Source organism: Nycticebus coucang, chromosome X (assembly GCF_027406575.1).
Source record: "Nycticebus coucang isolate mNycCou1 chromosome X, mNycCou1.pri, whole genome shotgun sequence".
In the NCBI taxonomy this organism is placed as follows: Eukaryota; Metazoa; Chordata; class Mammalia; order Primates; family Lorisidae; genus Nycticebus; species Nycticebus coucang.
Genome location: NC_069804.1, coordinates 54,847,022 through 54,908,822, shown reverse-complemented (window position 1 = coordinate 54,908,822; position 61,801 = coordinate 54,847,022). Strand labels below are relative to the sequence as shown.

General features: G+C 48.4%; 3 protein-coding genes across 10 annotated transcripts; 1 reads left to right on the top strand and 2 right to left on the bottom strand.

Moving 5' to 3' along the window:
• The first annotated feature begins 17,056 nt into the window (after positions 1 to 17,056).
• On the top strand, positions 17,057 to 23,756 carry PCSK1N (proprotein convertase subtilisin/kexin type 1 inhibitor). The gene is made up of 3 exons (XM_053580792.1): positions 17,057 to 17,267; positions 22,477 to 22,949; positions 23,383 to 23,756. Exons 1-3 carry the CDS (start codon positions 17,154 to 17,156, stop codon positions 23,576 to 23,578), a joined length of 783 nt encoding a protein of 260 aa, XP_053436767.1. The 5' UTR covers positions 17,057 to 17,153; the 3' UTR covers positions 23,579 to 23,756.
• Positions 23,757 to 25,426: 1,670 nt separating this feature from the next.
• Positions 25,427 to 29,583, bottom strand: ERAS (ES cell expressed Ras). 2 transcript variants are annotated; one of them, XM_053580786.1, is made up of 3 exons: positions 28,140 to 28,155; positions 26,878 to 26,939; positions 25,427 to 26,388 (listed from the first exon to the last, which is right to left on the bottom strand). In XM_053580786.1, exon 3 carries the CDS (start codon positions 26,343 to 26,345, stop codon positions 25,656 to 25,658), a length of 690 nt encoding a protein of 229 aa, XP_053436761.1. In that variant the 5' UTR covers positions 26,346 to 26,388; positions 26,878 to 26,939; positions 28,140 to 28,155; the 3' UTR covers positions 25,427 to 25,655. The 2 variants fall into 2 exon arrangements, with proteins under 2 accessions (XP_053436761.1, XP_053436760.1); XM_053580785.1 differs by having other exon boundaries at positions 25,427 to 26,939; positions 28,140 to 29,583.
• Positions 29,584 to 30,058: 475 nt separating this feature from the next.
• HDAC6 (histone deacetylase 6) lies at positions 30,059 to 56,609 on the bottom strand. Of its 7 annotated transcripts, none has more exons than XM_053580771.1 (29): positions 56,100 to 56,246; positions 55,288 to 55,410; positions 55,072 to 55,200; positions 54,854 to 54,942; positions 52,636 to 52,720; positions 52,499 to 52,539; positions 51,729 to 51,825; positions 51,486 to 51,583; positions 50,407 to 50,511; positions 50,221 to 50,289; positions 39,193 to 39,319; positions 39,023 to 39,088; positions 38,474 to 38,533; positions 38,306 to 38,395; positions 37,837 to 37,943; positions 37,682 to 37,749; positions 37,297 to 37,465; positions 37,079 to 37,207; positions 36,728 to 36,896; positions 36,333 to 36,466; positions 35,810 to 35,878; positions 35,503 to 35,695; positions 34,435 to 34,584; positions 32,170 to 32,344; positions 31,414 to 32,045; positions 31,240 to 31,335; positions 30,957 to 31,103; positions 30,734 to 30,862; positions 30,059 to 30,498 (listed from the first exon to the last, which is right to left on the bottom strand). In XM_053580771.1, exons 1-29 carry the CDS (start codon positions 56,193 to 56,195, stop codon positions 30,430 to 30,432), a joined length of 3,711 nt encoding a protein of 1,236 aa, XP_053436746.1. In that variant the 5' UTR covers positions 56,196 to 56,246; the 3' UTR covers positions 30,059 to 30,429. The 7 variants fall into 7 exon arrangements, with proteins under 7 accessions (XP_053436746.1, XP_053436751.1, XP_053436749.1 ...); XM_053580776.1 differs by having other exon boundaries at positions 31,240 to 31,337; positions 31,815 to 32,045; XM_053580774.1 differs by lacking the exon at positions 56,100 to 56,246 and adding an exon at positions 56,464 to 56,609 and having other exon boundaries at positions 31,240 to 32,045.
• Between the last annotated feature and the right edge of the window lie 5,192 nt (positions 56,610 to 61,801).

The window sequence follows — 61,801 nt, the reverse complement described above, 5'->3', positions numbered from 1 at the left end:
GACCTGACTTAGGCTCTGCCCCAGCCCGCTTCTGCTCCCAGAGGGGAATGTGGTTTCACATTTTCGGCTGTTTTGAAGGGGAGGGACTACAGAGACAGAGGAAAATGGGAGGAGAGAGGCAGGGTGCAGGGGCTCACGCCTGTAATCCTAGCACTCCGGGAAGCCGAGGCGGTGGATTGCTTGAGCTCTCCAGTTGGGAGACCAGCCCAAGCAAGAGTTAGACCCTGTCTCTAAAAATAGCTGGGCGTTGTGGTAGGCGCCTGTAGTCCCAGCTACCCTGGAGGTTGAAGCAAGAGAATCAGTAGCACCCAAGAGGTTGCTGTGAGCTATGACGCCATGGCCCTTTACTGAGGGCGACAAATTGAGACTCTGTCTCAAAATAAAAAGAATAAGGAAGGAAGACTGAGGCAAGAGTATTGCTCAAGCCCAAGGGTTTGAGGTTGCTGTGAGCTATGACCCCTCAGCATTTCACCCAGGGCGACAGAGTGAGACTCTGTGTAAATTTTTTTTTAAGGGCGGCACTTGTGGCTTAAGGAGTAGGGCGCCGGCCCCATATACCGGGGGTGGCGGGTTCAAGCATGGCTCCAGCCAAAAACTGCAATAAATAAATAAATTAAATTAAAAAAAAAATAGGTGGCTCAGCGCCTGTAGCTTAAGCGGCTAAAGTGCCAGCCACATATACCACAGCTGGCGGGTTCGAATCCAGCCCAGGTCCGCCAAACAACAATAACAACTGCAACCAAAAAATAGCCAGACGTTGTGGTGGGCGCCTGTAATCCTAGCTACTTGGGAGGCTGAGGCAAGAGAATCGCTTAAGCCCAGGAGTTGGAGGTTGCTGTGAACTGTGATGACAGGGTACTCTACCCAGGGCAACAACTTGAGGCTGTCTCAAAAAAAAAAAAAAATAGGAGAGAGAGACTGAGACATGCACATAGGGAGATAGATGGAGCAGTAGAAAGACACATGGAGGCAGAGAGAGACATGCAAGAGATAAGTGAAAAGAGACAAGGAGAAAGCACAGAGACAGAAATAAGAGTCATATGAGGGTCAGAAATTCAGGTAGGGATATTGCAGGAAAAGGAGGCCCCATGGAGAGAAGGAATCACTGGAACATCCCTGTTTAAAAGAGGAAGGGCTTTATTTCAGCCGGCAGAACCACCTCAGACTAAAGTCCAAAAATGGCTGAGCTGCCGGACTGGCTCTGTCCTTTCCTTTTGACTCCAGCCAATGGGCCCTTGTCCATGGGTACCTTTCTCATTGGTCAGTTTGATTCGAGCTGGAGAAGGTGGGCAGGGGCTTTTACAGAAGCAGAAGCAAGCATTAGTTTCAAGTTCCCAGGAAGTTAAGTTTCTACAAATTCCTAAGAGCTGAGTAACCACAAGGAGGACTTTGCAGGAGTGTCCCTGGGCTTCTGTGAGAAGACTTGTTCTTTCAGACCTTGCTTTTCCTGTGTATTCTCTCTCAGGGAGAGGGGAAGACACTTGGTGTCAGTTGCAGGCAAACATGAGAGAGAAAACGAGAAGAGGGTAGATATGTGACCTGGGTTCAGGGGCTAGACCTGCAGAGAGCTGTAAGGGCAAGCCTTGGCAGGCAGCCTGCCCACCCACTTTCCACCTGCAAAGTCACAGAAAGGCAGGCAAATGTCTGACTTTCGCCCTGTTTCTCTTTTGAGCTCTGATTAATCCCAGCTACTTCCAACAAGGATTTCCCTCAGGTTCTTCCTCCTTTCTTCTTCCTACTTCCTCCCTGCCTTAGCCTCCATCTCTGCCTCTACCTTCTTGATCTGTCTCTCAGCTCTCCTTCCCCATATTTTCTGCTTTGGTTTCCCTGGCTAGTGGTTCTTATAACATGACCCCTGTGTCCCCTGGGTTTGCCACCCACTTGTCTGCCTGGGGAGAAGGGAAATATTTGCTGCGTGAGGAGGGTTAAGAAGATGGATAGAATTAGGGAAGAGTAAAGGGGTCCAGCCCTGACAATAGGGTAGGAGTCACCTTGCCCACTTTCTCAGGAAGAGACCAGAGAGAGACACAGAAAAAGTCACTAGGAAGGATAGGGAAAAGATGTAGACAGCAAGAGAAAGAGAAGCAGTAGTTTACAGAGAGATCAAAAAAGAGACAAAGAATGAGAAAAAAACAATTCAGCAAGTGAAAAAGGCAGGAAAAAGAGAAAATTAAAATGAGATGGAAACAGATTGAGAGAGACAGAGACACCAGGTAAAAAACAGAAAAGCAGAGGCAGAAAGAATCAGATGAGACGGAGAAATGCGAGTCACAGCAGAGAGAGTTTGGTGCATGCACCTTACTTTGAGTCTAGAGGTTGCTGGTTGGACTGCATATTTCTTCTGTTAGTGTTAGTTGGAGACAGGACAGCTTGGATTCCTCCACACACACCCTCCTAACTACCTGGGGACAGACTTTTAGATATCAACTTGCTTTGACCTTGACAACTGGGAACGGACTACAGGAGCCAACTTTTGGAGCTGACAGATGGGGACCATCTCTGAGAAATCTGAAGTGTCATCAAATCACCAGCGTGTTGAAGAGGAGGTTTTTGCCAAAGATCACCTCTGAGGTGACAGAGAGACCCTTTCATTATCCTCATTTGTACTTCAAGAAACTTAAGCACATGGGGCGGCGCCTGTGGCTCAGTCGGTAAGGCGCCGGCCCCATATACCCATGGTGGCGGGTTCAGACCCGGCCCTGGCTGAACTGCAACCAAAAAATAGCTGGGCGTTGTGGCGGGCGCCTGTAGTCTCAGCTACTCGGGAGGCTGAGGCAAGAGAATCGCTTAAGCCCAGGAGTTGGAGGTTGCTGTGAGCTGTGTGATGCCACGGCACTCTACCAAGGGCCATAAAGTGAGACTCTGTCTCTCCAAAAAAAAAAAAAAAAAGAAACTTAAGCACAAAGTGGTTAAGCAACATACCCATGGCTATATTGCCTGAAAGTGGGGAGGTTGGGATTTGAATACTTAATAGTGCTTGGAGTTTCAGAAATGTCATTTACGGCATAATTGCTACATAGGACAACATTCTCAATTGTAATTGTGGGTGTCATTTTGAAGGTTTAACAGGCCTTAACAACAATTTCTGAGCCCTATTTATTTATTTTTTAGAGACAGTCTCACTTTATTGCCCTCTGTAGAGTGCTGTGATGTCACAGCTCACAGAAACCTCCACCTCCTGGGCTTAGGCTATTCTCTTGCCTCAGCCACCTGAGTAGCTGGGACTACAGGTGCCTGCCACAACACCCAGCTATTTTTTTGTTGCAGTTTGGCTGGGGCCAGGTTTGAACCCACCCCCCTCTGTATATGGGGTCAGCGCCCTACCCACTGAGCCACAGGCGCCACCCTATTTATTTTTTTTGTGGTTTTTGGCCGGGGCTAGGTTTGAACCTGCCACCTCCAGCATATGGGACCGGCGCCCTACTCCTTGAGCCACAGGCGCCGCCCTCTTATTTTTTTTTTTTTTTTTGAGACAAGAGCCTCACTATGTTGCCCTCAGTAGAGTGCTGGGGCGTCACAGCTCACAGCAACCTCAAACTCTTGGGCTAAAGCAATTCTCTTGACTCAGTCCCAAGTAGCTGAGACTACAGGTAATCCCCCTTTATTATAGTAATATTTTCAAGAACAGACAATTTTTTATACTTTGGTTTTTTTTTTTTTTTGAGACAGAGTCTCACTTTGTCACCCTTGGTAGAGTGCTGTGATGTCATAGCTCACAGCAACCTCAAGTTCCTGGGCTTAAGTGATTCTCTTGCCTCAGCCTCCCCAGTAGCTGGGACTACAAGGTGCCTGCCACAAGGCCCAGCTATTTTTATTAAGAGCCGAGCTATTTTTTTTTTTTAGAGACAAGGTCTCACTCTGGCTCAGACTGGTCTCAACCCTGTGAACTCAGGCCTCCCAAGCACTGGGATTTTACAGGCGTGAGCCACTACGCCTGGCTGTTAATTATTTTTTTATTTTTTTTATTTTTTGGTTTTTGGCCGGGGCTGGGTTTGAACCTGCCACCTCCAGCATATGGGACTGGCACCCTACTCCTTGAGCCACAGGCGCCGCCCTGGCTGTTATTATTTTTAGTTGACAGATAATTGTACATATTTATGGGGTACAGTGTGATTTTTCTGTTTGAGAAGGAATCTCACTCTGTTATGGATAGCATGTTGTGGCATCATAGCTCACAGCAAACCCAAACTCCTGGGCTTGAGCAATCCTCTAGAGGGTTTTGGCATCATAGCTCACAGCAACCTCAAGCTCCTGACCTTAAACGATTCTCTTGTCTCAGTCTCTCAAGTAGCATGGACTGCAGGTGCCTGCCACAATGCCTGGCTAGTTTTAGAGACGGGGGTCTTGCTCTTGCTCAGGCTGGTCTCAAATTCCTGAGCTCAGGCAATCCACCCACCTCGGCCTCCCAAAGGGCTAGGATTACAGGCATGAGCCACTTTTTTTTGAGACAGAGTCTCATTCTGTGGCCCTGTTCTACTGAAACTGTAGTGTTTATGTAGGGGTAGCAAAAAATGTTTGCTAAAGCATAAACTCCCCCTTGGCAAGCCAAAGGAAAACAAGGTTTATGCAATTTTTCATGACAAGTCTGGCTAATTCATTTAAATTAAAAAATAATTTTTGAGACATAGTCTTTTTCTGTAGGCTAGAGTGCAGTGGCATCATAGCTCACTTCAACCTCAAAATTCTGGACTCAAAGGATTCTCCCACCTCAGCCTTTCAAGTAGCTGGGACATCAGGTGCATGCCACCATGCCTAGGCAATTTTTTCTTTTGTAGAGATAGGGATCTTGATATGTTGTCCAGGCTCATCTCAAACTCCTGGCCATAATCTATCATCCCGCGTTGGTCTCCCAAAGTGGTGGGATTACAACTGTTAGTCCCCATATGAGCCTAAATTTAATTTTAAACTGATTTATTAGGCTTATAGAGTAGAAGTTGTGTCATTTGTGACATCTGCTAAGGTCAGACACAAGTTTGACAACCTTTGTCTGCACCAGTTTTCCAGCTCATGAGAAGTGTCAGCTGTCCCTACTGAGAGTTTTTTGGAGTAGTACATGCTTGCCTCATTTTATGGAGTTTTCTGAATATCCTCAGGGAAACATGGCTCACAGGAGGGTGGTAGTTTTATATTTTATTTATTTATTTTGAGACAGAGTCTCAGGCTGTCGCCCTGGGTAGAGTGCCATGGCGTCATCATAGTTCACAGCAACCTCTGACTCTTGGACTCCAGCGATCCTCTTGCCTCAATTTTTCTATTTTTATTAGAGATGGGATCTTACTCCCTCTTGCTCAAGCTGATCTTGAACTCCTGAGCTCAAGCAATCTACCTGCCTCAGCCTCCCAAAGTACCAGGATTATAGGCATGAGCCACCATGTCCGGCCTAGAGGGTGGTAGTTTTAAATATCTGAATGTCTCCAATCATTACCCCCAATACATAGGCTAAGTGAGTGGGCAGCAAGCTGGTGTAAACCTGATGTACATAAGTAGCAATATGTGTCCTAGTGGAGCACAGATTGTATTAGAACTAGGTGTATCATTTATCACAGCAGGACAAAGCTAATTTATATTGCTCATGGAGGGCAGATGTCTTGAGTGGAGTTAAACAGTATCAGAAAAACAAATTGGAGAGTCTCTGAAGAAAAATACTGCTCCAAGGTTGGTTCCCATTCCTGACAGGCTGGGTCATGCTGACAGGGTGATAATGACCTCAGGAGACACTTTTCTTTCTTTTTTTTTTTTTGTAGAGACAGAGTTTCACTTTATTGCCCTCGGTAGAGTGCGGTGGCATCACACAGCTCACAGCAACCTCCAACTCCTGGGCTTAGGGGATTCTCCTGCCTCAGCCTCCCGAGTAGCTGGGACTACAGGTGCCCACCACAACGCCCGGCTATTTTTTTGTTGCAGTTTGGCCGGGGCTGGGTTTGAACCCACCACCCTTGGTATATGGGGCCTGCGCCCTGCTCACTGAGCCACAGGTGCCGCCCAGGAGACACTCCTTCCCTTCTCCTTCCCCTCCCCCTCCCCTCCCTTCCCTTTCCTTGTCTCACTTTATTGCCCTCGTGGAGTGCCATGGCATCGCACAGCTCACAGCAACCTCCAACTCCTGGGCTTAGGCAATTCTTTTGCCTAAGCCTCCCGAGAAGCTGGGACTACACGTGCCCACCACAATGCCCGGCTATTTTTTGTTTGTTTGTTTGTTTGTTTTGCAGTTTGACTGGGGCTGGGCTTGAACCCGCCACCCTCGGTATATGGGGCTGGCGCCTTACCCACTGAGCCACAGGTGCCGCCCCTTTTCTTTTTCTTTTTTTCTTTTTTTTTTTTGAGACAGAGCCTCAAGCTGTTGCTCTGGGTAGAGTGCTGTGACATTACAGCTCACAGCAACCTTCAACTCCTGGGCTCAAGTGAGTCTCCTGCCTCCGCCTCCCAAGTAGCTGGGACTACAGGAGCCCGCCACAACACCTGGCTATTTTTTGGTTGCAGCCATCATTGTTGTTTGGCGGCCTGGGCTAGATTCAAACCCTCCAGCTCAGGTGTCTGTGGCTAGCGCCTTAGCCACTTGAGCCACAGGCGCCGAGCCTAAAAGTTAAAACTTTACAGAGTGATTTTGTCCACCAGATTACCGATTATTTATTTTTTAAATTTATTTTATTGTGGTAAAACACTTAACATAAGATCTATCCTCTTAACAAAATTTTAAGTATACAATACAGTATTATTGACTCAAAGTACAATGTTGTACAGCAGATCTCTAGAGCTTATTCATCTTGCTTTAGTAAACTTTGTACCAGTTAATTAGTAACAATCCATTTCCCCCTATCACCCCAACCCTATCTCTCTGAATTTGACTGACTAAATTGTAAGTTGAGGCTGGGCACCCGTAGCTCGGTGGTTAGGGTTCTGGCCACATGCTCCAGGTGCTGGTGGGTTCGAACCCGGCCCAGGTCTCCTAAACAAACAAACAAACAAAATAGCCAGGCATTGTGGTAGGTGCCTATAGTCCTAGCTATTCGGGAGGCTGAGGCAAGAGAATAGCTTGAGCCCAATAGTTTGAGGTTGCTATGAGCTGTGATGCCATGGCCCTCTACGGAGGGTGACAAAGTGAGACTCCATCTCAATAAAAATAAATAAATAAATTGTAAGTTGAATCATACAGCATTTTTCTTCTTGTGACTGTTTATTTCACTTAGCATAATATCCTCAGGGTTCATACTTGTTGTAACAAGGGTCACAGTGTCCTTCCTTTTTTTTTTTTGTTTGCAGTTTCTGGTCGGGGCTGGGTTTGAACCCGCCACCTCCAGCACATGGGGCCTGCGCCCTACTCCTTTGAGCCACAGGCGCCACCCCTGTCCTTCCTTTTTAAGGCTGAATAATATTCCATTGTATGTATATATCACATTGTGCTTACCCACTGATTGTCAATGGGTTGCTCCCACTTTGGGCCATTATGAATAATGCTGCTATGAACTTGAGTGTGCAGAAATCTCTTTGTGGGTCCAGCTACTTGGGAGGCTGAGGCAAGAGAATCGCCTAAACTCAGGAATTGGAGGTTGCTGTGAGCTGTGATGCCACAGCACTCTACCGAGGGTGACAAAGTGAGACTCTGTCTCTACAAAAAAAAAAAAAAAAAATCTCTTTGTGGGTGGCGCCCATAGCTAAGTGGTTACAGCGCCAGCCCCATGTAGCAGGGATGGTGGGTTCCAACCCAGCCTGGGCCTGTTAAACTAAAATAAAAAAAAAAAATAGTTGGGCATGGGCGGCGCCTGTGGCTCAAGGAGTAGGGCGCCGGTCCCATATGCCAGAGGCGGTGGGTTCAAACCCAGCCCTGGCCAAAAACCAAAAAAAAAAAAATAGCTGGGCATTGTGGTGGGTGCCTGTAGTCCCAGCTACTGGGAGGCTGAGGCAAGAGAATCACTTAAGCCCAAGAGTTTGAGGTTGCTGTGAGCTGTGACGCTACAGCACTCTACCGAGGGTGACAAAGTGAGACTCTGTCTCAAAAAAAAAAAAAAGAAATCTCTTTGTGTTCCTATTTCAAATTCTTTTGGGTGCGTGCCCAGACTTGAAATGCCTGGATCATATTAGGTTTTCTTTTTGAGTATGAACTACCTTCAACACAATTAAATTAAGGAAAGCTGGGGGAGTCTCCAGCCGGTCTGCACAGGGTGTGGATCGTTTCCTAGCAGAGATAAGCAATCAAGGGATTCTCCTTGTTGGGGTAATTCAGGAGGGTCATTCAAAATTGTAGCAGTGGGTAGAGACAAGTGAATGGAGGCAACAATGCTTCTTAGGCTCTGCCTTGGCTCCTAGGTCTAATAAAAGACTATAAAGAACAATAGGCTCCTGGTAATTTGCATGTGATTGAGACAAGAGTCCTAATATTTATACAACATAAACAAAAAGGAAAATGGGATTCTACAATCCTGGAATCAAATCCTTTGTAGACTTTTTTTTTTGTAGTTTTAAAAAAATTTTTTATTGGGCGGCGCCTGTGGCTCAGTCGGTAAGGCGCTGGCCCCATATGCCGAGGGTGGCGGGTTCAAACCCGGCCCCGGCCAAACTGCAACAAAAAAATAGCCGGGCGTTGTGGTGGACGCCTGTAGTCCCAGCTACTCGGGAGGCTGAGGCAAGAGAATCGCTTAAGCCCAGGAGTTGGAGGTTGCTGTGAGCTGTGTGAGGCCACGGCACTCTACCGAGGGCCATAAAGTGAGACTCTGTCTCTACAAAAAAAAAAAAAAAAAAAAAAAAAAAAAAAAAAAATTTTTTATTAAGTCACATACACATAGATCATGAATACATTTATGCATATGTGGGATACAATGTGTTGATTTTTTTTTTTTGGTTTTTGGCCGGGGCTGGGTTTGAACCCGCCACCTCCGGCATATGGGACCAGCGCCCTACTCCTTGAGCCACGGGTGCCGCCTCAATGTGTTGATTTTTTAATACAATTTGGAGTGCTTACATCAAACTAATTAATATAGCTTTCACCTCATTTACTTAATTATTGTGTTAAGACATTTATGTTCTGGCTTGGCAACTGTGGCTCAAGTGGCTAATGCACCAGCCACATACACCTGAGCTGGAGGGTTCACATCCAGCCTGGGCTCGCCAAACAACAATGATGGTTGCAACCAAAAAATAGCTCGGTGTTGTGGCGGGCTCCTGTAGTCCCAGCTACTTGGGAGGCGGAGGCAGGAGAATCACTTGAGCCCAAGAGTTGGAGGTTGCTGTGAGCTGTGATGCCGTAGCACTCTACCCAGGATGACAGCTTGAGGCTCTGTCTCAAAAAAAAAAAAAAAAAAGGACATTTATGTTCTATACTTGATATATTTGACTTGTACCCTTGCAATATGCTCCATAGTTGTGGTCCCACCATTTACTCTCCCTCTATCAAACCTCCCCCCTCCCCTCCCTTCTCACTCCATTTCTTTAGTATATGTGCTGCCAAAGTGAGCACATCACTCCATTTCTTGTTCCAGTTTTAGTGCTCAATTGTGCCATGGTTGTGATTCTTTTAATTAATTAATTAATTTATTTATTTATTTTGAGACAGAGCCTCAAGCTGTCGCCCTGAGTAGAGTACTCTGGCATCACAGCTCACAGCAACCTCCAACTCCTGGGCTTAAGCGATTCTCTTGCCTCAGCCTCCCAAATAGCTGGGATCACAGACGCACACCACAACACCCGGCTATTTTTTGGTTGCAGTTGTCATTGTTGTTTGGCAGGCCCAGGCTGGATTCGAACCCATCAGCTCTGGTGTATGTGGCTGGTGCCTTAGACGCTTGAGCTACAGGTACCAAGCCTATTTTTTTTTTTGAGACATAGTCTCACTATGTTCCCCTCAGTAGAGGGCTATAGAGTCACAGCTCACAGCAACCTCAAACTCTTGGGCTTAAGTGATTCTCTTGCCTCAGCCTCCCAGGTAGCTGGGACTACAGGCACACAAGGCCTGGCTATTTTGTTGTTGTTGTTGATTAGTGGGCCTAGGCTGGGTTCGAACCCACCAGCCCCGGTGCATGTGTCTGGCGCCCTACCCACTGAGCTACAGGCAAAAAGCCAAACATTTTACTTTTGTATAATTTGCCTAGGAAGATAAATTCCCTTTTGGATTTGCCATGTTTTTAAGACTAAGTTTAGGCTGGGTGTAGTGGCTCACACCTGTAATCTAGCACTCTGGGAGGCTAAGGCAGGTGGATCACTTGAGCTCAGAAGTTCTTTTTTTTTTTTTGAGCTCAGGCGTTCTTGATCAGCCTGAGAAAGAGCCAGACACCATCTCTACTAAAAATAGAAAAACTAGGCTTGGCACCTGTAGCTCACTGAGTAGGGCACCAGCCACATACAACGGGTTTGAGCCTGGTCCGGGCCTGCCAAAATAACAATGACAACTGCAACCAAAAAATAGCTGGGCGTTGTGGCAGGTCCCTGTAGTCCCAGATACACTGGAGGCTGAGGCAAGAGAATCACTTAAGCCCAAGAGTTTGAGGTTGCTGTGAGCTGTGACGCCATGGCACTCTACGGAGGGCAACATAGTGAGGCTCTGTCTCAGAAAAAAATAAGAAAAACTAGTCAGGCGTTTTGGCCAGGCCTATAGTCCCAGCCCCTCAGGAGCAGGAGTCTGAGGCAAGAGGATCTCTTGAGCCCAAGAGTTTGAGGTTGCTGTGAGGTATGACAACATAGTACTCTACCGAGGGCAACAAAATGAGACTTTTTTGCTTTTTTTTTTTTTGCAGTTTCTGTCTGGGGCTGGGTTTGAACCTGCCACCTCCGGCATATGGGGCCAGCGCCCTACTCCTTTGAGCCACAGGCACCACCCCGCTTTTCTTTGTTAATCAGACCCCAGTAAGATTGGAACTCGACCCCTCCCACACACACCCCCACCCTGTGTGCAAGGGCCAGGGTGCTAAACCACTGAGCTTTGTAGGCCAGCTCAAAGTGAGACTGTCTCGCACACACACGAATCTAAGTTTAATAAACCAAATATTTCTTGGTGGCGCCTGTGGCTCAAGGAGTAGGGCACCAGTCCCATATACTGGAGGTGGTGGGTTGAAACTTGGCCCCAGCCAAAAACTGCAAAAAAAACAAAACAAGAATAAGCCAAATATCTCCCATAACAATTTTGAAATAATTAAAATTTGAAGAATTCTAGATAGGCCTAATTGCTTCTGTTGCCCTTCCTTTTATTATTTATTTATGTATTTATTGGAGACAAGGTCTCACTCTGATGCCCAGGCTAAAGTACCGTGGCATCATCCTAGCTCACAGCAACCTCAAACTCCTGGATTCAAGCCATCCTCCTGTCACAGCCTCCCAAGTAGCTGGGACCACAATGCCCAGCTAATTTTTTTCTTTTTTTTGTAGAGACAGAGTCTCACTGTACCGCCCTCGGGTAGAGTGCCGTGGCGTCACACGGCTCACAGCAACCTCTAACTCTTGGGCTTACGCGATTCTCTTGCCTCAGTCTCCCGAGTAGCTGGGACTACAGGCGCCCGCCACAACGCCCGGCTATTTTTTGGTTGCAGTTTGGCTGGGGCTGGGTTTGAACCCGCCACCCTCGGCATAGGGGGCCGGCGCCCTACTCACTGAGCCACAGGCGCCGCCCCCAGCTAATTTTTTTCTTAAGAGATGGGGTCTTGCTTTTGGTCAGGCTGATCCTGAACTCCTGAGCTCCTGAGCTCAGGCGATACACCCACCCCAACCCCCCAAAGTACTAGGATTACAGGCATAAGCCAGCAAACCCACCCAACCCCCATTTTGTTCTAAAAACACCTGACAAGCCTGGCGCGGTGGCTCACGCCTATAATCCTACCATTCTAGGAGGCTGAGGTGGATGGATTACCTGAGCTCACAGGTTCAAGACCAGCCTGAGGGGCAGCACCAGTAGCTCAGTGGGTAAGGGCGCCGGCCACATACACAGAAGCTGGTGGGTTTGAACCCGGCCTGGGCCAGCTAAACAACAATGACAACTGCAACAAAATATAGCCTGGTGTTGTGGCGGGTGCCTGTAGTCCCTGCTACTTGGGAGGCTGAGGCAAGAGAATCGCTTGAGTCCAAGAGTTTGAGGTTGCTATGAGCTATGACGCCATGGCACTCTACCAAAGGCAGCAAAGTGAGACTCTTCTCCAAAAAATAAATAAAAACACCTATCAAACTGACAATCATGTTCAAGTCAAAAGTTTTCCAAAATGGTTACTTCAATTCCAAAATTTCTCTGGTGAAATTACATCAGAGAGATAAACATAGGTGTTGGCATTATAGCGACAAAACAAGAAGGAACTTGGTGCTGGTCTGGAAGAGGCATAGTTTTAGACTGAGATGATCCCATGCAAATTCTAAGGTTCCCTAAGCAAGGTACTTGTGTAATTTTGTATCTAAATATTTTGGCCAATTATCACTGATCATAGGCCAGGAAAAAAAAAAAAATCCCTCCGAGGGCGGCGCCTGTGGCTCGGTGAGTAGGGCGCTGGCCCCATATGCCGAGGTTGGCGGGTTCAAACCCAGCCCCGGCCAAACTGCAACAAAAAAAAAATAGCCGGGCATTGTGGCAGGCGCCTGTAGTCCCAAGCTGCTCGGGAGGCTGAGGCAAGAGAATCGCATAAGCCCAAGAGTTAGAGGTTGCTGTGAGCCGTGTGACACCACGGCACTCTACCCGAGGGCGGTACAGTGAGACTCTGTCTCTACAAAAAAAAAAAAAAAAATGCCTCCTAATTCAGAGCATATGGAACTTACAAAAAGCAATTCTCAGAGACACAAAGACAAGACTGAGGAAGAAGTCACCATAAGGGTTTTTTCAAGGCAGTATTTGTCCAAATGCCCCTGGTCCAAAGAAACCTCAACTCAGCTCCCATAGTCAGCTCAAGAATGGACTTAGGAGGCTTGTGCTTACCCTCTTCCTATAGATGTTCCCTTTTGTTGAAAATTAACACTTGAGGGTGGCGCCTGTGGTTCAATGGAGTAGGGCACTGGCCCCATATGCCAGAGGTGGCCAGTTCAAACCCAGCCCCAGCCAAAAGCTGCAAAAAAAAAGAAAGAAAAGAAAATTAACACTTGAACTAGCCTGAGCAAGAGTGAGACCCTGTCTCTACTAAAAATAGAAAAAAATAGCCGGGCATTGAGGTGGTAGCCTGCAGGTCTCAGCTACTTGGGAGGCTGAGGCAGGAGGATTGCTTGAACTCAGGAGTTTGAGGTTGCTCTGAGCTAGGCTGATGCCACAGCACTCTAGCCTGGCCAATGGAGTGAGACTCTAAAAAAACAAATTAACACTTGACTATACAACTAACTGTAACACTCATACTATGCAACCAAGAGAGACCATGGGAACCAGTGCTACAATAGAAGGCTAGGAAACAATTTTGCCAAGTTAACAATACAAATATAATCAACCAAAGTCCTTGGGATCCTTACTTCTAGGAAAAGAAATAAAACTAAATAAATCCCAGCTGAAGGTCTTCATCAAAATGTCTATGTTCTGTTGAATATGAATTTCCTCCCAGCCATGGGCAGGGAGGTGACTCAGTTGGCTGAAGAAATTAGGGGTTTCAGATATGTGCACTGTTATGGGGCTGAAGGTCCCCATAACGGTAGTGAGAGCTTCAGCGGAATCTCACTAAAACCTCCATTTGTGTTAATGCCTACTGGTCAAAGACCATCAGGAACACAGCTGTAGTCAAATCGCATTGAGTTTATTTGCTGGCTGCAATGAACATGCCATGGTTCCCCATGGAATATCTGAGAAAAGGGTGTTAGAGGGACAGCGCCTGTGGCTCAAGGGGTAGGGTGCTGGTCCCATGTGCTGGAGGTGGTGGGTTCAAACCCAGCCCTGGCCCCACCAAAAAAAAAAAAAAAGAAATAAGTTATTATTGGATTTGAACTTATGTTGTTTTGCCTTGCACTTATTTTGTTAAATTTATATATATATATATTTTTTTTTTTTTGCAGTTTTTGGCGGGGACTGGGTTTGAACCTGCCACCTCTGGCGTATGGGGCTGGTGCCCTACTCCTTTGAGCCATAGGTGCCACCCTAAATATTTTATTCTTTTTTGATGATATTGTGATTGGAATTCTTTTCTTTCTCTTTTTTCTTTTTCTTTTTGTAGAGACAGAGTCTCACTTTATCGCCTTCAGTAGAGTGATATGGTGTCACAGCTCACAGCAACCTCCAACTCCTGGAGCTTAGGCGATTCTCTTGCCTCAGCCTCCTGAGCAGCTGGGACTACAGGCGTCCGCCACAACGCCTGGCTATTTTTTTGTTGCAGTTTGGCCGGGGCTGGGTTTGAACCCACCACCTTCTGTATATGGGGCCGATGCCCTACCCACTGAGCACAGGAGCCACTGTGGGTAGTGTGGTGGTGTCATAGCTCACAGCAACCTCAAACTCTTGGGCTCAAGTGATCCTCTTGCCTCAGCCTCCCAAGTAGCTGGGACTACAGATGCCCACCATAATGCCTGGATATTTTTACAGTCAGGGGTCTCAATCTTGCTCAGGCTGATCTCAAACTCCTGAGATCTAGTAATGTAGCTTCCTTGGTCTCCCAGAATGCTAGAATTACATGCATGAGCCACTGTGTCCAGCCCTTACTTTCATTTTTGGATTATTCCTTGTTAGTTTATGGAACTGTACTTGTGTTTTGTATATTGATCTTGCATGCTGAAAACTTGCTAGTCTTATTTATTACCTGTAATGCTTTTATTGTGGATTCCTTAAGATTATCCATGTACAGGTTCAGCGCCTGTAGCTCAGTGGCTAGGGCGCCAGCCACATACACCAGAGCTGGTGGGTTTGAATCTAGCCCGGGCCTGCCAAACTACGACAATTCCAACCAAAAAAGGGCCAGGCATTGTGGCAGGCACTTGTAGTCCCAGCTACTTGTGAGACTGAGGCAAGAGAATCGCTTAAGCCCAAGAGTTTGAGGTTGCTGTGAACTGTAACACCATGGCACTCTATCCAGGGCAATAGCTTGAGACTGTCTCAAAAAACAAAACAAAACAAAAAAAGGACTATCCATGTACAGAGTACATGCCATCTGCAAATATAGTTTTACTCCTTCCTTTTCTTTTTTTTTTTTTTTTTGTGATTTTTTGGCCAGGGCTGGGTTATGAACCCGCCACCTCCGGCATATGGGACCGGCGCCCTACTGCTTGAGCCACAGGCGCCGCCCTACTTCTTCCTTTTCAATATGGATATCTTTATTTTCATGCCTTATTACCCTGTTAGAACCTTTAGTGCACTGTTGAATAGAAGTGGTGAGAAGAGGGTGGTGCCTGTGGCTCAGTGAGTAGGGCGCCGGCCCCATATGCCGAGGGTGGCGAGTTCAAACCCAGCCCCGGCTGAACTACAACCAAAAAATAGCCGGGTGTTGTGGCAGGTGCCTGTAATCCCAGCTGCTCGGGAGGCTGAGGCAGGAGAATCGTGGAGGCCCAAGAGCTAGAGGTTGCTGTGAGTCCTGTGACATCATGGCATTCTACTGAGGGCAGTAAAGTGAGACTCTGTCTCTACAAAAAAAAAAAAAGAAGTGGTGAGAAGAAACATTCTTCTCTCTCTCTCTCTCTTTTTTTTTTTTTTTTGAGACAGAGCCTCAAGCTGCTGCCCTGGGTAGAGTGCTCTGGCGTCACAGCTCACAGCAACCTCCAACTCCTGGGCTCAAGTGATTCTACTGCCTCTGCCTCCCAAGTAGCTGGGACTACAGGCACCCGCCACAATGCCCAGCTATTTTTGGTTACAATCATCATTGTTGTTTGGCGGGTGGGCTGGATTCGAGCCCACCAGCTCAGGTGTATGTGGCTGGCGCCTTAGCTGCTTGAGCCACAGGCGCTGAGCCAACATTGTTCTCTTGGTTTCGATCCTTGGGAGGAAAGCTTTCAGTTTCTCACCATTAAGTATGATGGTAGCTGCAGGATTTTTGTAGATGTCTTTTATCAGATGTCTCTTTACTAGTTTGTTAATATGACCATTCATGATAAAAACACATGAAGGGGAGTTTTAATTTTGTCAAATGCTTTTTCTGCATTTATTGAGATGATTATGTGTGGTTCTTGTCTTTTATTCTATTGATAAGATCTCTTACATTAGTTGATTTCAGATGGCAAAGAAATCAAAGACTGTCCCCATTCAGCTTACCTGGTAGTTGGGGACAGTATAAGTCAATAGAGAGATAAAATGATGAAGGGGAGTTATAGGTGCTACACTGGAAAATACAGCAGACTACAGAGACAGAGGACTTTAGGTAGAGAGTGACAAACCATTAATCATCTTCCAATCCAGAAATAACCAGTATTAATATTTCCTTACTAATGTTTTTCCCCTGTAGATACACATACATTTTATCAAAATCTTGTTTCCTTTGATGTATTATTTTAAGTGTATTGAAATCCTTTCTGTAAGTATCTATGTATATGTATGTATCTATCTATGGAAAAACAAGGAGATACAGTAGAATAAAGACAGACAGGAGGGGGTCTGGGAAGATAGAGACAAGGAGAGACAGATGGGGAGAGAAAGACACAGTGAAAACTATGGGCACACAGTACAGAAAGAAAGAAGAGCTATGGAGAGACGAAGGTACTGGCAAAGAGACAAGGAGAAGATGGAAAGGAGCATTTATTGAGCTCCTACTAGATGTCATTCAACGTCACTCTCCCAGTAGTTACAGGTAAGGGGATAAGCTTTAGAATGGTGAACAGAGCTGTCTATGTTCATATCACCTAGATTGAACCCATTTCCCTGTATAGGGCTTGGCCCACAGCAAGCAATCCATAACTATTTATCCAGTAAACAAAATAAAGTCCATCTCCTCCTCAAGGAGGGACAGGTGGGGACCGAACTCCCATTCCACTCCACTGAGTCAATTTTTCCTGCTTGTCTGCTAATGCAACAACAAAGTCTGTTGCCCCAGCAACTGCCCTCCAACTGCCATGGCAACTGCCAGCGCAGGCTCCCGCGCTCCACCTTGCCCCTTGGGCATCTCCATGGCGACAGGAGAGATGGAGGGGCTGCGTGAGCCCCGGAGGCTGCGCTTGCGTAGAGTGAAGGGAGGAGGGAGGCAGGAGGGGGCCCGGTACCCGGGCATGCGCAGCCTTAGAGCGCTGCAGCCTTGCCAGCTTGCCCTGGCGCTGCGCACTTGCCAGCCAGTCCGCCCGTCTGGAGCCCGGCTCACTGGGGCAGCATGGCGGGGTCGCCGCTGCTCCGGGGGCCGCGGGCCGGGGGCGTCGGCCTTTTGGTGCTGCTCCTGTTGGGCCTCTTCCGGCCACCCCACGGGCTCTGCGCGCGGCTGGTAAAGGTGCGACCCTTGCTCGGCGCCGGTGGGGGGATGGGATTCTGTGGGCGAAATTTGGTACCAAGGTTCCTCGATCCTCACTGGAGCCCAGCTCCGGGGACCGGTGGGGAGATCCGCAAGGGTGATCCGGATTCCGGCCGCCAGTCCACGCCCAGGCGGTGCCAGGGCACCCGAGACTGGGCCGGGTCTCTGCGTGTGCGGGTGGCATCGTCCAGGGTTCAGTCAGTAGCCGCGCCCTGCCCACCCCTCCGCACCCTGGGCCTGGCCTGGTATTGCCTCGCCCGCCATCTGTGGCGCTGTCCATGGCTCTAGGATGCATTAAGGAAGGATGTGCGTGCATTGGTTTGTGTGCGTGCATTGGGATGACAGAGGAGTGGGGGTGGTGTGTCCTTGTAAGTGTGTCTCCTTAGGTTTGACTGCTCCCAAGTGTTCTACAAAGGTGCTGTTGTGTGTCCGGGCGTGTGCTGTGTGCAACTTTTTTGTGGGCCCGATTGTTTTTCCTCAGTGATAATGTGTGTGTATTTGTGAATCCTCAAGTGTGATGACATGGCCTATGGGCGTGTTTTTCTGTGTGTGTATGTGTGTGTGTTTCTTTGGAGGGAGTGGCTTTGTATCTCCATATGCACATGCTATGTTGGTTCTGTTGGACTGGCTGCTGCGATTGTGTTTGTGTTCATAAGGCTGTTTCTCTGTGTTTCATTGTGGAGCTGTGTCATCACTGGGGAGAGGAGCCATGATGTCTCCTGCTGCATTGTGTCTTTAAGGGTGGTGTGTGTCCTTGCACCAGGGTGGCTTGGTGAGTGTAATTGCATGAGCAGTCATGGATGTGAAAGGGGGCAGTTTCTTGCCTGTGGCTGTGGCAGTGTTGGGTTGCATGTGTGACATCTCAGGACTGTCACTCTGCGTGAGCATGTGAGAGACTGTGATTGCTGGTGAGTTTGATTCCCCAGGGGCTGAGGGGTCCTGGGTGCCAAGCAAGGGCACTTGGAGTATCCTTCTCCTCCAGTTCTTCAGGGTGTCTGCATCAAAGATGGGGGATTTAAAATTTGTTAAATAGGGGTGCACAGTAGGGTGGGTAGGACCCCTAGAGCCCCTCCCAAAACAGCCTCTTCTCCCTTGGACCCCCTTCTCCCCTTCCCCATGGTAGGAATATAGCGTGTTTATATTTTATGGCTAAACTATTTTTAATTTTGTTGTCCGGCCTTCAGTGCCCAGCCCTCACTTTTACCAGGACCACAGCTCCATTCCTCTGGCCTCTGGTCCTCTCTGACCCCCTGGTTTCTTACATAGTTGACTCTGTCTTAGTCTCCCCCACCTGCGCCCAGCCCAGTGGCTCCTGTCCCTCTCCTCCTCTCTGTGGCAGTTTCATATTTGCTAAGACAAATTTGCTCATTAAACATTTTGTTGTATTAAAAATAAATAAATAAATAAAATTTGTTAAATAGTTTACATATATAACAGTGTATTTAGCATGTATGTACAATGTACAGAATAATGATAAAATAACCCCCCAGGTACCTACCACTTAGCTTAAGAAATAGAGCATGACCAATAGTTAGAAGCCCCTGTATAGCCGGGCGTTGTGGTGGGCGCCTGTAGTCCCGGCTACTTGAGAGGCTGAATCAGGTAAGCCCAAGAGTTTGAGGTTGCTGTGAGCTGTGACGGTATGGCACTCTACTGAGGACAACATAGTGAGACTCTGTCTCAAAATAAATAAATAAATAAATAAATAAATAGCTGGGCATTGTGGAGGGCGCCTGTAGTCCCAGCTACTCCGGAGGCTGAGGCAAGAGAATAGCTTAAGCCCAGGAGTTGGAGGTTGCTGTGAGCTGTGTGAGGCCACAGCACGGCACTCTACCGAGGGCCATAAAGTGAGACTCTGTCTCTACAAAAAAAAAAAAAAAAAAATAGAAGCCCCTGTGTTCTCCTTTCCATGGCAGCCACTCCCCCTAAAATCATTATCCTCTACTGTCTGTCCATTGAACCCTCTCTGTTTGTAGCTTATCGCATATGTGTATGTCTTGGAACAATCTATTGTTTAGTTTTTCCTGCTTTTGAACGTCATAGAAATGGAATCATATTGGGTGACTGGCTCTTCTAGTTCCTAGGGTAGGGTTCACTTAGGAAGTCCTGGGGTGTCTGCTAGTTTCAGGGAGTCTACAGTGGCATACTGGAATTTGCCTTTTTTATTTTTTAATTGGCTCTGCTTTGGCCATGAGATTCATCTATATTGAAGTGTGTGGCTCTAATTCATTCATTTATTTTTATTATTTTTTTTTTTGGAGACAGAGTCTCACTTTGTTGCCCTTGGTAGAGTGCCGGGCATCACAGCTCACAGCAACCTCCAGCTCTTGGGCTTAGGTGATTCTCTTGCCTCCTGAGTAGCTGGGATTACAGGTGCCCGCCACAACACCTGGCTATTTTTTTGTTGTTGTTGTTGCAGTTTGGCCGGGGCCAGGTTTGAACCTGTCACCCTTGGTATATGAGGCCAGCACCCTACTTACTGAGCCACAGGCGCCGCCCTCATTCATTCATTTTATTTTATTTCATTTTATTTGCCGTTTTTGGGTGGGGCTGGGGTCCATGGGGGCCGGGGCTGGGTTTGAACCCACCACCTCTGGTATATGGGGCCGGCCGGTACTCCTTTGAGCCACAGGCGCCGCCCGAATTAATTTATTTTTATTGCTGCCTAATATTATATCATATGAGTAGATTATGGCTATTATATATGCATTTCCAAATTTTTATTGAGCATTGGCTTGTTTCCAGGCTTGTCTTTCTCCCTCAACTTTTATGTGATTACAAATGGTGCTGATGTAATCTTTCATGAAATTGTGTCTAGTAACACATGTGCAAAAGCTACTCTGGGGTATAACATTCCAGGAGCAGTTAATAGGATATGTGCATCTTTTTGGACATTGTCAAACTGCTCTTCAAAGTTATTTTTCAATATTGCTTTGGTTTAGCTCCCACCAACAAAATATGAGAGTTTCTATTTTCTACATTTTTGTCAGCACTTGACATCATCAGACTTTTTTTTTTTTTTTTTTTTGAGACAGAGCCTCAAGCTGTGGCCCTGGGTAGAGTGCTGTGGCATCGCAGCTCACAGCAACCTCCAACTCTTGGGCTCAAGCTATTCTCCTGCCTCTGCCTCCCAGTAGCTGGGACTACAGGTGCCTGCCACAATGCCAGGCTATTTTTTGGTTGCAGCCATCATTGTTTGGCGGGCTGGGGCTAGATTCAAACCCACCAGCTCAGGTGTATGTGGTTGGCGCTTTAGCCGCTTGAGTCACAGGCACGGAGCCAACATTATCAGACTTTTTGATTTGGGGCATTTTAATTTGCTTTTCCCTGATTACTAATGAGGTTGACTATTTTTCATATGTTTAGTAACCATTTTGTCCATTTCTGTATTAGTTTTTCTCTTACTGCTTTTTAGGAATTATTTGTATATTCAGTATAGTAATCTTTTATTACTTGTGTTGTAGGCATCTTTTACACATATTTCTGCAGGTCCTGTATGTTTCTTTCTTTTTTTTTTATGGACGATGTTCACTGTATGTTTCTTTTTGATAACTTCATGTTCATTTTTATAGTATTTTGTTCCTTGCTCATACTTTTGATACTCTTTCTTTCTTTCTTTTCTTTTGCAGTTTTTGGCCAGGGCTGAGCTTGAACCCACCACCCCTGGATATGGGGCCAGCGCCCTACTCCTTGAGCTACAGGCTGCCCCCCTCATTTGTTTCTTTAAACTTATGGAAATAGTTTCAAAACTGCATGAAATACACATTGGGAGGCTGAGGCAGGTGGATTGCTTGAACACATGAGTTCAGAGACCAGCCTGAGTCAGAGCCAGACGGGTCTCTATTAAAAATAGAAAAACTAGGGCGGCACCCGTGGCTCAAAGGAGTAGGGCGCCTGCCCCATATGCCGGAGGTGGTAGGTTCAAATCCAGCCCGGACTAAAAACTGCAAAATAAAAAAAAAAAATAGAAAAACTAGCCAGACGTTGTGGCAGGCACCTGTAGTCCCAGCCCAAGGTTGAGATGATCCCTTGACCCCAAGAGTTTGAGGTTGCTGTGAACTAAGATGATGTTATGGCACTGTACCCAGCGCGATGGAGTGAGACTCTGTCTCAAACAAACAAATAAACCTACATTCACTGAACATTCATCATTGGGTAGTTTTATTCTACACATAAATTTAACCACATGTTAAATGATCTGTGAACAAGGTTATTCATATAGGTTCCTATTATCCACAATATTAATATAGACAAATCTATAATTGTCATATCTGCCATCAACGTTCCTATAGAAACCCGGATGGCTCTGCGCCCGTCGCACAGTGGTTACAATGCCAGCCATATATAGCAAGGCTGGCAGGTTCTGACCTGCCTGGGGCCAAATGAAACAAAAATATAGCTGGGCATTGTGGCGGGCGCCTGAAGTCCCAACTACTGGGAAGCTGAGGCAAGAGAATCGCTTAAGCCCAGCAGTTTGAGGTTGCTGTGAGTTATGATGTCAGGCATTCTACCGAGGGCGACATAGTGAGACTGTCTCAAAAAAAAAAAAAAAGAAAAGAAAAGAAACCCGGTCTAACGCTGACAATGTAACCTAATATTATGTACCCTCATATTAATCTGAAACAATAATAAAAAAAGAATTTTATGTAAACCTTAAAAAAAGGAAAAAAAAAAGAAACCTGGTCTCTGGTGGCCCCAGGGGAAAGTTCTTTTTTTTTTTTTTTTTTTGAGGCAGTCTCACTATGTCGCCCTCGGTAGAGTGCTATGGCGTCACAGCTCACAGCAACTTCAAACTCTTGGGCTTAAGAGATTCTCTTGCCTCAGTCTCCCAAGTAGTTGGCACTACAGGCGCCCGCCACAACGCCCGGCTATTTTTTTGTTGTATTTGTCATTGTTGTTTAGCAGGCACCGCCGATTCGAACCCAGTGTACGTGGCCAGCGCCCTAACCACTTAGCTACGGGCTCCGAGCCTCCAGGGGAAAGTTCTTAGAGTCACTAAGGCATAACCGGGGGTCCGGTGGTGGTTCTTAAATGTGTCTAGAGATATCTGGGGTTTTCTCAGTGGCCATAGGGGTTTCTGGTATATTTGGGGGGCTATGGTGCCTTTGGTGGCATCATGGCTTGATGGGGGGGGGGTCCCAGGCCTGACGGACGCTGAGGACTTTTCTCACACCTCATGTTCCCGCAGGAGCCCCGCGGCCTGACCGTCGCGTCCCCACCCATAGCTGAGGCTGCGGCTCCCCGCCGCTTCCGACGGGCGGTGCCCAGAGGAGAGGCGGCGGGTGCTGTGCAGGAGCTGGCGCGGGCGCTGGCGCACCTGCTGGAGGCTGAACGGCAGGAGCGGGCGCGGGCAGAGGCGCAGGAGGCTGAGGATCAGCAAGCGCGCGTCCTGGCGCAGCTGCTGCGCATCTGGGGCGCTCCCCGCGCCTCAGACCCAGCTCTGGGCCTGGACGACGACCCAGACGCGCCCGCTGCGCAGCTCGCCCGTGCCCTGCTCCGTGCGCGTCTTGACCCTGCAGCCCTTGCAGCTCAGCTTGTCCCTGCGCCCGCCCCAGCCTCTGCTCTCCGATCCCGGCCCCCGATCTACGACGATGGCCCCCCGGGCCCAGATGTCGAGGACACTGGCGATGAGACTCCTGACGTGGACCCCGAGCTGCTGAGGTGCCCCGCAAGGGCAGGAGGGAACGGGCACCTGTACCCTGGGAGGATGAAGGCTAGGAACTGGGGAACCTGCTTCACAGGTGGAGGGGTGAACCCTAGAGAGGTAGGGGTTCTGGATCCCTAGGAGGACGGCAGATCCTGGATCCAGGGGGTGGGATCAAAGATGCCTGGCTGAGGGCACAGTGGGGACGTAGAGTCTAGGTCTTGGGGAGGGGTGTGCGTTATACCGTTTCTGAGGGTAGAGGACTGGGGAAGTCAGAGTTTCTGGAATGTGTGACTGGGATGTCTGTCTCTTGAAAGTAGTGGCCTGGGGAAAGGAACTGAATACCCCTGGCAGGCTGTATGTATGGGATTGCAGGGTCGTTTAGTCCTAGTCCCTGGGCGGGCGGTGATTCTCCGGCTCATCCTCACTGCGTTTGGCTCGACCTTTCAGGTACTTGCTGGGACGGATCCTCGCAGGAAACGCAGACTCTGAGGCTGTGGCTGCCCCACGCCGCCTTCGCCGTGCGGCCGACCAGGATGTGGGCCCTGAGGTGCCCCCTGAGGGTGTGCTGGGGGCTCTGCTACGCGTGAAACGCCTGGAGACCCCGGCTCCCCAGGCACCCACGCGCCGCCTCCTGCCTCCCTAGCGTCTCCCGGATTCCACACGCCCTAGGACCCGGAGCTACTCCGTGTGCCACCTCACCATTCAGGCTGCTCTCCGCCAGTACGTCCAAAGCAGCTTGCCCAAGTGGCCAGCCGCTGTGGCTGCCCTCTGACCCCAAGGTCCCCACCCTCTAGCCCCACAATAAACACGATCTGAAGCAGCTCTGTGCTTGTCTGTGTGAGTGGCAATTTCTAGGGAGTGGTGGCAGTACTTTAGAGTAGGTCAGAGGGACCCCTGCGTTTTAGTCTTAGCCCTGCTCAGTCTATGCCTCTCCTCATGGGTGGGGGGAGACATCCACAAGGACAATGGCAGTGTCCACCAGAGATCTCGGGGGAGTCTATCCTCCTGAGTACCAAGGGTCTAGGGGTGACTGTGAGGCATATGTGTAGAGCCCTGGGTGCTGGAGTATCCACAGGCAGGTGGGGCACCTCCTAATATGGGAGGGGTAAGGTAGGGAGAGAAAGGGAATGGGATGCCGGCTTGGGGCCAGTCCTCCAGATACAGTCACATTCTGGCAGGGAACTCTGAGGAGACTGAGAAACTAGAGCCTGGACATCCCTTGCACTAGCTAATCTCTCTGCCCCTGGATATCTCCAAGTTTTTGCCCAATGTCACCTGACTTATTAAGGCTTTTCTTGACCTTCTTGTCACTCCATTCTTTCACTTGCCTTTAATACATAGCCTTTACCACACCATGATCTAGCCTGATTTTTTTTTTTTTTTTGTAGAGACGGAGTCTCACTGTACCGCCCTCCGTAGAGTGCCGTGGTGTCACACAGCTCACAGCAACCTCTAACTCTTGGGTTTACGTGATTCTCTTGCCTCAGCCTCCCGAGCAGCTGGGACTACAGGCGCCCCCCACTACGCCCGGCTATTTTTTGGTTGCAGTTTGGCCGGGGCTGGGTTTGAATCCACCACCCTCGGCATATGGGGCCGGCGCCCTACTCACTGAGCCATAGGCACCGCTCTCTAGCCTGATTTTTTAAAATTAAATCATAGCTGTGTACATTAATGCTATCATAGGGTACAATGTGCTGGTTTATATGCAATTTGAAATATTTTCATCAAACTGGTTAGCCTGATTTTTAAGTGTCTTGTTTGCCTCCACATTCCTTGTACCAAGAGCAGGGCCTGGCTCTCCCTACTCCTGCTCAGTAGGTTTCCCCCAACTTCTTGTTGTTGTTTTGTTTTTGAGACAGAGTTTTATTTTGTCACCCTTGGTAGAGTGCTATGGTGTCATAGCTCACAGCAACCTCAAACTCTTGGGCTCAAGTGATTCTTTTTTTTTTTTTTTTTTGGTAGAGACAGAGTCTCACTTTATGGCCCTCGGTAGAGTGCCGTGGCCTCACACAGCTCACAGCAACCTCCAACTCCTGGGCTTAAGAGATTCTCTTGCCTCAGCCTCCCGAGTAGCTGGGACTACAGGTGCCCGCCACAACGCCCAGCTATTTTATGGTTGCAGTTCGGCCAGGGCCGGGTTTGAACCCGCCACCCTCGGTATATGGGGCCGGCGCCTTACTGGCTGAGCCACAGGCGCCGCCTGGGCTCAAGTGATTCTTTTGCCTCAGCCTCCCAAGTAGCTGGGACTACAGGTGCCCACCACAATGCCTGGCTATTTTTAGAGACGAGGTCTCACTTTGGCTCAGGCTGGTCTCAAACCTATGAGCTCGGGTGATCACGTGCCTCAGCCTCCCGGAGTGCTAGGATTACAGGTGTGAGCCACTGCACCTGGCCCCCCAATTTTTTGAATGAAAGAATTCTCATAATTCAAGTAACATGCTACCCAGTCTCATTCCCACCCACATAACACTTGGCATAAGGCAGCTTTGAAATTCGAGAACACTATTTATTTAATTTTGTACAAAATCTCTCAACTTAACATAACAAACGTGAGACATCCACATTACCAAAAAGCCCCTCACCAAGTGAAAACAAGAGTAGTGTCCATCCATTTCCAGTACACCAACAGTATCCCATATAGCTAGCTACTTCAGGGGTCTCATGTCAAGGGAACCATCACCCTGGGTTGGGGGAGGGTCTGCTTTTCTTGACCAAGGCGTTCAGGCCACACAGCAGCCACAGCGGCACATGGTCTTGTGCTTCCCACTTGGCCTTGCCTTGGCCTCCTTTGCCCTGGTTTCTCGAGCCCTCTGGATCTCATGGACAAGCAGGGAAAAGGCCTCCTCCACACCCTGCCGTGTTTTAGCTGAGGTCTCCACGAAGGGTGCCCCCCAGCTCTGGGCAAGGGCTTCAGCAGCAGCATGAGCATCACCAGTGGTGGGCACAAGGTCACACTTGTTGCCCACAAGGACAAGGGGCTGCTTGAGGTGAGGGCCCCAGGTATCCCGTATTTGCTGCAGCTGGGTCAGCGAGGAGGGGTCATTGAGAGCGAAGACACCCAGAACACCATCACCAGCAGCCAGGCACTGGTCACGTAGGGCCTTGTGGATGGCCTGCCCTGCGGTATCCAGCACATTCAGAATGTAGCCCCCCTGGTCAAGGGCCAACTCTTTCCAGTAGGAATCCTGGATGGTGGGGTCGTGGTCCTCCACAAAGCACTGATGGTTCAGCTGGATGGTCAGAGCACTCTTGCCCACACCACTTGCACCCACCACCACCGCCTTGTACTCAGGCAGCTGCTTGCCAGAACCCCTGCAGTGTGCTCCAGCCCCTTGGAGGTCTTCCTGGGAGGTAAGGTTCCATGAACCCAGGCCCAAGTCAATGGTGCCAGACTTTGTTAACCGTGCCATGTCTTCAGCAGGCAACTTAGCAGAGAGATGTGGACAGCAGACCCTGCACATGGGAAGAGAAGCAAGACAAAGGGTTAGGGGAGACCATCTGGGGGCAAAAAGACAGCAGGGTGTCAATGGATCAACACTTATTGAGTGGCTATTGTGTCCTGACCTCCTTCTAATATGCATGCAATATACATGATTTATGTAGTTTTCTTAGTTCCTGCCCCTCTCTCTCTCTCCACCCACCTCTCTTCACTCTCCTCTTTCATCTACCACTTAAACTGTGAAGGCAGGACATTTCAAACAGCTTTAGAAATGTAATTTACATCCCATATAGCTTAGCCCGTTAAAGTGTACAATTCATTGGATTTTAGCATATTCACAGAGTTGTGCAACCATTACCACAATCAAATTTTAGAACTTTTTCCTCACCCTAGCAAAGAACTCCTGCCCCTTTTAGCACTCTCACCCCATTGTGGAGGAAGGGTGGGATTGTGCCTGTTTTGGTCACTATTGAATCCCAGCCCAGCCCAGCCCAGCCCAGTACCTGCTAGGCAGAATGTGCTCAAAACATTCTCGGATGGGGGTGTGGGGTGGGGTGGTTATGTTCTAAAAGGGGGAGACAGATAATAGAGTCAACCAGATAAATATATAAATCATGTAGTGTGGTAACCATTATCATTAGGATTTAGTCTTTTATTCATTACTCAATGCATATTTATGGAGAACCTGGTGTGTAGCAAGGACAGAGAGGTAGAAGAAATAACAAAGCCTGGCCCTGTGAACGTTACACTCTAGTTGGGCCACAGATATCAAACAAGACATAAAAGTAAAATACACTTTAGTAGGAGGTGACACGCATGCAGAAGATGCTCGGTTAAACTTAGGCTTTTTAATTACAATTTAATCCTCATTCACCAGTTGAAGAATCTCCCCGCATGCCTCACATTGTGATACAGCCGTTAACAAAACAGGCTCAAATCCCTGCCCTGGTGAGGATTAGATCCTGGCAGTGTGAAGGAGACAATAACAAGATAAGGAGCGAGGAAGTTGCAGGTTAGAAAATGACGGGCACACAGCAGGTGCTCAATTAGTGTTAGCTATTATTGGCACATCCCCATTAACTCACTGACTGCACCTCCCGGCCCCGGGCTCAGGAAGTGGCCCGGCTTAGTGCACCACAATGGCCCTTACCCCGACCCCCTCTGGGGCCAGAGGCCCGGGCCCGCGGGGCTCCGCAGGTGGGGGCGGGCAAGGCCTCAGGTGCAGATGCCGCCGCGGGGTCCCCTGCCCCGGGGTCGCAGAGAATGGTCATTGGGAGCGCTGGCCCACAAAGAGGGGGCCGGGATGAGAAGTCCGCGGAGGACAGTTTTGGGGTCCATAACGCTTAGAGAGGGAAAGAGGGGGGAGACCTAGCTGTGGGGATGGAGGTGGGAGCCGTAGGGCGAATTCTGAAGGGGAGGGACAGACTTTGGGAAGTGTTTTGTGGGGATCGCTTTGAGGCCATGGAGCTGCGCCGCCTCAACCGGCTTTGTGGTAGCCTCTAAGAGGGTCGCGTCTGTTCCCGGAGGGAAAGAGAGGTCAGGACTGAGAGGACCTGCCTGATCTGAGGTGGACGTTTGTCAGGCTAAAAATTGCCCCGACTTGAGCCCGGCCATCTTTAGGGGTTGAGAGGCTGGGAAGGGGTCACGGGAGACGCCAGCGCTTGGGGGCTGCGAGGCTTTGGCGCCGACTCGGCGGGCGAGGGGGCCGTGAGGATGAGCAGGAGGAAGGACCTCGGCCTGCGGTGGCCCGCGTGCCTGCACTTACCCCCGACCGACCGCCACCCCCAGGGCAGGCCGAGGTCTCGTCACCACGCTCGCTTTCCCCACGCAGAGCAGCCAGGCTCGGAGAAGTGAGGTGACCGGGACTGACCCGAGGTCACACAGCTGGCGAGAGACTTCACAGAACCAGGGCTCAGCGCTCCGCTCTAGTGGGACAGGCCACTCCGGGTGGCGCCCGCTGCCTGGCCGGGGCCCGCTTGGGGCGGCCTGGGCACCCGGGTCGTGCTCTCCCTGACGAAGCCAGGTGAGGGGTAAGGCCTGGGGTGGCGAGGGGACCCCTGAGCCGTGAGTGCACTTCGGCCTCCGTGTGGAGGGTGAGGCCCAATTGTCCCTTCTCAACCCCTAGTCTGGAGTAGGCGCCCCGCTTCCCGCCGCGCGCGGACACCCTCACAAAGCCGGCCGATGAAGGGCTCGCGCTCCCAGGAGGGGAGGCGGCCGGGGAAGGCCCCTCACCGACGGCGCGGGAGGGCCAGGGGCCGGCGGCCCGCTCACCTGTGTCCTGAGAGAGGCTGTTGCGCTGGGACGCGGCAGGCAACTATGACAGGACTGACCAGGGGCGCAGCAGCTCCCCCGACCCCCGGCGGCTGGGGCGGGGGCAGTGGGCATGCGCAACGTCCTCCTGCCCTCAGCAGCCCCCACCTGTAGCCTAGCCCTGCGCCCCTCAGGAGCCGGCAGCCCGGCCACTGGGGTGCGCCAGGCCTCCTGTGAGCCTGGTCCTGCGCCTCTCCCTGCCTGACCCCTGTTTGAGATGGGATTTCCTGTTTGTTGTGCATGTGTGGCCGCGTGTAGCTGTGTGTGTGTCAGATTTTGACCTGGAAGGCCAGACTTTAGGAAGTTTTGTGGGGATCTCTTTGAGGCCGTGGAGCCGTGCCGCCTCAACCGGGTTTTTGGTAGCCTCTAAGAGGGTTGCATCTGTTCCTGGAGGGAAAGAGAGGTCAGGGCTGAAAGATTTCCCAGACTCCCTTGCAGCTACAGCAGTCACGTGGCACAGCACTGAATAAGATGTAAGCAGGGGTTGCTGGGTGGGGTATCATGTGGCTTTTAAAAGGAACTGGCTGACACTCTTTTACTATTCCTCATTCTACTTCTTCTTGACTGACGGGGGCTCAGATGGTCAGTTTGGGATCATAAAGTGGCCATGAAGAAAAGGCCGGGAAACCTCAGTCCAGAGAATTGCTTTGGCAGCTCAAGGAAGGCTGAGGATGACTGTCCTCCAACTTCCCACCTCTGGTCAATGATAGGTACCCTTTACCTCAGGAAGAAAACCTGAACCTCCCACCCTGTTCCCAATCAGGCCAATGTGACAGTTGGGGAAACTGAGGTCTGGTAAGACTACTGCCTGCTAGTTTTTTCTTGTATTCTCAGCCTAGGGTATGACTAGGACTGGTCGTGAGGCCCCTAATTCTAAGGTAATCACTTGTTTTCCCAACGATTCTTTTTTTTTTTTTTTTTTGTAGAGACAGAGTTTCACTTTATTGCCCTTGGTAGAGTGCCGTGGCATCACACAGCTCACAGCAACCTCCAACTCCTGGGCTTAGGCGATTCTCCTGCCTCAGCCTCCTGAGTAGCTGGGACTACAGGCACCCGCCACAACGCCCGGCTATTTTTTTGTTGCAGTTTGGCCGGGGATGAGTTTGAACCCGCCACCCTTGGTATATGGGGCCGGCACCCTGCTCACTGAGCCACAGGCACCGCCCCTTTCCCAATGATTCTACCATTTTATCACTGATGGAACCAGTCAAACTGCCTGCTCTATTTTAAGTTAGCTTTTGGGGCATTGGATGGGCAGGGGGGTAACCTGATGAAGACCCACTCTCACATTGTTTCATTATTCACTGGCCCTGTTGGCCAGGAATGTGGGGTTCTCTACCTACTCAAAAGTTAAAAGACTTCCTCCAGGTTTTGTAACAGCTCGTCCTTTATTACATATGCAACCCTGCCATACCTGCCAGTTGACCCTCCCTCCAATGTTACCTTTATGATATTAGCCCCCTCTTGGGGCTACTGAGCTGCCCTCCTTTCCTTCTGGAGAGGAGAAGTGGTATCCCTTGAGCAGGCAGTGGGCAGAGGCAGAACCACAACTGATCATCCAACTGATCATCATAGTCCTCTTACAAGTATTTACACTTAAATAAGCACCCTTGGGGAGTTGCAAAGGATATTCAGGATGGGATGGAATGGGAGACTACCCCTCATCCAAGGAACAGGTTGGAATGAACTATGGCTGGTCTATCTTGGGCCTCAGGAGGTGGAGAAGAGGGAGCGTGGTCTGGGGTTTAGTGTGGGTGTGGCATGTTCTCCCCAAACTTGTTCTGGTGGGCGATGTTCTTCACATCTAGGAGAGCCTGAGGAGGAGGCAAGAACAGGGTAGGTGAGAGAGAGTGAGGACCCCTTAACCTTGGACAGAAGGCTGTCCCCACTCCAGGTCCCAACCACTCTGGCTCCTGGACTAGCCCAAAGTCCCCACCCCACACAAAATAATCACAAGAGGCAGCCATACAGAGAGGTCCGCATGCTCTTCCTACCCCATCACACAAGGGGGTGAGTGTGCACATGTTAAAGGCTCTGCCCCGGGCCCACCTGGTGGTGGACATAGGACTGACAATCGTAACACCAGACAGACAGGTCAACGTAGCTGAGGACCAGCGGGTGTCCAGAGTCTCCGTAGTGTTGAAGCATATGGCCACTGATGTAACGACCACAGTAGACCTGAGGTTGGGGTGTGAGTGTCAGGTGGGGTCAACATCCCCCTATAGTTTGCTTGAAGGCCAACCTCACCCCATCCCATTTCTCTGCTCCATACCTGATAGCAAGACAGACACACCCAATTCTCTTGGAGTGATCCACAGTCCCAACAAGGTTGAGTCACATCCAGGCCTGCTGCAGGTATGGGGCATACTGCCACCAAATGGGGACACCAGGGCAGTGGTGTCACAGCATAAAACACAGCCTGGGGTAGGTGGGTAAAATTGAGTAAGCTGGGGATAACATCTCCCCATTATGTGTTGCTACATCACATGTTTCTACCTGGAGACACAAATGGGCAAGGGAAGGAAGCCATAGTCCCAGCCTCTCCTTGAGCTCACCTGATCAGTGTCAGCAAGGTCCCTAGATCCCTGTGTCAGCATTGAATCATCCATGTTCTGACCTCCTCCTAGTAGGCTCTCCTGTTCTCGGCCCTCCTGTATATAAGAAGCACAAGATATATCAGGCCTGATCTGGGCCCCTTCTTCCCCCTTCTTGGGTGTGGTGGGCCTTACCTGAGATTCGTGGCCTAGTTCCAAGGTCTTGAGATTCCCAATCAGCTTACTGGGGGATATCTGGGGTGTGGCTCCCTGCACAGGTGAGGTTAGGGGGGTCTGGCTGTCTCTGCATGAGGCTAGAGGAGTTTGGAGTTGGGCACCCCCTACAGCCTCCCCTGAGGTGGTCTGGTCCAGAGTGGCTCCCTCCATGGCTGCCTCTGAGGTGGTCTGGTCTAGTAAAGCACCTCCTACAGCCTCCTCTGAGGTAGCCTGGTCCAGTGAGGCTCCCCCAACAGCCTTCTCTGAGGTGGTCTGGCCCAGCCTGGCTCCTCCCACAGTCTCCTCCGAGGTGGTCTGGTCCAGACCAGCTCCCCCCACAGCCTGCTCTGCCATGGTCTGGCCCAGCACAGCACTCCCCTTGGCTGCCTCTGATGACTGGTCCCGAGTGAGCACTACCACAGCTGGCTCTGACTTAGTCTGGCCTGGGGTGGACTCTTCAGCAGATAATGCTGAAGTGGCCTTCCCCATGCCTGCTTCCGGAACTTTCTCTTCTGGTGTGGTCATCCCCTTAGCTGACCCAGAAATGGCTGGTTGGGGTGCCTTCTTGGTGGCCGACTTAGAACTGTAGAGTCCCTTCTTGTCTTCTACCTCTGGAATCATGGAGGGAGATCTTTGAGTGTGGGTGCTATCCCCATTCCTGCCTCTAATCCCTGCCCCCAAGTCACCTCCTTCCCCGAGTCCACCCACTACCCCCAATTCCCCAGGTCCACTCACTCATTCCCCGTAAGCTGCGCCAGTATCTGCGATGGGCTTGGATGGTCTCAGTGATTGAGGCCAGGGCCCCTGATAGTGGAGGCCGTGACAGGTCCAGCAGGGGTAGTGGGTCTCCAAGGAGGGAGCCGGTGCAGGCAGCCATGGACTCGGAGATGGATGACAGGTTATAGCCACCCTTTGTTAAGGAAAAAGGGAGGGAAAGGGATGGTGGAGGTTCATCAGGGAATTTAGAGGGCAAGCCATCCTGTCTCCCCAGTTCTCTCCCACCCTCAGCCCTGCAAGTCTGGAGAGTCTGGTGTGGAAGGAAGTACTGGAAATAAGTGAGTAGCAATATCTGTAAGATGGGCAGCACCCATTTTGTGAGGTTGTTGTTGGGGGAGATAGATTGAGATGTACAATGCTGATAATAGCATTAGTAATAGCTGATATTTATTGTTTACTGTGTCCCAGACCCTATTTTAAGTACTTCATGCATATCAACGCACTTAATCTTTACAACCAAAGTGCTCAATCTGTACAGGAATTGTCTTCACAGCATACATAAATCCATCTTCACACTGTTCAGCAACCCCTGGCCCCACACCATACGGTAACAACCTCTGACCTGACCTATACAAGATGCCTAATGTGAACCCATACAAACGCCCCTACCCTGATCTCATATAGGAACAAGTGGTATCTCTTTCTGTACAGATTCCTGTTCTGACTTTTTTACATTCCATAGAAACCCCATTTTCTTTTTCTTTTTTTTTTTTTGCAGTTTTTGACCAGGGCCGGGTTTGAACCCGCCACCTCCAGTATATGGTGCCGGTGCCCTACTCCTTGAGCCACAGGCGCCACTCCAGGAGCCCCATTTTCTATTCTTTATATAGATAAAGCAGTGGTTCTCAACCTTCCTAATGCTGCAACCCTTTAATACAGTTCCTGTGGGTCTCGACCCACAGGTTGAGAACCACTGTGATAACGAAAACAAGGCTGAGTGTGGTTAGATGACTTGTTCAAGGTCACAACAGCTGAAGAGGCAGCACTTTGCCCTGCTTCAAGCAGTCCTGGGCACACTGCAAATGGGACTTTTTGCAAGCCAATTAATTTCTCTATGACTTACTTTCCTATCTGTAAAGTAATGAAAATAACAGCGCAGGTTGCTGAGAGGGTTAATGTCTGAACAATGTATAACGGTAATGAGACAGCATTTACACTGTACTTCTTCATGATTAGCCAACCCCATCTTACAGACGAGGAAACTGAAACACAGAGGGCAGGGGCACTGAGTCATTTATAAAAGGTCAGTGAATTTACCTTGTCTGTGAAATTTGTTAGAGGCAGTTTAGGTAGGAGTCAAAAAGCACAGACCCTGGAGCCAGGCTGCATGGGTTTAAGCCCTGCACATTAGTTAATGTGTGACTGGGTTAGTCATTACACTGCTCTTTGCCTTGGTTTCCCTTATCTAGAGAGGAAAATGATGTGATAAGCAGACTCTACCTCATACATCTGCTTTTCTAAGATAAATAAATAATAGAGGGTGCTAAAAAAAGTAAACACTTTTTTTTTTTTTGGTAGAGTCAGAGTCTCACTTTATGGCCCTCGGTAGAATGCCGTGGCCTCACACAGCTCACAGCAACCTCCAACTCCTGGGCTTAAGTGATTCTCTTGCCTCAGCCTCCCGAACAGCTGGAACTACAGGCGCCCGCCACAACGCCCGGCTATTTTTTGGTTGCAGTTTGGCCAGAGTCGGGTTTGAACCCGCCACCCTCGGTATATGGGGCCGGTGCCTTACCGACTGAGCCACAGGCGCCGCCCAAAAGTAAACACATTTTAAGAAAGGAAAAAATTGTAATGCTCAATATATACCAATAACAAAAGTTAAATACAAGTCACGTTGAGCTCTTCTTATAATCGCAGAAGTCAAACATGACTTGAGTATTACGAATGTAATATAGTTTTTTCCTTTCTTAAAACGTGCATACCTTTTTGGCACCCTCTGTACATACAAAATGCTGAGAAGAGCACCTTGCACACATTGAGCCCTCAATGAAAGCTGTTACTGTTATTATTTTAAATTTTTTTTTATTAAATCATAACTTTGTACATTGATGCATTTATAGGGTTCAGGGTACTGGTTACTGTTGTTATTATTAATGCCTAGTATGTGACAACAATTCAGGTGGTGACACTCAATGGAGATTTCAGGAAACTGCCCTGAGTAATGCAACCAGCTTTTCCAAACTACCTTTCCATCATGGGAAGAGGGACTGAGAGAGTTACCTCTAGGATAAGAATAATGCGGCCATTGGCAAGGCCCATCAGTAGGTGGGTGAGGTGGGCATAACCCTCAGGTGACACCTGGTAGCCCCCCAGTGGGTCTCCCAGTGCAGCATCAAAGCCAGCTGAGACCAGCACCAGCTCTGGGTTAAACTGAAACAGGGAGAGAAAAGATGCAAAGGCATGAGGGTAGGGGCTATGTTAGGCAGTGAGTGATGGAGACCCAGAGACAAAGATAAATGAAGACATGGAGATATAAGTCAGAGAGATGGAGATGCGAGACCAGAGACTTGAACATAAGGATAGAATAAGAGGGAAGCATAAGAAACAGAGACTCAGAAACAGGAGTAACAGAGACATGGACACACAAAATAGACTTTAGAGACAGAGACAATAGAAATGGACAGACAGGGACACAAGACAGAGTCATGAGATATGAGACACGGAGACCCCGATGTCAAGAGATAGTGACATGAGAAATAGAGGGACAGAGATATGTCCTCACACACACATACCCCAGGGTCAAACATATGACACATATATAAGATACAGGGTTTTATATACACAGTGCCAAAGAGAGGCACACACATACTTCCATAACAGAAGATAACAACATAATTGTTACAACAACCATACACAGAGAAGATAGTCACATATAGCCAAACATATCCCCATGTAGTCACAGTCCTATACAAACCACTACTACACATCTGCACTAATCATGCATACACACACTCACACACACAGTTTCTCAGAGGGGCCAATGATCCACAGCCACCATGCACAGTCACAATCATCTGCATGCCATCAACAGTCACTCTGTGCACCCACAGGAGGTGGCCACTTGCACACACAGTTGCATCCACACAGAAGGCTGTCCCAGTCACTTGTGCAGATTCAGACAAATATGCAAGTCCATTACAGTCAACCCCCTTCCCCTGACAGCCATCACTATAGTCACACACAGGCTGTCTCATATGATCAGTCACTTAGCAGTCAAATATACACACACCAAGGAGGCAGGCACATGCTGCCACCACACAGGAATGTCACATACATCCTGAGCCATACCTCATAGGCAATGGGAAGCACCAGACGATGCCAGGCAGCCAAGTAGTCAGCGTCACCCATGTGGGGCCCATTCCAGGCCACATTGACAGTGAAGCCTGCGCCCGCAGCCCGGCCTATCTGGCTGCTGGCGCCCTCATTCCCCATAGGGAAGAAGGTGCCATGATCATAGCGGTGGAGGGACACGTATAGCACGCTGCCAGAGATGGGTGGGAAGGAGGCCATGGCTGTTTAGGGGCCCCCAGCACCCCTGAGGCATGACTCACCCACCTCCCTGACCACACCCTATCCCCAAGCCCCAGCCCCTCACCTGGGGTCATCCTCAAACATGTGCTGAGTTCCATTACCATGGTGGATATCCCAATCCACAATCAGGATCCTGGGGAGGTGACAGTTACTCAGGACACTCACTTACCCCCTAGGAGAAGGCTGGGGCTAGACTCCTGGGGTCTATGGGGCACTTATTGCTGGGTGACAGGACCTTGGGTCTCTTGGGTAAGTGTTGGGTATCGGGCTTCTGTGTCCTGTCAGTTAAGGATAAAGCCCAGTCCTGGGTCCTGGGGGCCTGAGGAAGCACTCAGGGTGACCATGGGCCCTGAGTAGCCAATGTCATGGCAGTGCCTGGGTGCCCCAATCCGGGGGTCCTATCTGGGTAAGTACTAAGAGGCTATATCTTTGGTCCTTTTCTGGGTAAATTCTAGGTGACTAGATCCTTGCTCATTTCTGGGGGAAGTTCCTGGGGGCTGCACCACAGGGATATTGAGTAAACACTGGGCTGGGGAGGTCCAGGTCCCCACAGGATCAGGATTTGGGGGACCTCAGGGAGCCCTTACCGCAGGGCACGTCCACTGATGGCCTGGGCATGGCGAGCAGCCACAGCCACAGAATTGAAAAAGCAGAAACCACAAGCTGCGTCCTGCTCAGCGTGGTGTCCTGGGGGGCGCACCACGGCAACACCATTCAAAACCTGGGAGGAGGGAAGAGTGAAGATCGACCCCACCCTCACACTGGCCATTTTTCTTCTCTCTCTCTCCTTCCTCCTCCACTATTCCCTTAGCTGCTAGCGCCCCCTGCCTCTTCCAGGGAGCAGCGATCCCTCCCCATACCGCCTTTCCTCAGGCCCTGCCTGTCTTTCTCAGAGGCCCCCCTAAGCAGGAGGCAGTCCTTTCTTCCCATTCCTCAGGGACCTCCACTCCCCAGCCCACTGCCCCATCCCAAGAGGACACACCTCTCCTGAGAGCACAGCTTCCACCAGGCGGCAGGCAGCACCAGCAGCCAGCTGTGCACAGGCAAAGGTACTGGGGCAAATGTAGATGGAGTCAAAGTTGGAGCTCTCACGGTATAGCTCCCGGGTTTTCATCTTCTCCGTGGCTCGGAGATGACCCACATACTCAGCACTGGAGGCACAGAGAGGGGTACCCAGCCACATGAGGAGGCTCAGCCCCCTCCTGGGCAGCAACTTCAGCCCTTCCCTATCCCACAGCAGTTCCACTTCCTGGGAAGGGAACCCCAGGCTCTGGTCCCTAAGACCCCATCCGTAGCCCTGGGAGTCTGCACACTGCAGGCATAGGGATGTGACCTGTGGCAGGCGACCAGCTCAGCATTGGTAGCAGGGCGCACAGGCAGGGTGAGGCAGCGCCCAGCAAAGCCCAGCTCCTCCAGGCGGCACATGATACGCAAGATGCGCTGCGGTACCTCAGGGTGGTGGCTAGCAGAAGGGGCAAATCAGAGGTAGGAGCTTAGTGACTGGGGAGGGAAGGGCCCCACACCCATTTATCCAGCCCTCTGGCTGCTTACTTGTCCCATAAGTTACAGTGATTCAACATGCGTTGGTCGTAGATCAGCCCTGTGCGGGCCTGCAGCACAGGCCATGTCAGGATTGGGAGCACAGAGGACTCCCATGGTCCTTCCTCCTCGTTTCCCTCTGTGTCATTCTCTTGCATGTTGTCCTCCTCGATGGGCTCAGCTACAAGGGGAAGTCATATGCACCCTACTCTCTCTATCTAGATCCCCATAATATTCTAGAGCTCTCAAAATAGAAAAAGAGGTAGGAAGCCTGGAACCAGGGCCCAAGGAGAGAGAGGGCCTGACCTTCCCCTACCACGGTAGCCCAGGAAAGTCAGCAGGAGTATGGAAAAGTCTCCTCCCATGGCATATCCCATGCCCATCCCCTACTTCCTACCTGATCTCACAAAGGCTTCCCAGAATGGTTGGAGGGCTTCTAGAACACAGGAGAGTGAAGCCTGGGCACTGAGGGATAGGGCAGGGAAAGTGCGATGAAATGGCCCCTAGTGGGCAGTGAGGCTCCTGGTGTTCCCCTCCTCTACCTAGGCTCACCTCTGGCAGGGGGCACCAGGGGACTCCAGCATGGGGCAAGGGTCTCCCAGGAGGGTGTGGAGTGAGGCACTGACACCCTCAGCCAAAGAGCGGAGGTTGTAGCCACCCTGGGGGGAGGAGTTGAGAGGGGTCAGGAAAGGCCAAGACATTCCCAGAGAAGAAGAATAATGATCACAATCATGATTATAATAATAATAAAATAATACAAGGGTGCATACTACACGTCAAGCAACATGGAACTTAGAGGGTGACCTCATTTAATTCACTGTACAATGACATGAGGTGATTACCATTATTATTATGCCTGTTTAACAGAAGGAAAGCAGAGGCACAAAGAAGTGATGTGACTAATGCAAGGTTGTCCAGCTAGTAAGTGAAATTCTGGGCCGGGAACTTATGCTGGATTTAAAAGCTTTGTTCATAAGCCCTCCAGGATCCATAGGCTGAGAGAAGAAGGTGAGTCACTCACCTCCAGGGACAGGATCAGCTTGCCTCCTGCCAGACCCATCAGCAGGTGGGTTAGTTGGGCGAACCCTGCCGGAGTGGCAGCCATCTCGCCCTGGAGGGACATGGAGGGTCAGCCTGGCTCCATGTAGCCCCTTTCTGTCTACCCACCATCTCAGGGAGCATGTCTTACCTTGGGGTCCCCTTGGAGGGCATCAAATCCAGCAGCCACCAGGACCAGCTGAGGCTGGAACTGAGAGGGAACAGACAATATGAGGCTACCTGCCTCCTTTTTTTTTTTTTTAATTTGGCCGGGGCTGGGTTTGAACCCGCCACCTCCGGCATATGGGACCGGCGCCCTACCCGCTGAGCCACAGGCGCCGCCCCCTCTTTTTTTTTTGAGACAGAGTCTATGTTGCCCTTGGTAGAGTACCATGGTGTCATAGCTCACAGCAACCTCTAACACCTGGGCTCAAGTGATCCTCTTGTCTCAGCCTCCCGAGTAACTGACACTATAGGTGCCCACCACAATGCTCGGCTAGTTTTTAGAGACAGGGTCTTGCTCTTCCTCAGACTGGTCTTGAACTCCTGACCTCCAGCAATCCACGTGTCTCGGCCTCCCAGAGTGCTCGGATTACAGGCGTGAGCCACTCACTGCACCCGGCCTTAGGCAGGCTACCTGCCTTCATGGCCCATCCCTTAACGTCACCCCTTCCCACAATACATCCCAGATCCCCAAGACCTCAAAGGCAACTGGCAGTAGGATGTACAGGAAAGCAGCAATGTAGTCAGCATCCCGCATCCCCACCTGCAGATAGAGGCAGGATGGGGGACATTCAGCTGTCTGCCCTGAGCCAAAGGGAAGGCAGGGCCAGGGCTCACTTTTGGGGCAAAGGGTGAGCAGACACTGACCTGGTTCCAAGGCACATTGATGGTGTATCCTTGGCCTTCACCAAAACCTGTGGTAGACCAGTTAGAGGCCTTAAGGTGGGGCCAGAACCTACCCTGCTCATAGCGGTGGATGGAGAAGTAGAGGACACTGGGGACAGAGCAAAACGTCAGGGAGTTAGAGAGAGGCAATCCCCTGAGACAACCCAAACCCACAGTTGCCAATTTACTCAATTCACTTGTTTCCCTGGATTTAGCTACTCATACATTAATTTCCCCATTAATCCTTTCTTTTGTTTCAGACAGTCTTGCTCTGTCACCTGGGCTAGAGTACATCAAAGCTCACTGTCACCTCAAACTCCTGGGGGCTCAAGTGACCTTCCTGCCTCAGCCTCCTGAGTAGCTGAGACTATAGGTGTGCGCCACCATGCCAGACTAATTTTTCTATTTTTTGTAGAGACAGGGTCTTGTTCTTGATCTGGCTGGTCTTGAACTCCTGACCTTAAGTGATCTGCCTGCCTTGGCCTCCCATAGTGCTAGGATTACAGGCATGAGCCATCACACTTGGCCTCCCAATTGATCCTTTAATTCATACATCTGTTTTTTTTTTTTTTTTTTAATTGAGACAGAGTCTCACTCTGTTGCCCTTGATAGAGTGCTGTGGTGTTACAGCTCACAGCAACCTCAAACTCTTGGGCCCAAACGATCCTCCTGCCTTAGCCTCCTGTTACAACACCTAGCTATTTTTTTTGTTTATAGAGACAGAAATTGCCCTTGGTAGAGTGCCGTAGTATCACAGCTCACAGCAACCTCCAACTCTTGGGCCTAGGCGATTCTCCTGCCTCAGCCCCTCGAGTAGCTGGGACCACAGGTGCCCGCCACAATGCCCGGTTATATCCCCATTGCAGTTTGGCTAGGGCTGGGCTCTAACCCACAGCCCTCAGTACATGGGGCTGGCGCCCTACCCACTGAGCCACAGGTGCTGCCCAATTTTTTATATTTTTAGTAGAGATGAGGGTTTCACTCTTGCTCAGACTGGTCTTGAACTCCTGAGCTCAAGCAATCCACCAGCCTCAGTCTCCCAGAGTGCTAGGATTATAAGTGTGAACCACTGCACCCAGCCCTCCTTTTTTTTCTTTTTTTGAGACAGTCTTGTTCGGTTGCACTTAGGCTAGATGGAGTGCAGTGGTGTCATCATAACTCATTGCAGTGTCAAACTCCTGGGCTTGAGTGATCCTCTTGCCTCAGCCTCCTGAGTAGCTGAACCTACAGGTGTGTGCCACCACCCCTAGCTCATTTTTGTGTATATATATATATATATATATATATATATATATATATATATTGTTTTTTTTGAGATAGAGTCCCACTCTGTGCCCTGGGTAGAGTGCCATGGAGTCATAGCTCACGGCAACCTTGACTCTTGGGCTTGAGAAATCCTTTTGCTTCAGCCTCCCAAGTAGCTGGGACTACAGACATCTGCCACAATGCCCAGCTAGTTTTCTATTTTTAGTAGAGACGAGGTCTCACTTTTGCTCAGGCTGGTTTTGAACTCCAGGGCTCAAGCAATCCATCTGCCTCAGCCTCTCAGTGTTAGGATTACAGGCATGAGGCACCATGACCCACCCACTTTTGTATTTTTTTTGAGACAGAGTCTCAGTATGTTGCCCTCAGTAGAGTACCACAGCATCACAGCTCACAGCAACCTCAAACTCTTGGGCTTAAGCGATTCTCTTGCCTCACCATTTTTATAGAGATACAATCTCTTGCTATGTTGCTCAGGCTGGCCTAGAACCCCTGACCTCAAGGATCCTCTCACCTAGGTCTGCCAGAGTGGTAGGACTGTAGGCCTGAGCCACATCCATTCTTCTATTCATTCAGTCACTATTTTATTCATCTTCGCATTCATTTATTCTTTTATTTACAGTAGAACCTCCAGTTGGCCACCTCCCTACATTGACCACCTCTTAAGTTGGACCTAATTTTCATAGACCAGACAGGCACCACATGTACATATCAGTACAGCAGGCCTAGATCCTTACATTGATCCCCCTCCATATGGTGACCAGTTTGTTAGTCCCTTGGGTGGTCAACTTACAGAGGATCTACTATTTATCTATTACCTCACTCACTCATTTATTTGGTCTCCCACAAAAACTTCTCCTTCAGCAAATATCACTGCCTCCTTCATGCCAACCCAATTCTAGGCTCAGCTCTTCGGACTATCTCAGGCCCTGGGGGCCCTGACTCTAGATCACATCTGCCCATCACCTGCCCCAGTGACCAAGGTAGTAACAGCAGGACAAACTGTGAAATTGGAGCCTTACGTGGGTATGGAAGCTCTTAGTTGGGGGGAGCCTAAAGTGGAAAACAGCCTCAAGTCAGACTGGGTTGCTTAGTGATTCCCCTGAAGAAGTAGGAGAGCCAACAGCTGGGGTGGGAATTGTTCTGTGTGTGGAGCTGGAGCGGATGCTGGCTTTGGCTGCCATGAAGCCAGCAAGGGGGCAGTTTCTTCTCCTCAATGTCTTACAGGACATCTCTACTACTTCTATTTTATAGGTGAGAGAGAGCACTGGGGGTATGTGTTAGAGTGACCAATATGCAAAACAGATAATGAAAGAGCATGATGTATATGTTCTGACAGAAAGCCAGGCAGGGGATTATGGCAGGGATCAATTCTGATGGGGTGGGGAAAGCAATATGAATAATCTGTCTTCCACCGGTCCATATTTCCACCTGTGCATCCATCCATCTGCTTCTGTTCATCTATCCCTTACCTTGTTCCAGAAAGGATCTAAGGCAGTTTTTTTTGAAATGTAACAAATAGTGGTAAGCAATAAATCTAGACAAACTTTAAGAGCCACATTTTAATAAATATTCACAATATAATTGTGAAATTTAATGTAACTGATATAAAAGGATACTTAAAATTGAAGGAAAATATTTTGGAATTAGGGAATGAAACGTGAAAGCTCTGGTCTTTTGAGTGGGTGTGGGATAGTTATGTTATTTTTGATACTGATAGATAAATATTGGTTCTAAATCATTAAAGGAAGAGAAATGCATAGTAGGACATAAAAATAATCATCAAGGGAAGAGAGGAATAAATACACTGTTTGAAGAAAGCAAACTCCACAGGTGAACCACCAGAATTAACCAGAAGAACTAGCACCCAAGGAAACTAAGTTTATAAAGCAAACTGAAGGGAATTTAATAAAGAATTTGACCAATTTTGGGTGAAATGGTAGATTGATAGCACAGGTTTACCTCCTTGCCTTCCTACCACCCAAGTCAAAAGCCAATAAAGAAATTTTGAACAAGTATCAGCCCAGAAAGAGAATAGAAGAATGTCAGGCAATAAGAAATGTCAATAAATTTCTGGAAAGTAGACTTTGAGGCTCCAGGGACCCCTTCCCCAAGCTGAGCAGGAGTAGGGGGCATCCAAGATGACCTGAAATTTCTCTTCTGGAGAAATCAAGTGGCGAGCCAGGTCAGTGTACACCAAATCCATTCTGAGGAGCCAATTCACTTAATTTTCTTTTCTTTTCTTTTTTTTGGCCGGGGCTGGGTTTGAACCTACCACCTCCGGTATATGGGGCCAGCTCCCTACTCCTTGAGCCACAGGAGCTGCCCCTAATTCACTTAATTTTCAATTTGTCAAACTTACAATTTTTTTTTAACTACTTAGCTTTAGTTCACTTGTTTTTCTTGTTTTCATAACAGCATTTTAAGAACTGTCCAATTTGTCTCCTTGCTGTTGGCATTAGAGACTGAGATGGGGCTTGGTACCTATAGCTCAAGTGGCTAAGGTGCCAGCCACATACACCAGAGCTGGTGGGTTCAAATCTAGCCCGGGCCTGCCAAACAACAACTACAACCGAAAAATAGCTGGGTGTTATGGCGGGCGCCTGTAGTCCCAGCTACTTGGGAGGCTGAGGCAAGAGAATTGCTTAAGCCCAGGAGTTGGAGGTTGCTGTGAGCTGTGATGCCACAGCACTCTACCCAGGGCAACTTTATTCTTTGAGGCTCTGTCTCAAAAAAAATAAATAAATAAAAGAGACTGAGGTGGGGATCTGGGAGATCTGGGGGCATGGATAGATTTATTTTTTACTTATTGTTCACAATTCTTCATATCTGTGTATGTAGTCAATAGTGTATCCACAAAAGAACTCACAGTTTTAGCATTTATTAAAACAAAAATGATTAATGACATTAATGATTTTTATTAATTCTCTCAGTTCTGATACTAAGGTAATACTCTTTTTTGTAAGAGATAGGGCAGTGCCTGTGGCTCAGTGAGTAGGGTGCCGGCCCCATATACCAAGGGTGGCAGGTTCGAACCTGGCCCTGGTCAAACTACAACAACAAAAAAATAGCTGGGCATTGTAGCAGGCACCTGTAGTCCCAGCTACTAGGGAGGATGAGGCAAGAGAATCGCCTAAGCCCAAGAACTGGAGGTTGCTGTAAGCTGTGACGCCATGGCACTCTACTGAGGGTGACAAAGTGAGACTCTGTCTCTACAAAAAAAAAAAAAAGAGAGAGTGACAGACAGACACTACATTATTCAGGCTGGTAATGCTTTTTGAAAAAGTGTCCTGGGAGGCCCCTGTGGCTCAAGGAGTAGGGCACCGGTCCCATATGCCGGAGGTGGCGGGTTCAAACCCAGCCCCGGCCAAAAACCATAAAAAAAAGAAAAAAAGGTGAAAAAGTGTCCTTAGGGTGAGGCGCAGTGGCTCACACCTGTAATCCCAGCACTTTGGAAGGCTGAGGCGGGTGGATTGCTGAGCTCATGAGTTCGAGATCAGCCTGAGCAAGAGTGAGACCCAGTCTCTAAATATAGCTGGGTGTTGTGGCAGGCACCTGTAGTCCCTGCTACTTGGGAGGCTGAGGCAAGAGGACTGGTTGAGCCTAAGAGTTTCAGGTTGCTGTGAGCTATGACACCACAGAACTTGACCAAGGGCCACAAAGTGAGACTCTGTCTCAAAAAAAAAGAAAGGAAAAAAAGAGAAAGTGTTCTTATATTTACAGGTGCATTCTGGAATATTTATAAAAGAAATTATATGATATCTGGGATTAGCTTCAAAATGAAACAGGTGGAGGGAAGTATATGCAAGAATTGATTAATGTTAAAGCATTCAATTCAAGAATTCAGATATGAACAAAATAAAGAACAGAGGCTGGGTGCAACAGCTCATGCCTGTAACTGTAGTACTTTGGGAGACTGATGCAGGAGGATCATTTGAGGCCAGAAGTTTGAGACTAGCCTGAGCAATACACTGGGACCCTGTCTCTACAAAAAAATAGAAAAATCAGCTGGGCATGGTAGCATGCAACTATAGACCCAGCTACTCAGGAGGCTGAGGCAGGAGGATTGCTTTAGCCTAGGCATTTGAGGTTGTAGTGAGCTATGATGACACTACTGCAGTCTATCCCAGGCAATAGAGTGAAACTGTTTCAAAAAAAAAAAAAAAAAAAAAAAAAGACAAAATAAGGACAAAAACAGAAAAAATAATGAAATACACAAAGGCTATCCAGAAAGGACCCAGCCATGCATATCTCTATTTTTCTTTCTTTCTTTTTTTTTTAAGACAGAGTCTCACTATGTTGCCCTGGGTAGAGTACCGTGGTGTCATAGCTCACAGCAACCTCAAACTCTTGGGCTTAAGTGATTCTTTTGTCTCAGCCTCCCAAGTAGCTGGGACTACAGGTGTCAGCCACAACACCCTGCTATTTTTTTGGTTACAGTTGTCATTGTTGTTTAGTTGGCCTGGGCCAGGTTCGAACCTACCAGCCTCAGTGTATGTGGCTGGTGCCCTACTCACTGAGCTATGGGCTCTGAGCTTATATCTCTATTTTTCATATTACATGGCTGGATGCTTTCCAGACAGCCCTTGTTAAAAAACACACACACAATATAACAGTAGAGATGACCAAAAAAAGCCCAAAGCTAGATTGGAAAACATAAGTTAAACAGATAAGCCTTTGGCCAGGCTAAGGATAAGAGAGGTCACCCTAAAGAAGAGACCCCTTTTTTTCTGGCATTTGGCAGGATCCCATCTAATTTCCAGGTCCTTGCCCATACTCTCTAAAGAAGAGACCTGTCAGTGGACATTCCCTGTCCCTGTTCTGGGGAAATTCCTTCAAGGAAAACAGACCAACACACAGCACAGCAGAGTAGTCCCATGACAGCCTTCTTGGGTATAAATAGCCAAATAAGGGTCACTAGACATTTGAGTAAAACCACCAGAATGAAAGAAAAGGACCAAGATAAAACAATTCAACCAGCCTCAGAATAAAGAAGACAAAATTCAGAGAACAGAAGAAACTTTAAGCACTTCTTTTTCTTTTTTTTTTTTAGAGATAAGAATTTTACTTTCTTGCCCTCAGTAGAGAGCCATGACTGGCATCACAGCTCACAGCAACCTCTAGCTCTTGAGTTTAGGTGATTCTCTTGCCTCATCCTCCCTAGTAGCTGGGACTACAGGCGCCTGCCACAACACCTGGCTATTTATTTGTTGCAGTTTGGAGGGACTGGGTTCGAACTCACCACCCTCGGTATATGGGGGCAGTGCCCTACTCACTGAACCACAGGCGCCACCCAACTTTAAGCACTTCTAATTAGACTATATAAAAACAAGATCAGGAATGACAGGACATAGAAACAGAGAGGAATAAAGTGCTTTTAGAGATTAAAAGAATTTCTATGGGAGGCTGAGGCAAGAGTATCACCTAAGCCCGGGAGTTGGAGGTTGCTGTAGCTGTGTGGTGCCACAGTACTCTACTGAGGGAGATGGAGTGGGACTCTGTCTCTACAAAAAAAAAAAAAAAAAGAATTTCTGCAAGAGGGACTTTACCTAACAATTGCAATCAGTGTAACCTGGCTTATTGTATCCTCAATGAATCCCCAACAATAAAAAAAAAAAAAAAAAAAGAATTTCTAAATACGCAATTCAACAGAAGGACTTAAAGATAACGTTGAAGAAATCTCCCAGGACACAGAGCAAAAGGAAAAAAGAGATGGAAAACACAAGATTAAAAATAAAAGACAAAGGGGCGGCTCCTGTGTCTCAGTGAGTAGGGCGCTGGCCCCATATACCGAGGGTGGCAGATTCTAACCCGGCCCGGCCAAATTGCAACAAAAAAATAGCCGGGCGTTGTGGCGAGCGCCTTTAGTCCCAGGTACTTGGGAGTCTGAGGCGAGAGAATCGTCTAAGCCCAAGAGCTGGAGGCTGCTGTGAGCTGTGATGCCACGGCACTCTACTGAGGGTGACAAGGTGAGACTCTGTCTCTAAAAAAAAAAAATAAATAAATAAGAGACAAAGAAGATCAACCGGGGCAGCGCCCGTGGCTCAGAGGAGTGGAGCGCCGGTCCCATATGCTGGAGTTGGCAGGTTCAAACTCAGCCCTGGCCAAAAACTGCAAAAATAAAATAAAATTAAATAAAAAGAAGATCAACCCAGGAGGTCTGACGTTTAACTAACAAGAGTCCTAGAAAGAGAGAACAGAGAAAAAAAAAGGAGAAGAAATTTTCAAAGATGCAATAGAAGAAAACTTTCAAGGATTTAAGAAAGACATGAGTCTTCAGATGTAAAATGTCTACCCACTCTTAAGCAGAATGAGGGAGTTGGGGTAAAATTTTACCACACCAGGAATAAAGAGAAGAACCTAAAACACTGCCAGATGAAGTGGCTCATGCCTGCAATCCTAGCACTCTGCAAGGTCAAGGCAGGAGGATCACTTGAGCTCAGGAGTTTGAGATGAGCCTCAGCAAGAGTGAGATCCCATCTCTACTAAAAATAGAGAAAATTAGCTGAGTGTTATGGCAGGAATCTGAGGCAGGAGGATCGTTTGAACCCAGGAGTTTGAGGTTGCTATTAGCTAGGCTGATGCCATGGCACTCTAGCCTAGGGCACTCTAGCCTACCCAAGAGCCTACTCTAGCCTTGGTTAGCCTTTTCTGTCTCAAAAATCCAAAAGAAACCAAAATCAAACCAAAACAAAACCCCCAAACAAACCTAAAACCTTGCAGAGAGAAAAACGGATTACTCAGAATGGAATGAAATGCAACTAGAATGCTGGAAAATAATAGGGCAATGTCTAGAGAATAACCATGCTAGATTTGATAAGGGGATAAGGTGCCACAGGAGCTCAGGATCTATGTGGGAAAAGTGGATTCTATGTAGTCAGTTGGATAGAAGGCTGAATAAACCAGTGACTACACATGAGCATCCTTAATTTGAAAATCCAAAATCCAAAATTCTCTAAAATCTGAAACTTTTGGAGTGCTGACATTGCTCAAAGGAAATGCTCACCGGAACACTTCTGATTTTAGATTTTTGGATTAGGGATGCTCAATTAGTAAGTATAATTCAAATATTCCCAAATCAGAAAAGAATCTGAAATCTGAAACACTTGTCGTTCCAAGCACTTTGGATAAAGGATATTCATCCTATACTTAGTAATATTCCCTAATGGCAAGCACTTACTCAAACTTTTCTGCAGGAAAGGTAAGCTGGTATCCTCCTGGAGGGAAATCTGGCAGTATATACCAGACTTTAAAGTATAATAACCCTCTGACCCAGCAATCAACTATTAGAAATTCATCCTTGGCAGCCCATAGCTCAGTCAGTAAGGCGCTGGCCACATACGCTGAGGCTGGTGGGTTTGAGCCCGGCCCAGGCCAGGTAAACAACAATGACAGCTGTAACAAAAAAATAGCTGGGTGTTGTGGTGGGTGCCTGTAGTCCCAGCTACTTGGGAGGCTGAGGCAAGAGAATCACTTAAGCCTAAGAGTTTGAGGTTGCTGTGAGCTGTGACACCACAGTACCATACCCAGGGTGACAGCTTGAGACTCTGTCTCAGAAAAAAAAGTTCATCCTCCAGCTATACTCAGAGAAATGCAAAATTATTTATTTATAAGACTATTCACTGCAGAATTGCTAGTAATAGCAAAAACTGAGAAACATCTTAATTGTCCCACGGTTAAGTGACCAGAGGTACAGTCATACAATGGAATATTATAAAGAATGAGAGGCACTAATGTGGAGAGGTGTCCACGATATGTTGTTAAAGTTTAAAGCAAGTTGCCAAAGAACATGTGGATTATTCCATTAGACAGTGCACTGTCTTTATTATTATTATTATTATTTATTTGTTTTTGTAGAGACAGAGTCTCACTGTACCGCCCTCGGGTAGAGTGTCATGGTGTCACACGGCTCACAGCAACCTCCAACTCATGGGCTTACGCGATTCTCTTGCCTCAGCCTCCTGAGCAGCTGGGACTACAGGTGCCCACCACAACGCCCGGCTATTTTCTGTTGCAGTTTGGCAGGGGCTGGGTTTGAACCCGCCACCCTCGGCATATGGGGCCGGTGCCCTACTCACTGAGCCACAGTCGCCGCCCTTCATTATTATTATTAATTTATTTTTTTGAGACAGAGCCTCAAGCTGTCGCCCTGGGTAGAGTGCTGGGGCATCACAGCTCACAGCAACCTCCGACTCCTGGGCTCAAGCGATTCTCCTGCCTCTGCCTCCCAAGCAGCTGGGACTATAGGCGCCGGCCACAATACCCGACTATTTTTTGGTTGCAGCCGTCATTGTTGTTTGGCGGGCCCAGGCTGGATTTGAACCATCAGCTCAGGTGTATGTGGCTAGTGCCTTAGCTGCTTGAGCCACCAGCGCCGAGCCTATTATTTTTTTTTTTGAGAGACAGAGTCTCACTTTATTGCCCGTGGTAGAATGCCATGGCATCACACAGCTCACAGCAACCTCCAACTCCTGGGCTTAGGTGATTCTCTTGCCTTAGCATCCTGAGTAGCTGGGATAGGCGCCCACCACAATGCCCAGCTATTTTTTTGTTGTGGTTTGGCTGGGGCTGGGTTTGAACCCGCCACCCTCAGTATATGGGGCCGGCGCCCTACCCACTAAGCCACAGTCACCGCCCAATTATTATCATTATTATTATTATTTTGAGACAGAGTCTTACTTTGTCACCCTTGGTAGAGTTCCATGGTGTCATAGCTCACAGCAACTTCAAACTCTCGGGCTTAAGTGATTTTTTTCTCTCAGCCTTCCAAGTAGCTAGGACTACAGGTGCCTGCCACAACGCCCAGCTATTTTTAGAGACGAGATCTCACTCTGGCTCAGGCTGGTCTGGAACTCATGAGCTCAGGCAATCCACCCACCTTGGCCTCCCAGAGTGCTAGGATTACAGGCATGAGCCACCGTCCTGGCCTTTTTTTTTAATTACTTTTTTTTATTTTTTTTGAGACAGAGTCTCACTTTGTCACCCTGGTAGAATGCTGTGGCATTATAGCTCACAGCAACATCAAACTCTTGGGCTCCAGCAATCCTCTTGCTTCAGCCTCTCGAGTAGCTGGGACTACATGGGCCCACTACAATGCCCAGCTGGTTGTTTCTTTAGAGATGGGTTCTCACTCTTGCTCAGGCTAGTCTTGAATTTGTAAGCTCAAGCATTTCACCCACCTTGGCCTCCTAGCGTGTTAGGATTACAGGTGTGAGCCACTGCGTCCAGCCAGAGGCCGTGTATTGTTAATAATAATAATAGTAATGAATATTCATATATCTATAGAAAAAATCTGTAAGGATACTACATATAACTGCAGATAGTTTTGGGGTGATGAGAATTATAGGAGAACTCATTGCTTTAAACATTTCTGCATTATTTAATTTTTTAAACAAATACTTTGCAGAATTGCCATAATCAAAGAAATAAAGTAGTAATTTGAAGTTCACTCTGATTCAAGGGTAAATTGGTGAACAAAATCTTTAAGTATTTTTGAGCCAAATTCTGTCTCTATTAATTCTTTTGTGTGACCTCTCAACCTGGAAGCCTCAGTTCTCCCATCTGTGAAAGGGAGAAACCCAACAGTCCCTGCCTCAGAATGAAATTAGGAGACAGCAGACACATAGAGCAGCATAGACTGTGGTCTCAAGGCAGGCCCAGTGAATGAGAATGTGTCTCCTCTCTCCTGACCTTTCTGTCCGGGCCTGTAAGGGTGGTAGGTGGCTGGGGGTGGGACTTGGGGTATACCTGGGGTCCTGATTGAAGATGAACTGTGTTCCTTGACCATGGTGTACATCCCAATCCACGATAAGGACCCTGTGAGCAGGAGAGAAAGGGGACTCTGCAAGGGATAAAGGTAAATCTGGGGGAAAAGCCCAGACTAGGATACCATACCCCATACCACCCCCATCACGCCCACCCTCTGCTGCTGACCTCTGGATGCTGTGCTTCTGTTGAGCATAGCGGGCAGCCAAAGCCACGTGGTTGAACATGCAGTACCCATCCATAAGACTGTGCTGTGCATGGTGTCCAGGAGGCCTAGGCAGGACAGGGAAGGTTATAGATTGGGGGGAGGAAGGTTTTTCTCTGCAGAGATAGACTCTTCCCTGTTCCCTAATCCTAGATCACCAACTTCTCTAATGCTGATGCTTGCGAATATGGCAGGAACTGAGTAACTGGATCCTTCAAACTGCTCTGACCAATCTATTGCTCTTTCTCCAAAGGAGATTTGAAAATGTTCATTAAAATTATCAATGCATATGTTCTCATACCCAGGCACTGTACTATGGAGACTTAGTCCACAACCTATATAACAAAAAGGGTGAAATAACATGTTTATAATTGAACTACCAGGTTTGCTATGACATTGTTTTTGAAATAGCAAGTGATTGGGAAGAACCAAAATGTCCATTGGTAGGGGATGGGTTAACTTAAGTGCATTTACACAATAACATTCTACCAGGGTCTAAGCTACACACTGTTAGAGAACGCCTTCCAAGATATGTAAATATAAAAGTATGGTATGGAAGGGAGTGTGTCAAGTGTCACCATGTATAGTTGAAAAGATGGGAGGGGAGATAAAGGCTATATCTTATGCATTTCATAAATTCTAGGATCCCAACGATGACAAGATGGACCATGATTTTACATGCTAACAAAGCTAAAACTTCTACCAATGAAATTCTGAGACACATTGTAAGATGCATCTGAATTTCAAGATGTTGCAGATATGAAAAAATGGACACCCAAGAGTCAATGAAATATGATATTTATGCCTTGAATGAGACTATTTGTGGGGGGACACATGCATCATGGTTTCAAAGACTACCTCCCAGGAGAGAGAAGTGTCTGGGTGACAAGGATAGGAGAGAGACTTTATTGTATTCCCTTTTGTACTCTTTGACTCTTGAACCACATGGATCTATTACCCATGCCAATACATTTTATATTCAAGGGAAAGACTTTTAAAAAATGTATAAAGTTAAATGCTAGAGAATGCTAGAGTGTTCTACCTGACGATGGCCATGCCATTCCGGATCTCAGCCCCAAGGACTGCATCCACCAGCCTGAGGACGGAGCCTGAGGCCAGGCAGGCACAGGTGTATGAGTTCTGGAGAAACAGGGAAAATCCAGATAAAGAGTGAAGGAGAGAGCAGTCCTACCCACTCAGCTCCTTCCTCCTGAGTAGGGTGAGCATGAGCATGGGGCGTGCCAGGTCTGCCACCACTTCCTCCCCCCACAGTTCTCATCCATACCGGATGCAGATAAACTGAGTCATAGGTGTCTGCTAGCAAGTGAAGTTCCCTCTCATTCATGTACTGGGTTGTCTCCATCAGATCAATGTACTCTAGGCTGGATACAGAAGAGGATGAGATTCAGTGCCTTGTCCCCTCCCCAGCTGAGCCACCCATACACAAGACCCCTGGTCAAATCAGGCCTTCCCAACTGTCAACCTGAGGGACACATTATCTTGTTTCTTCCCTAGCCCGCCTCAGTTCCAGTAATATCCTTTGCTCCCTTTTTCTAGCCACACCAAATCCTACTTCCAGGCCTTTGGCCAGACTGTTCCAGCTGTGTTACTCCCTTCCCTCAGCCGTCCTATTTATCTGGCATATTCTTTTTCTCCTCTTAGAGCTCAGTTACCAACAAGCTACCCTTCCTTGAGCCACACCACACCAGACCGCTTACTCTGGGTTGCTGTAGACCCCCGGTGGGGGGACATCCTGATCACTCTAACTACATGCGCACTATCTGCACGCGACCAGATTATAATAACGATGATAGCTCATCATGGGCTGATGATATGTCAGGCTCCATGCTAAGTATCTGACACACATGGAACCCTCCTGAGGAACTTATGTTTACTAGCCCCCATGTTATAGGTGATGACACAGTTTCAAAGAGGCTTGGCAACTTGCCCACTGCAGGCCACAAAGTCCATGACCTTCCTCCCAAAGCATTCAGCCTGCCCTGATTGGTCCAAGGCAGCCTCCTCCCCATCCCTACAGGGCTTCCGAGCCTTCACCTGTGAACCAACATCAGTTCTTCCTTTTCAGCAAACCGGGCCTGAGGAGACATAAATAATAAAGGGCTAAGGCATGGGCTATGCCCAGGTCCTGCCAGCTCCCTGCCCTCCTCCCAGAGTATCAGCTAAGTACTCACCTGGAAGGACACACAGCGATCTAGGAGGCCCTCCCTAATCAGCTGCTCCTTGATGGCATGGAGCCGCTCAGGGCCTTCAGGGAAGCTGGGGAGAGGGAGACACAGTCACACATACATATGCCTGGGGATACTGGGGAGCACCACATTTACTCTTACCACATTTCCCATCCATCTTTCCATGACTGCTCACTGTAAAACTGTGGCATCAACCCTGTCTCCTGTCAGCTCCAGAGTCAGACCCTCTCCTCACTGCAGCCACTGCTACTACCATGATCTCCTCCCATGCCTCCCTGCCTCCACCCTCATTCTTCCAACAGTCCTTTCCATGTACAGAAGCCAGATATTGGTTAAAACCCTGATCAGATCATGTCCTTCTGAGGATCCCAACCCGTTCTGAGTAAAATCCAAAGTCCTCCCCATGTCCAGAAGGCCCTAAACAACCTGTTTCTCATTACTTCTCTGATCCAACCTATCACCCTCCCCTTCCCTTGATTTGTTTCACTTGCCTCGGTTTCCTCCCTGGTCCTCAACTGAATCCAGTACTCTCCAGCCAGCTCCAGGGACTTTAACCTACCTGGCTTCCCTGTCCAGAACACTCTTCTCTTGAATGTCTCCATGGTATTCCCCCTCACCTGTTCAAATCCCTACTCAAATGTCAGTGAGGCCTACACTGACCATCCTATTTAAAATCGAAGAGCCCACTCCACTGCACTTTCTATTCCTACGCTCCTGCTTTAGTGCTTCTCCAAAGCACTGCTCCTCCTAACACACTGTATCATTTCTTTCTTTCTTTTTTTTTTTTTGTAGAGACAGAGTCTCACTTTATGGCCCTCGGTAGAGTGCCGTGGCATCACACAGCTCACAGCAACCTCCAACTCCTGGGCTTAAGCGATTCTCTTGCCTCAGCCTCCCGAGCAGCTGGGACTACAGGCGCCCGCCACAATGCCCAGCTATTTTTTTGTTGCAGTTTGGCCGGGGCTGGGCTTGAACCCGCCACCCTTGGCATATGGGGCCGGCGCCCTACTCACTGAGCCACAGGCGCCGCCCTGTATCGTTTCTTTGTTTACTGTTTGTCTTCTCCCTTCACCCTGAAGGCAGGGGTTTTTGTTTGTTTTGTTTACTGCTGTATCCATAGCTCCTCAATATAAATGAAGTCTTTTGCCATTGTGAGTTAGTCTTAGGTTGGGATAGGATAGGCAGATACTAAACTGGCAAACACATAAATATAATAATTAACAATGATAAAATATGCGGGTAGGGTAGTGGCCAGACAAAGCCCTCTCTGGGAAAGTCTCATTGAGATGCGAAAGTTAACTGGATGAGAAGGTAGAAATCAATCTCTGGAAAAGGGATAAACTAGGGTAAAGACCCAAGATAAGAGGGTGACTGGAATGTTGGAAGGACAGCAAGGGGACCAGTGTGGGTGAAGTGAATGAGGAGAAGGATTAGCAGATAAGGTCACAAAGGCAATGTGGAGCCAGGTCACATGGAATCTTTGAGGCAGAACGAAGAATTTGGACTTTATCTTGAGGGTAATAGTGTGTCCCTGAAGTACTTTGAGAAACAGAACATTATCTCCTACATAATTTTTTTTGCTACTTTGTGCAGAACAGACAATAGGGGTAAGGTTGGCAGCAGAGGACCAATAAGGAGGCCCCTGCAAGTCTAGGTGAGTGATGAAGGTGGTGCCAGAGAAGGTGGAAAGGAGCGGTCAGATACTGAATATACTTCAAATGTAGAGCCAAAAGAATTTGCTAATTCTTTTGAAAATCAGAGGAAATGGGAGGTGTAATCCTGTTTTAGCATAAATGTCCCTTCCTTAAGGAAGGCTGCTGGGAATCCTGGATGCTAGTCCAGAGTCCTCTATTAAACACTCTTGAAACCCCAGGTCTTATGTTTGTCCTCATTAAACATTTCATATTGCCATTGACTACTTAATGATCTGCCTTCCTACTCACCTGCTCCCTGAGAAGGTACCCTGTCTGGCTTGATCAGCACATTTGTATCACCAACTCCTGGCACAGAGTACACATAGTAGGTACTCAACATAAACATTTATTGGCTAAATGAAAAGAACTCTTTCAAACATGAGCTCTACCTCCCTATATCATCAGCTTCCAGTCTCCAGGCTGGTGTAAGAAAGGATATGTTCTTGTTAATGGGCTCTAAGTGCATGTATTTAAGTGGTTTGGGGACAGCCTGGTGGACCCGGCCTCACCTGTCATCCCAGAGGCAGTGGAAATCATTTAGCTGTTCATCCAACACCAACCCAGTGCCAGACAGTGGCTTGGCCTCAAGGTTCAGATCCTGCAGGGGAAAAAAGTGAGACACAGATCCATTTAGGGCCTGAGTCACAGGGGACATCTTATACTGTTCAGGATGGGGGACCTAAAGGTTTTGTCACATGAGGCTAAATAATAGCCAGGCCCCTCTCACCATCCCTTGAAGCCCCAGGATTAGGTCTTCTTCAGTTGTTTGGCCAAGCTTCTTCATTTTGCCTTTCTTCTTCACCTCCGCTAGATTGGGGCTGGAGCGGGGTGCTGCACCCTTTTTAATGCTCCGCTTCTGCCAATTAGAGAGAAGGGTCAGAGTCCAGGGCACGGTCAGCTTGCTTCCCCCTCCCCCTCAACAGGACAGGTCTAAAGGCCTCACCGAGGTGACATTGGAATCGTGAGGGGGCGACTGGGGACTGTGCCTACTCCTTCGCTGCCTGATTGTGGTAGAATCCTGGCCGGTGGAGGTCATGGTTGGGTAGACTTCGTCCCTGCTGCGGTTCTGGCGGTGGGGGTGGGGTGGAGGTGGCTGTGAGGGCACTGGTGTGCCCCGAGGACCCCACAATCCTGCCCCTTTCCAGCCTCACCCCCTGTAATAGACTCCATCTCATGCCCCATTCCCCACTGCCGCCTTCTAAACTCCTACTCTCTCAAGGCCCTTTCTTTCCACCGGGTGTCCATTTCGCCTGGTCGCGCCTGGTCCCCCCTTTTTACATGATCCCCTTTCCTGTCTCACCCTTTCACTGAGCAATTAGCCCCCAGATTCATTCAGTCCATCCTAGGGTCTGCCCTTTCCAGCCAATCACAACCCCGCCCACTATCAAGCCTCATCCCCAGACTCTTCGATTCATCTAAACCTCGCCCAGACCTCATTCCCTCACAAACCTGCTCTTTCCGGCCTATCTTTCAGGATAATCACCCACCCTTTCCCTCTGCCAGACCCAGCCCTGGCCTCGACTCCACCCGTAACGTTCACTTGACTCCACCCCTTATCTGGCCGGACCGGTACCTTCCTCTCTGCCAGATCCCGCCCCTCAGGGAACTGCCCCTTTCCCTCCACTAGACACCACCCCCTGCCCAGACACGACATTTCACCAAGCCCATTCAGCCAGTCCCGAGCCGCCTCCCGCCAGCCTCCGCCCTCTGTCCGCCTTCGCCATCGACGAGACCAATCCTTTCGGTTCCACTCACAGGGCGCAGCCCCTTTCTCAAACTCCGCCCTTGGCTCGCACCGCCAAACTCCTGGCGACCTGTGGGGCCATGGGTGCCCGCGCCTCTCTTTTCCATTGGGTTGGGTCTCTCTACTGCCCGCCCAGATATCGCCCACAGTGGGGCTCTTGCCTCAGGGCCGCGCCCCTTCCACGGGCCACACCTCTCGCGAGCTCACGGGTTGCCCGTTGGCGCGTCCAGGCGCGACTCCCGCTGCACTGCGCCTGCGTAAAGCGCGTGCCGACTGTTTGAGGCTGAGCAGAGGCCCAAATGGTCCCCTCTCCCAGTTACTGCTGATGTTGTCCTGGCTACCATAGTCGCCGTTCCCGCGTCCTTGTCCACTCACCTTGGGAGCTCTCCGGACCCACGCCAACTGTGCTGTGCGGTGTCTCAAGAGCAAGCAAGGAAGTGAAAGAGTTAGGAAAAGGAGTCTCCTCCCAGCGGCTTCCCGCGCGGCGCGTGGTGATGACGTCGCAAAGGCGGGCTAGTGGACAGGCCGAGAGCGAGGTTGACATTGAGCGAAGGCTGATGGTGGTCAAATGGGAGTGGTGATGACGCTAAATGTGAAGATTTTCTGACTTAATATTCTCTACGGTGGCACACAGGAAGCACTCACTGAATGTTAGCTATTATAATTGCCGCGAAAATGGGTGGTGGGGTGGAAGGAGTCTTGGAGGCAAGTAATGGTAATGGTAGAAGTATTTCATGACAGGCATTGTTGGAAGCCAGCCACAATTCTGTGAAGTAGTGGCCATTATTAAGGCTGCTTTGCAGATAAGGAAACTGAGGTTACGGGACTTAGCCATGTGATATTGGGCAAGTTACCGAACAGTTCTGTGCTTAGTTTCCTCATCTGGAAAACTGTGATAATAATAGTGCTCAGAGCCAGAGTGGACTCGGGGAGGAGTTTCTCATGAGTGGCAGCTCTCCATATCTGACCCCTTCGCTGGGAAACCTCTGCTTCCAGGCTATAATAGAAGTGTGTGTGCGCCTGGGGGGTTGAAGGACCTTTCCCTGTGCCCCCCCAACTCCCACCCTGTGGCTAAATGTCTAAAGGTTGGTTTGTCTTTCTAATCTTCCTCTCTCATTCTCCACTATTTCCTACAGGGCTGTAGGCTGGGGCCAGAGAGATAAGCTGTCTGGGGTCAGCACTAGCTGACAAACAGATTGACAGCCCCACCACTCAGTAGTGCCCTCTGATCCTCTTGAAGATGCCTAACTCCTCTTCCCTTCTACTCTTCTACCTAAACATGCCTTTTGTCTCAGTGCAAGAAGGTAACAGACCCAAGACCTTCAAATCTCTACACACACCAAAGACAACATATATAGTGATACACACTGAAGAACATTCTGGGTTGTGATGCCTGTGAAGTAATAGAGTAGGGAGTCTTATAAAGGATCAAGGCCCATTTTTCTTTTCTTTAATTTTTTTTTTGAGACAAGTGTCTCACTTTGTTGCCCCTGGTAGAGTGCCATGGTGTCATAGCTCACAGCAACCTCAAACTCTTGGGCTCAAGCAATCCTCTTGCCTCAGTTTTTTATTTTTAGTAGAGACAGGGTCTCACTCTTGCTTAGGCTGGTCTTAAACTCATGAGAGCCATTTTTCTGTACAGTAGGAGAGATTCCTTTACAGCAAGGGTCAGCAAACTTTCTCTATTAAAGGGACAAATAGTAAATATTTTAGACTTTGCAGGTCATATCTGGTCTTTGTGACATTGTTTTTATCACTTTTTTTAAAACAATCCTTTAAAAATGTAGAAATGGTGGGCAGTGCCTGTGGCTCAGTGGGTAGGGCGCCAGCCCCATATCCCAAGGGTGGCAGGTTCAAACCCAGCCCTGGCCAAACTGCAACAAAAAATAGCCGGGCATTGTGGCAGGTGCCTGTGGTCCCAGCTACTCAGGAGGCTGAGGCAAGAGAATTGCCTAAGCCCCTGTAGTCCCAGCTACTCGGGAGGCTGAGGCAAGAGAATCGCTTGGGCCCAGGAGTTGGAGGTTGCTGTAAGCTGGGTGAGGCCACGGCACTCTACCGAGGGCCATAAAGTGAGACTCTGTCTCTACAAAAAAAAAAAAAAAAGAATTGCCTAAGCCCAGGAGTTGGAGGTTGCTGTGAGCTGTGACACCACAGCACTCTACCAAGGGCGAGAAAATGAGACTCTGTCTCTAAAAAAAAATGTAAAAATGGGTGAGCATGTTCATAACCTTGACTCAAATTTGTGCAAAAAAATTGTAAATAAAACATGTATCCCCTAATATTCTGAGAAAAAAAAAATAAAACTAAAAACAGCCTGCAGTCTGTCTTGGGCTCAAAGGCCATAGTTTGTCAATCTCTGCTGTAGAATATCAGCTTTTCGTCTCCTTTATCTGGCTGGGATTATTTTTTTTATTTTTAGGGATTCATTGAGGGTACACAGAACCAGGTTACAGTGATTGCTTTTGTTAGATAAGGACCCTCTTATATTTGTGTCCTGCCCCCAAAAGTTATACCATACCCCTTGACCCCCACCTCCTCCCTCCTTCCCTTTCTCAGATCTCCCCATCCCCCACCCCCAATCCCCACTGTGTACTAGGACCTTAACTGTCCTCATATCAGAATTGAGTACATAGGATTCTTTTTTTTTTTTTTTTTTTTTGTAGAGATAGAGTCTCACTTTATGGCCCTCAGTAGAGTGCCATGGCATCACACAGCTCACAGCAACCTCCAACTCCTGGGCTTAAGCAATTCTCTTGCCTCAGCCTCCCAAGTAGCTGGGACTACAGGCGCCCGCCACAACACCTGGCTATTTTTTTTTTTGGTTGCAGTTCAGCCGGGGCCGGGTTTGAACCTGCCACCCTTGGTATATGGGGCCGGCACCTTACTGACTGAGCCACAGGCGCCGCCCGAGTATATAGGATTCTTATTTCTCCATTCTTGTGATGCTTTACTAAGAATAATGTGTTCCACATCCATCCAGGTTAATACAAAGGATGTATAAAGTCTCCATCTTTTTTTTTTTTTTTTTTTTTGTAGAGACAGAGTCTCACTTTATGGCCCTCGGTAGAGTGCCGTGGCAAGTCTCCATCTTTTTTAGTGGCGCATAGTATTCCATGGTATACATACACCACAGCTTGTTAATCCATTCCTGAGTTGGTAGGCATTTAGGGCATTTAGGCTGTTTCCACATTTTGGCGATTGTAAATTGAGTTGCAATAAATAGTTTAGTGCAAGTGTCCCTGTGGTAAAAGGATTTTTTTTCTTCTGGGTAGATGCCTGGCTGGGACTCTTTTACAGCAGCAGTTTCAACCTGTGGGCCGCGACCCCTTTGGTTTTTGTTTGTTTGTTTTTATTAATATTAAATCATAGCTGTATACATTAATGCGATCATAGGGTACCATACACTGGTTTTATAAACAGTTTGACACATTTTCATCACACTGGTTAACATAGCCTTCCTGGCATTTTCTTAGGTATTGTGTTAAGACAATTATATTCTATATTTACTAAGTTTCACATTGTTTATTTTTGATTTTGTTTCTTTTTTGCAGTTTTTGGCCAGGGCTGGGTTTGAACCCACCACCTCTGGCATATGGGGCCAGCACTCTACTCCTTTGAGCCACAGGCACCACCCCAATCGTCATGACCCCTTTTTAACAATGAAAACACATCGCGGCATTAGGAGGGTTCAGAACTACTGTTTTACAGGATGAGGGCAAGGGTTCCTTTTTTCCTGAGGAGAGATATTCCGTTTGTTTCAGGTGTGAGGACAGGAATTCATGAACAGGGTCAGATTACTTCTGATGTTCCTCTAGGGAGCCAAACAGATTCCTGGGATTAAGGAATGAAGTCAGGGATTCCCTTTTTGAGGAATATCTCTCCTCAGGAAAAAAGGAATCTTTGCCCTCATCCTGTAAAACAGTGATTCTCAATTCTACACTTTTGCTTCTTTACTGAATAAAGCAAGGGATTCTATATAAGAGAAGACAGTAGTTTTTAGAGAGCTCTAGTCTATGGGTTCCTGTACATGTTCAGGATGGGCATTCTTAGACTATAGTATGACAGATTCCTACAAAGAGATCAGGTGGTCCAATGCTGGATCAGCACAGGTATTTCTGTATAGTTTCAGAGCTTCTGTTCATATAGACAGTAAGATCAGGTGTTCATGTCTGGATTCAAGTTAAGAGATTATTAGCAGGCTAAATTATGCTAACTTATGTAACAAACCCAGCATCTCAGGGCTTAACAAATAAGTATGAGTTTATTTCTTGCTCATATGAAATCTAATATGGGCTCGGCGCCTGTGACTCAAGTGGCTAAGGCACCAGCCACATACACCTGAGCTGGCGGGTTCGAATCCAGCTCAGGCCCGCCAAACAACAATGACGGCTGCAAACAAAAAATAGCCGGGTGTTGTGGTGGGCGCCTTTAGTCCCAGCTAATTGGGAGGTGGAGGCAGGAGAATCGCTTGAGCCCAGGAGTTGGAGGTTGCTGTGAGCTGTGATGCCACAGCACTCTACCCAGGGCAACAGCTTGAGGCTCTGTCTCAAAAATGAAAAAATAAAAAATAAATAAAATCTAATATGAATATTTACCACTGGTCATCCATGCACCTAGGCAACTTCCATTGTATGACGCTGCCCTCCTCTAGGTCCTTGGAGTTATCACTCTTCAGTTGGTAGATGGAGAAAGAGAGAGAGTAGGGAATTGCATGAGAGGACTTTGTGGGCTGGATTTGGAAGTGGTATATGTCACTTCTGCCCACACTCTATTGGTCAAAACAATGTCACATGTTCACATGTAACTGCAAGGGAGGTTGGGAAAGATAGAGTGAACTTAGGAAGAAAAGAAATAGGTTTCAGGCTCAGTGCCTGTAGCTCAGCGGCTAGGGCGCCAGCCACGTACATCGGAGCTGGTGGATTCAAATCCAGCCTGGGCCTGCCAAACAACAATGACTACAACCAAAAAATAGCTGGGCCTTGTGGTGGGCACCTGTAGTTTCCAGCTGCTTGGGAGGCTGAGGCAAGAGAATCGCTTAAGCCCAAGAGTTTGAGGTTGCTGTGACCTGTGATGCCATGGCACTCTAGCCAGGGTGACATAGTAAGACTCTGTCTCAGGAAAAAAAAAAAAAAAAAAAAAAGAAAGAAATAGGTTTCAGTAAGCCTATAGCACTTTCTAGTACAGGATGCTGTCAATTACACAGAGCTATACTGTCCAATATATTAGCCACTAGCCACATAGGGCTACTGCCTTTGAAATGTGGATAGTCCAAATTGAGATGTGCTTTAAATATAAAATACATACCAGATTTCAAAAACTTAGTATAAAAAGTTTAAAGTATTTCATCAGGCTCCAGCACCCGTAGCACAGTGGTTATAGCACCAGCCACATGCACTGCACTGGCGGGTTCGAGCCCGGCTGGGGCCAGCTAACCAACAATAACAACTATAAGAACAACAAAAAAAATAGCCGGGCATTGTGGTGGTAGCCTGTGGTCCCAGCTACTTGGGAGGCTGAGGCAAGAGAATCGCTTAAGCCCAAGGTTTTGAGGTTGCTGTGAGCTGTGATGCTGTGGTACTCTCCCGAGGGTGACAGTGAGACTCTGTCTCAAAAAAATAAAAAATAAAATAAAATATTTAAGCCATTTTTATATTGATTACATATTGAAATAATAATTTTAATATTTGGCATATTAGGTAAAGAACAATATAAA

Coding starts and splice junctions, on each gene's coding strand:
- ERAS (XM_053580785.1), bottom strand. CDS start 26,516: ATGCATATTAGAAGGAGGTCAGGACACAATAGCCACTCAATAAGTGTT.
- HDAC6 (XM_053580768.1), bottom strand. CDS start 56,195: ATGGAAAAGAGAGGCGCGGGCACCCATGGCCCCACAGGTCGCCAGGAG. Junction 35,696..35,809: donor ATGTTTGAGGATGACCCCAG/GTGAGGGGCTGG, acceptor CATCTCTGGCAG/CGTGCTATACGTGTCCCTCC. Junction 32,046..32,169: donor GCGCAGCTTACGGGGAATGA/GTGAGTGGACCT, acceptor CCATGATTCCAG/AGGTAGAAGACAAGAAGGGA.
- PCSK1N (XM_053580792.1), top strand. CDS start 17,154: ATGGCGGGGTCGCCGCTGCTCCGGGGGCCGCGGGCCGGGGGCGTCGGC. Junction 17,268..22,476: donor TCTGCGCGCGGCTGGTAAAG/GTGCGACCCTTG, acceptor ATGTTCCCGCAG/GAGCCCCGCGGCCTGACCGT. Junction 22,950..23,382: donor GTGGACCCCGAGCTGCTGAG/GTGCCCCGCAAG, acceptor TCGACCTTTCAG/GTACTTGCTGGGACGGATCC.